The 71435-nt window shown below is 36.0% G+C and overlaps 7 protein-coding genes, 1 long non-coding RNA gene and 2 other non-coding genes across 10 annotated transcripts in view; 4 read left to right on the top strand and 6 right to left on the bottom strand.

The window, feature by feature from the left end:
* LOC133857236 (uncharacterized) overlaps window positions 1–2670 on the top strand; it is a 4248-nt gene extending 1578 nt beyond the window's left edge. Inside the window, exons 2-6 of the mRNA XM_062292420.1 lie at window positions 190–523; window positions 1528–1612; window positions 1800–1886; window positions 1983–2219; window positions 2346–2670. Of these exons, the coding sequence (XP_062148404.1) occupies window positions 190–523; window positions 1528–1612; window positions 1800–1886; window positions 1983–2219; window positions 2346–2422 (820 nt within the window). The 3' untranslated portion in view covers window positions 2423–2670. The remainder of the gene's footprint in view (window positions 1–189; window positions 524–1527; window positions 1613–1799; window positions 1887–1982; window positions 2220–2345) is intronic.
* A 3763-nt stretch (window positions 2671–6433) lies between these two features.
* On the bottom strand, window positions 6434–16157 carry LOC133857235 (cellulose synthase A catalytic subunit 6 [UDP-forming]). Its single transcript, XM_062292419.1, has 14 exons — window positions 15250–16157; window positions 14195–14390; window positions 13869–14104; window positions 13672–13774; window positions 13378–13567; window positions 12138–12404; window positions 11668–12013; window positions 11218–11355; window positions 10616–10741; window positions 10271–10483; window positions 9890–10163; window positions 9590–9786; window positions 9137–9487; window positions 6434–7418 (listed from the first exon to the last, which is right to left on the bottom strand). The coding sequence occupies exons 1-14, from the start codon at window positions 15328–15330 to the stop codon at window positions 6837–6839; spliced, it is 3300 nt and encodes a 1099-aa protein (XP_062148403.1). The 5' UTR covers window positions 15331–16157; the 3' UTR covers window positions 6434–6836.
* Window positions 16158–22205: 6048 nt separating this feature from the next.
* LOC133856502 (uncharacterized) lies at window positions 22206–23990 on the bottom strand. The gene is made up of 2 exons (XR_009898212.1): window positions 23747–23990; window positions 22206–22499 (listed from the first exon to the last, which is right to left on the bottom strand). It is a non-coding gene; the product is annotated as an uncharacterized LOC133856502 (long non-coding RNA).
* A 10410-nt stretch (window positions 23991–34400) lies between these two features.
* TRNAY-GUA (transfer RNA tyrosine (anticodon GUA)) lies at window positions 34401–34491 on the bottom strand. The gene is given in 2 exon segments: window positions 34401–34436; window positions 34455–34491. It is a non-coding gene; the product is annotated as a tRNA-Tyr (tRNA).
* Window positions 34492–34497: 6 nt separating this feature from the next.
* TRNAH-GUG (transfer RNA histidin (anticodon GUG)) lies at window positions 34498–34569 on the bottom strand. The gene has a single exon. It is a non-coding gene; the product is annotated as a tRNA-His (tRNA).
* A 1037-nt stretch (window positions 34570–35606) lies between these two features.
* On the bottom strand, window positions 35607–39021 carry LOC133857364 (uncharacterized). Its single transcript, XM_062292611.1, has 8 exons — window positions 38707–39021; window positions 38519–38621; window positions 38314–38421; window positions 38105–38214; window positions 37817–37924; window positions 37688–37733; window positions 37204–37335; window positions 35607–36088 (listed from the first exon to the last, which is right to left on the bottom strand). Exons 1-8 carry the CDS (start codon window positions 38913–38915, stop codon window positions 36005–36007), a joined length of 900 nt encoding a protein of 299 aa, XP_062148595.1. The 5' UTR covers window positions 38916–39021; the 3' UTR covers window positions 35607–36004.
* A 2425-nt stretch (window positions 39022–41446) lies between these two features.
* On the top strand, window positions 41447–41857 carry LOC133856755 (egg cell-secreted protein 1.3-like). The gene has a single exon (XM_062291803.1). The coding sequence runs from the start codon at window positions 41447–41449 to the stop codon at window positions 41855–41857; it is 411 nt and encodes a 136-aa protein (XP_062147787.1).
* A 3843-nt stretch (window positions 41858–45700) lies between these two features.
* On the top strand, window positions 45701–46039 carry LOC133856754 (egg cell-secreted protein 1.2-like). The gene has a single exon (XM_062291802.1). The coding sequence runs from the start codon at window positions 45701–45703 to the stop codon at window positions 46037–46039; it is 339 nt and encodes a 112-aa protein (XP_062147786.1).
* A 6074-nt stretch (window positions 46040–52113) lies between these two features.
* LOC133856753 (egg cell-secreted protein 1.4-like) lies at window positions 52114–52500 on the bottom strand. Its single transcript, XM_062291799.1, has one exon. The coding sequence runs from the start codon at window positions 52498–52500 to the stop codon at window positions 52114–52116; it is 387 nt and encodes a 128-aa protein (XP_062147783.1).
* A 17624-nt stretch (window positions 52501–70124) lies between these two features.
* On the top strand, window positions 70125–70523 carry LOC133856752 (uncharacterized). Its single transcript, XM_062291798.1, has one exon. It carries the CDS (start codon window positions 70125–70127, stop codon window positions 70521–70523), a length of 399 nt encoding a protein of 132 aa, XP_062147782.1.
* Window positions 70524–71435: the final 912 nt, after the last annotated feature.

The following is a 71435-nucleotide window of genomic DNA, read 5'->3' as shown; positions in this document are numbered from 1 at the left end:
ATTTACTAACATAGATGTGGAATTTAAACTTTCATGAATTCTATTTGACATCATTCTATTTATTGCTTTCATTTGAAACAAGCTACTTGGTTCTATTAGTGAATGTTTAGGACCACCTTAAAAAAGATGTCTTTTAGCTAAGATTTGAATGCATATTGATTTATAGTAGTTACACTCCTCTTATTTCAGGATACCAGTCGCTCATTGTGATGCTGGTGCATCATTGGATGAAGATTACATTTCCCGCATGGGAAGTGCAACTACAAATATCTTTCAGCGTGATTCTTTGAAATACATAACAAAAGAGTACAACATTGAGTTAAAGCCTTTATTCTCAGCTTTTGAATTGAGGGCGTTTGCTATGACTACCTTGAGATCATTTTTGATGTTCTATTTGCCTCTTTTGGAGCCTCATTCAAACATTGAAGAGGATGACGATGAGTTCCTTCAGGACAATCAAGAAGAGCGCCATGTAGATTTAGTTGTTCCTTTCAAAAAATCAGTGAAGCAAATCATCCGTGAGGTGAGTATTACAGATATTCCCCCACATCAATTTCATGAAGACTTATGGCTCAGATCTTCAGCATTCAAGGATTCTCATTTGTAATTTTCTCATGGGTGCTAAATTATAATGATTGAAAACAAAAAGGAAAAAAAGAAAAGAAAGAAGAAGAGCAGCTTGGCCAGTTATTTTAATCTTATCTTTGCAGAGATCTCTTGGTTTGGAATCTAACATTTGTTGACACAGTTGTGTTGCCTTCTCAAGGAGAAACTAATGCAAGGTTAATAATTCATCAAATCTCCTGTTTCTTCTCTGCCCACTCACCATGTCCTTAGATCCATCTCCTTTGGCACTGTTTCTCTCTTTACTTGCATTTGTTTGTCTGTGTTTCACATCTTGTCCTCGTGCTCTTTTATTTTAGACATAGCTGTGTGGATAATTGGTTTCAACTAGATAAAGTGAAGTCCATATGTTGATGCATTGTAATCCTTTGAAAAGCTACTCTTTTTGACTTTGTGCTCCTTCGTCTGAGTGACTCCATCACGTGAGGTGGGGATTTCTGTTAACCATAACAGGAATGGCTTAAACTTCATGAATGAATTTTGTGAATTTGTGCCCATTTCCAGTCTTATGTTTTCCCTTGTATCATTGACTATCAGTTTCCTCAGATTTGATTCAAGTCCAGTTTGGCTAGACTTGTATCTTTGCTTGATCTTTCTTTAACTTGGTTATGGGAAAGAATCAATCTCAATCTAACCATTCTTGATATTCGAAAGGTCACTGCTTTGCATTTTGTATGATAATTGGCTCCTGGCGCCTGACTACATTCTTGTCCCAAAATATTTGTTTCAATTATATCCAAAATTTCCATTTCTCAATCTTGCAACTCATTTTTTTTTTTTATGCTTCAAATCTTGGCATCTTTTTCTGTTGTTGTGCACTGCATGTTTCTAGAAAGCTAGGAAGCTCAGCTTGCATCCCTTGGAAACTAACTTAAATTAGTGATCTTCTGCATACCATTACAGACTACAGTTGTAACTACTAGACGAGTGCTGGAACGAATGGCTGTCCATTATGTTTCACAAAGGATGGCATGGAAACTTTTGAAAGGTACTTAAAAGTAAAAAATGTTTCAAATGTCTTTTTGTTGTAACTCATCAGATATAAAAGAAGAATCTGTGGACAGTTTACATGGAATAGAGTTATGGATGCAAGAGATATCTATTTTTGCATAAAAATCTAATCAGCTTCCAATTAGATCTTCTAAACAATTTATGCTTATGATCAATATGCACAGATGTTCCCAAATCTGCTGTGCGCAAGGCTGGAAGAGGGTTGCCTACATTGGTTTACTTCGTCAGCGTTAGCAAGACAACTTTCAGAGGTAAGTGAAGCCTTTTGAATTTGTTTTCTTCCCAATTATTGTAATTCAGTGCTTGAGCTTTAACTGCGTTGTGTTGTGGCTCATTTTGATATGCAGGACACTTTCTAGGGGTTGCAGCAACATGGCTTGTCCAAGTTGGCATCGAACTCTACAGATACTTTTCTTCTATGATTAAAGAAGAGCGTGATGATGTTGATAAAGCAGAAAGAGTTAAAATTCTCGGGAAAAAGGTCTCCTGTGCTACTTTGAGGTGTGGTGCATCACTAGTTTTTGCTTCCATTGGAGCAGGGCTTGGCGCCACCTTTTTTCGTCCTTCAGCCGGCCAGTGGATTGGTAAGTTCATCCCTTGAAAGCTTTTCTATGATTATGGTCAACAAACTGAATCTGTGTAGTTGGCATTGGATATGGTCTATTCTATGTATTCTATTTTCCACCATTCAGCTATGTTCTTTCTTGCAGGCTGTGCTGCTGGGGATTTGGCCGGGCCAATTATTGTATCAGTTTGCCTCGAGAAGGTTCTGCACGTAGACATTTAAGCACTGGGTTCAATTATCTGACATATTCTTTGCATCTGCTTAAATTTGATTAAAATGTTGAGGTATTTTATGACATATCTCTAAATAGTACTGCTTGTTGGGAATTACTTAAAGCAGGTGTTGAAGTAGAAGCCATTATGGCATTCATCAAAAAATTTCCTATGGAGGGCCTTTGTCACTCCCTTTAATTTGTGTGTTTTTAGAATAATACATATCTGCATTTGAGCTATGATTGTTTTACTTGAAAATGTCGCCTCTCTGTGTGGTTTGGATGATGCATGTACCTGTGTTTGGTGTTCAATTGAGGATTTGTGATTTTTTTTTTTTTTTTTTTTTTTTTTGTTGAGTTGTAAGATCTCACCAAATTGACCCATTTGAACCTTGTTTTGCTAAGGTTCATGAACTTGCAGTATTATTTGAAATGATTTGAAGGCATGGTCTGTTAAACTTGAATGATTTGTTTCGAAAAATTGGCTCTACCACTTAAAAGGATTAACAATAAAAAGAATAGATATTGCGAATGAAGCATTCCCTTAATTCTAAATGTAGGGTGTGTTTGGGATTACAATTTTGTAGACAAAAAGTTCGATTTTAAATCAAATCGCAAAAAATGAATCGGTTAGAAATTGTGTTTTTAAAAATTTGCGATTTGAAAGCGCTGAAGTCTGCCTTTTCAAATTTCAGGCAATGGGTATTTTTTAAAAAATTCAGAATTTTAAAGGTCAAACTCTTAATTGCATTTTTAAAATTTATTTTTTCAAATCTCACATTTTAGAACTGCTATTTTTAAATTGCACTTTTTTATCGCAAACCCAAATGGACCGTAGTTTATAATCTAAGGGAAGAAATATTTGGTTTACATATATAATTGGATTCAAGATTTTAGAAAGACATTAAAAATTCAGTATAAAAACAGAAATAATAAAAACATAAAAATGAAGAATTTAGGATTGAAAGTACAGTTAGATATGTTGGATTTTTCTTTTACTATGTTTCAATCTAGTAGCACAGTTATATTATATTAGTGTGATTTGAAAAGATATTATAAAAATTTCAGCTAATTCACACTATTAATTTAATAATTTAATATATTGATGTTGATAATTGGATTTTTAGTATAATTACATGACTTCACACATTAAACAAAGAATTAAAACATTACTTTGTATTTCAATAAACAAAACAATTATGGGGATCGAGAGGAGCTCAGAAAAAAATAAAAATAAAAATAAAAAATAGTGAGCGAGAAGAGGATTTAGAGTACCTTTGGTAATTTCGAAAGTCTCATTCCCCATAAAAGGTTAAACCCTAGTTCTCTCTAAACCAACCGCATCTTACCGCCATCAACTCACGCTCTACATATCATATTTATTTTAGTTGCATGATCAAACAAGTCTCATAAAGGTGAAGAAGAAAAAAAAAAAGGGCAAGAAGATTTAAGATAAATTCCAAAAGATAGCACAATTGATCGGAGATTACGATAATGTTTGGAACCTCTCCCCCGAACACTGTGTAACAGTGTTGCAGTTTCCAAGCTCTGAATAACAAGACCTAAAAAATGTAACATCTATTCTTTTTCTGGCCGCATTCTCACTGCTCCCCCTTTTTCCCCTATATTCCCATTGTAAGTAGGAAAGATCCACCTTCTCTTAGATTAAGTAGTTGTTAGCTTTCTAACCAACACTTAAGAACTTAGGCTTCATTCGGTTTACAGAATGAGTATTCCATTGTGAAACGGAATAGTTATTACTATGAATATAATATAGTAGAATGGAATGGTTGTTCCTAATATTTAATTTTGTAACAACTCATATACTTTAATTAGGGGGTGGCCACAACCACCCCAAGAGTGGTCTCCAAAGGGTGGCCGGCCACCCCCAAATGGCGCCAGGGGTGGTTGTACCACCCTGATGCCATTTGAGGACTGGTCGACTACCTATTGGGTCTATGTTTTGGAATAGTTATTCTCATTGGAATAATTAAAAAAATAAGAGTTGTTTTTTTTTTGAAAATCTCGTCTATTCCCATTAGAATAATTATTCTTCTCACGTTTGAGGGGAATAGGTATTCGTCTTCATAAAAGAATAATTATTCCAATGGGAATAACTATTCCAAAGCATAGACCCTTACCAAACATAAGAATGATTACTCCATAGAAATAGTCATTTTATTCCAGGTATTTATTCTGCGAACCAAACGAGGCCTTAGTTTATTTTCGTTCTTAAGCTTGTTTTAATATATATATATATATATATATATATATATTAAAAAAAAAAAAAAAAAAAAAAAAAAAAAAGTAACGTCTAATTATGGCTTGTGAAATGACTACCTTGCCCTCACCCTCTCACTGCCTCCCTCATGCAACACCTTGCTTTTCAAAGCCCATGCAAAAAACACCTGCACAGTTAGTGGCTGAAAGCAAAGGTGAAAAATCACATAGTTCTCGCCTAGAATCCTGTTGCAGCCATAACTAAGCTTTTTCCACCTTTGAGCCACTAACTGTGCAGGTGTTTTTTGCATGGGCTTTGAAAAGCAAGGTGTTGCATGAGGGAGGCAGTGAGAGGATGAGGGCAAGGCAGTTATTTCACAAGCCATAATTATGGCATTTGAGGCGTCTCAGCGATTTTTTGTTCGGACATCAAATTTTTTTGGGTCTTTATTCAGAGCTTGGGAACCACAATACTGTCACAGTACAGTGTTTCAAGGAGAAAATAAGCTGGACCAAGTTCTCCCAGCAAACAGGCACTATTGCAGAAGCAGTAACCCCTAGGCTAAACAAAACAATTAGGCAATACTAGCCAAAAGAAGAATAAAACACCATGAATAACTGCTTCAGAGCAGTAATCTCTAGATTAACAAACCAAGCTACTGCACTAAGTCATTACAACGAGAATCACTACAGTAAGTTCCATCGAAAGATTAAAGCAGCATGCTTCTCAGAATGCTTGATAGGAACCTTAGCAAGGAGCCTAGTCTTCACTTCCCATCTGATAAGCTTAAGAATTGCTCCCCCCCCCCCCCCCCCCCCCCCTGTTCTCGGGTTGTTGCCATGAAGTAAAGCATTTCTTTGCTTCCACAAATGGTAAATACAAGCCCCTAGACACAGTTTTTCAAGACTAGCCTTCAGCCCTTTTCCACACAATTTCAAAAGATTCCACTGCACAACATTTTCCCATACAACAGGCAGATTAAGAAGAGAACAATCAACCATCAGAGAAACCCAGATCCTTCAGCTGAAGCTACACTGAAAAAATAGATGATCTCGGCTTTCCTAACATCCCCGACAGAACAAGCAAACGATGTCTCCCTCATACCCCAGCTACACATACGAACTTTGGTGACTATAGCTTCCTTGAAAACTAGCCATAAGAAGAAAGAATGTCTAGGGATTGAGAGGGAGTTCCATACTAACTTCCACCAATCAATAGTCGGCTTCTTTCTTCTCAGATGGTCCCAAGTAGAAGCACAAGAATAGACACCATTGTTTGAACTCCAAACAGGTAAGTCAACATCCCTGAGCATAACTTCAGGCAGTCAACTTTGTATCTCTACACTAGAATCAGACCTAGCATAGGGCCAAAACCAACAGGAAAGGACACATTTGTTGGCTGACCTAACGCCAAGATAGCTGCCGATGAAGATGAATCATGACATGATTAGACCCTCTGATGCCATTATAATTGGTGCATCAAACAGGACTGTGTTATTTCAAGTTGTAGTTTTGTTAGCTTGGCATATTTTAGCAACAATTGTTTGGAAAGTAGAAAACTCTCTCTGCATGGCGGAAGCCCTCCTTTCTATCTAAAATTCCATTTTCTCGAGTGAATTACAGACGAAACATTCTTGATAGTTTTAGTTATATGATGACATTAGTTAGGATTCTCTAGAGTTTTCATGATATTTTATCTTGTCAAGTTCTGTAAAATTCAAAACATTGATGAATTTCGTTTTTCTAGTGGCATGAAGTATAAGCTTTATTATATACACATGAAATGAAATGAACGAAAGAAATTGAATAAAATCCAATATGCTTAGAACTCCCAATGCCATTGAGTGTAAAAGACAAGCAATACAGACAATTGAACTAATCTTGGACACCTATAAGACATCCCCCACTTGTGGGAATAAATTATAACTCAGTACTTTTTGTAATACAGGTACTGAAAATTTACCCAAAAACCCCACAGGAATGTAATAAAAGAATTGATTGCAACCCTATAAAAAACAAATAATAGTGTCAGCCCCAAGCCCTTCCCTATCTACATACCCCAAGACAATCTTTCTTCCAACAAATTCTTGCAATTGGATGAAATGATTCAATCCAAACAACTCAATCTCTCCTCTGCAACACCATAACTATCCCTGAAAATTGTAGTAACTGAGAAGCAACTAAAGCTTAATTTATTCATGTATCCTAGTCACAATTCAACCCACAAACTTCTAAAACAGGACCATCTCTTGACACAAATGGGTTGATTCTAACCCACATAAGAGTTAGGATTGAGGCCAGTAGAATAGACCACACCAAAATAATGGTTGGCATCCGATCTTGTTTCCCCAGTAATCCCTTGAGGAAGGGGTAGAGGTGCATGATGACCCAGAAGGCAAAAAATAGCCTACCAAAAAGCGGCCCCCATGAATCATACCCGTTATTGATGGCATCCGAGACACCAACCACCACCCCAACTATATTTATGATCAACAAAGTTGTGGGAGGGATCAACAATGATGTCCACTTGAAGATGTAAAGCTCTGAAAATTCTCCATCATCTGCACCTTTAGAGGTAACTGTGAAGTTTGTGCTGACGCCGCCCAACACCTTGAGTAGACCTTGGATGAGTGCAAAAAGATGTGAAGAAACGCCCCCAATTACCCAGAACTGCTCGTTTCTCCACCAGTCGTCTATCCCAACACCACCCCACTGCATCTCAAGGATACCAGTTGCAGCTATGGACATGAAAAGAGCCATGAATACTAGACTGGCATAATTGCTTATCTGTACACATTGAGTGAAGAACCCTGAGTTAGTAAAAAGATTAGAAGAAAAGTAGTAATTAAATCAGCAATGTCAAGGGATCAAAGTTTAATTAAAGTAAAAGCTTAAGGGCCTCGACTGACAGGACAAGAAAATCTACTCAGCCTTACTCAAACCACACAGAGTACACCTTCCGATCAATAAAATGTGAAACTACACGGAAATGAACTAAACCTAACAATCAAAACCATGCATCAAGCTCACAAGCAATTGTAATGACACTGATACAATGTACGACATTCAGTGATTCACATTCGTGCAAGCATGTAGATCTTCCAAGGCCAGTTGCATAATGTGCTTATGCCTGCTAGGAAAAGTTGATTATGATCTAAGCAGCCTAGGTTTTTAACACAAGTCAGTAGCAGGTACACATCAGTGTCCAAAAGGATTTTAGGATCAAACAATTTTGTACAGTTCATGCGTCATACTAAATTGAGAAAGAATTCTTAACACTAACACAGCATTAGATTAAGTATTAAAATTAGTCAGCTTCACCACTTGGCCCAAAAAATCACATAAGCCATATAATGGCAAGTACTAAACAAAAAATTCAAAGCATAAGTTTTTTTTTTTTTTTTTTTATAAATAATCGAGATATCATTGAAAGCGTTAGGTATCAGGTTTTTTTTTTTTATTACTATTTTTTAATAAATAATCGAGATATCATTGAAAGCGTTAGGCATCAAGTATACATAGAGTATGCATAGAGTATACATGAGAAAATACCTAAATAGTAAAAACTTTGCTAGAGTATACTCCGTAAGTTTCGACTGAACATTTTCCCTCAGAAAATGTTCTCAATGGAAAATATCTATAAAAATATTTTTTAAAAAAAAAAAAAAAAAAAAAAAAAAAGAGGATTGTTTTCTATTGTTTGGTTGAGACCTAAAAATGACTTTCCTGTGTTTGTTCGCAGTGAAGGTTTCTACGTAAAAGTGCACAAAGAGCCAATAACACCAAAGCCCACGAGCTGAGAATATAGCAGATCTGGAGCTAGAGACAATGGATAAAAACTCAGGGATGGTGGATTGGAGATTGAAAGCAGTGGCATGGTGCAGAAGATTGAGCAAAGGGAAGAGGTGGTGGTAGCAGTGTGGAGAAGAGGGGAAGGGGGGGAGAGAGGTAGTGGTGCTACTGGAAAGGAGTGGGAAGGGAAGGGACACAGTAAATGCTGGTGGCAATGTGGAGTGAGGACGAGAGGGAGGTGGTTATGGCAGCACAGAGGAGAGTGGAAGGGGAGAGGACGGTGGACCGGTGGTGGTGGTGGCAGTAAGGAGTAAGCAGGGCACGAGGGAAAGAGAAGTTGTGATGGCAGTGTAGAGCAGTGAGGGAGAGATCTGGGGGAGAACAGAGAAAAATATTAGATGAAGAGAGAATAGATGGCTGCAATTCCCAAAAAATGACTCACCCTTCGCCACTTTGGGTGCAATTTTCAGTTAGCCAACAAAATATTTTTTATTGACTAGTATTTTTCAGTAGCAAGGAACATTGGAAAAGACTATTTGGATTAAAAAAATAAAAATAAAAAAAGATGCCAAAACAAACGGAAACTTAATGCAGTCCAGATCTCAAACCCCGAATTCCTTAATTGCAAACTTTTCCAACATGTTGTCAACAGTTATGTAAAAAAATTGGGATGCAAAAAATAAAGTTAATAACATGATGTTGAGGGATGTTACCTCAGGAACAATGAATTGTCCAGTAAGAAGACAGATGGCTGGCAGAGTACAGTAAACAAGCAAGGGAATGGATGTCCAAGGATACACAACAGAGTTTATGTAGGAAAATCGTTCCAACCAGTTCAACCCACCACCATAGCCATACCAGATTGGACAATGCCTGCTCAAGAAAATTTCAACAGATCCAAGGGCCCACCGAAGAACCTGATGAAGACGATCCGAGAGGTTTATAGGAGCTGACCCCTTGAATGCTGGCCTCTTGGGTATGCAGTACACAGACCGCCAGCCATGGCAGTGCATCTTAAATCCAGTCAGGATATCCTCAGTTACAGAGCCATATATCCATCCAACCTGGTTTCAAGTTCAAATATTTAGAATGCAATATGGTGACATAGATAGAATCTGGAGAAGAAAAGTTCAGAAAAAGTTTTGGAATTCTTTGTTTTTGCTTACCTCCTTTCCCCATTCTGTTTTATCCTCATAACCGCAGCTGATGACCTGGACTGCTTCTTTCAAAAGTGATGCAGGACTGACATTCTGAGGAACGCCACCATTTTCCAGAAGCGCAGAGGATATAAACACTGGAGACTGCCCAAACTTCTTCTCCAATTTCATTTGCGGCATATTTAATGTTTTCTCAGCATTTGATTCTGCAATTGCAACAGTGTTTAGTCTTACTGTCCTGGGATTTATTTTGTTACATAGAAAATGTGGCACTCAAGATGGCAACTAACTCTGTTAATGAACCCTCACCATTTATTCCCTCTTCAATATTTTCAAGTGCATGTATCTGCTTTGATGCTTCCCTGTGCTTGGATTTCTTCTTTTTCTCCTTCTTTGTCTTTGCATTCTTGTTCTTTCTAGAGCCACAACATAGGCAGCACCATTTTGGCCAACAGTTGCAGGTTTTGCTAGGGGACTTCTTCTTGGCAGGTGCGTCATATCCATAAAGTGCTTGCCTTCTGAAAACGCATCCAGTTCCAACATATATGGGTCCTTGTAAACCATCTAAGGCTTTCATGTTGATCTGTTTTCAATTGGAAAATTAGGCATCACAATAATAAAAGTGCTACAAATATGTAACTACACAAATAGAAGATAGATATAATAAATGAACAAGAAAAATATACATACATCAAAGAATACAACATTCCGATTTGAGTATCTATCATGACGATCAATCCCATCAAATCTTTGAGGAAATTGCACATAGCAAACCTTCTTCCCTGATGTGGGGTCCATCATGAAACACATGGCTTCTCTAAGTGCCTTGCTATTGTTAATATAATGATCACAATCAACATTCAGCATATAAGGAGCATTTGAAATAACTGCCGAGACGCGCACCTTCAGAAATCATAATGAATGAACAAACATCAAAACCGTGGGCCAAGCATTTATTGATTAAAAAGAGCATGAAGGAAAAACCAGAAGAGTTATCTAGAGGCCTTCTCATAGAGATGAAGACTTCAGTCTTACCAGAGCATTCATGGCCCCAGCCTTCTTATGGTGTTCAAACCCTGGTCTCTTTTCGCGAGAAACATAAATCAGACGAGGTAACTTGTTTCCTTCAACATCACAAACATCACTATGGCCAAGGAAGACCTGTAAAAGCAAGATTTTGTTTTTAATTGGCATCTAAAAACATCAGAACACTGTATCACATCTAATCCCACCCCTTTGCCAAGGTAACTTGGGATTGCTCCCAACCTGTTATGGCATAAGGATGATCTAGGACGTAAAGGCATGAGGATTATGCACATACTTAGCACCAAATGGCATCTCAGACAAATTTGCCATTTGCTTATTCATTTCAAAGGGAATATATTATATACAAGTAGAAAAGATATGATATCACCATAAGAGGCAATTTGGAGACTTCAGTTAATATATCTCCTATAAACAGATGGGTAATCAAAGCATAATCATCCAACAAAATCCATGAAAAGAAAGCATATTGGAAGAGACATTTCTTCAAGGACCTATTCATTTTTCACATGGATACTTAACAATATCATAATATAAAATTAAAAAAATAAATAGATAATCCATCAATACTTGTAGAAGAAATACCACCTCACCTGAATCATGCCAGGATGGTCCCGTACATTGTTTCCAGGCCATGGAGTTCCATCCTGCATTGTCCAGCCATCCTCAGGAACCTTTTGTGCTGTGGCTACCAACGCATTTATTTTAACTTTAAATTCTTCATATTCTCTCTGTACCAATAAAAAAGAGAAATCAGAAAACATCATTAATGAGAGGTTCTTGTATATTAATTTTTTTAACCACCAATAAGCTTTAGATCAAATGGTACTTCCTCCCTTTGTAGCAAGGGGGAGGGTGAGGTTGTGGACCCAAATCCCACCGGGTGCTTGTGTAACTTACCAATAAATTTTTTAAAAAAAATAAAAAATAAAGACAAGCTATCAAAGATATAAGATATATATCTTAAGATGATTTGGTATTCTAGATACTATTGCAAAACCAAAAGTTTCTATATAAGAAACTGCGTTTGGAGAAGTCAATACCTTCATTGCACGCCTTTCTCTGACAAATGATGGATGAACTTTGTTCTTCAGATAGTCAATTTTCTGCGAAAAATACCATTCTGGGGCCCTTGGCTCAATATTAAATTTTTTACAGAACGGAACCCATTTCCTTGCAAATTCTGACGTCTCAGAAAGTGCTTCAAAAGTAAGCATGGCAGCACCATCATCCGAAACATAACAAGCAACCTTATCTACTGGATAATCAACCGCAAGGATGGAAAGAACAGTGTTGGCAGTAATTAAAGGAGGCTCTTTCGTAGGATCAACAGTACTCACGAAGACGTCCACACTGGCCAACTCAGATGGCTTCCCTTCTTTTTCATACCTGAGAGTGCATAAGAAGCAAACATTCAGCAACAAATTCAAAATCAAAAGTTGAAACCTTTAGACTGATGGCAATGAAGGAACATGAAGCAAGGCACTAGATAAAATATAATAGTCCCATTTACCTCAATGATAGCCTTTCAAGGTATGTTTCTCGTTCTATTGGGTACCATTTTGGGAACTGATCCAGAATCCATGATACAGCAAACCATATTTCGCATATAACTGATGTCAACCACAAGCCGTATGCATCAATAACTGGATGGAGAAGTCTATAATGGAAAAAGAGGCCAAGGATTACAAGGCGGAGTACTATAATCATTCTGTATGGATTTATCTTGCTTGAACTGATGGGTAACTTCCTCGAAAGTGGCTGCCTGCCTTCATCCATCCTGATAGATACATATATATACAAAGAAAGCTATAAATAGTCCAGAAGTAAATCAATAAATGAAGAAAGGCACAGCACAGAAGCTAGGGAAAAAAAGAGACTTATTTTCTACTTCAATTTCATACAATCATACTGTTGTATATTAACAATTTCAAGTTTGATGTGCCTGGACTGAGCACTACATATCAAATATAAAAGTTCATGTATATAGTACTAATTACAAAATACACAGAATAACACCCCAACACACCCCCATGGTCAAACATGGGAAAGAGGGAAGAGGGGGGCAGGGGGGGGGTGCGGGCTACATCATCCTATAATGGTCAATCGTGGGGTAAAAGGGGACTAAAAAGAAATGAGGGTCTTAGATGAAACCTATCTAATTGATCACAAATCACACAATTAGATAGGAATTTATAATAAATGTTATAGATCCAAGTCCCAATACCAACCTGAGGGCCAGTCCCAAAGCCATGGAATAAAGAGAACCAAAGCGTGAGGATCAGAAGCAAACAGCCCAGGTAGTCTACAAACACAATCCTGGGCATCTAGGTAAATATACCAGGGTTCAATGAGAAGAACTTTTGTAAGGACAATGTAATGCATGCACCTAGTCAACGGAAAACAACGGAAAACTTTTTGTACCTTCCCCTTTTCCATTATCTCTTTGGCAGGGAGCAGAGATATTCGAGAAGGTCTAGGCGCACCAAAACATTTTCAAAATAAGAATCTGCTGTAAATTTAGCAGAATGCATTCTGTGGACTCGAGAATTCTTGTAAAGGAAGTTCTAGCAAGACCTTTTCTGTCTTACCAAAGTAAAATGTGTATAGGTATTTCAGATAAGAGGATGCTTCTTTTTTTCACCTTGAGGAAAAATGCTCATAATTTAAAAGAACAATTTTGGTTCTTGGTGAAGGATAGAACCACCACAACACAAGGGGGAAAAACAGAGATAAGTCGAAGAGTCACTTACATGGGCAAATCAGGATCATCATCTAGCTCATTTCCACCAAAGTTTCCCCCATCACCATCTCCTTGGTGCTTTACCACCTGAAGTTTATCATTCTGCCTTTTCTTCCAGTCCTCCATTCGATCCTTCCAAGCCACACTCCCATACCCATATACTGCAATATCTTTCTTAGGAGCCATTGGTCTGGGTTGCACTATAACACAGACATTGAAAGTTCTAAACTCTGTCTAAGCAACAATTAATTCTAGACAGCAAGTGAACAAAAAATTTGCAACTACTTGAGGAAAAATGACTTACATGGTATAGATGGATCAGGAAAAGGCGCTGGGTGGATTCCATTTCCATGAGCCATAAATGGGGGTAAAATAAGAGCATGTCGATCAGAAGAAATCTCAGAATCCTAAAACAACAAAAAGCACCATTAGTAATAAGCACTGACACAAAGGCATGCGTACTAGAGAGAGTAATAAGATCAGAACTTCAAACTGATTTACCTCCTCGCCATAGGTCAATAGAGGAATCTCAGAACCAAGGGTAGAGTTCTCATGTGCTGAGAGCGCAGGGATTCCAGATGCATTAGAGTGGTAACCACGGCGAGGGTTAAGATGTGAAGAGAGCATTGCCTCTGCACCTTCTTGTGGGCCAAGACCATTAAGGTTTCCATAATCAAACTCATTGTCCAAATCATCAATGTCATCTTCTTCCTCGTCACCTTCAACCCTAGGACTACCTGCAGTTCACATCAATAGTCAGAGAATTTTGAAAAACTACATGTTCAATAGACAAGCAAATAAAAAAAAATGCAGCAAAAATCTCTCACCTTTGATGCGCTTATATCTGGTTTTACACTGAGGGCAAGCCTGATTGCCCTCTCTTCTCTCATATTCATAGCAAGGCCTGCACACAGGGAAAGCACATTCATTGCAGGCAACAAAGAGCTCTCCATCCACTGTAATCTCCACCTCATCCTCACAAATCTGACACATTTGTCCACTCAATTCTTTCACAGACTTAATCTGAAAAGACAAAGAAACCATAAATTAATGCCACGAGCATCTGTTTACAAGAGGTTACAACTTCAGCAAGATAAAGTAGATGATTAGTTATACTAAATAAGATTAGAAATTTCCCAAAAAGATTCAACATTAAACTAATAATACAACCTCCTTTCTAAATTTTCATAAGCTTATCGATATATGACAATCAGTATTACGACATATGCAGAATCCCCATGGTATATCCAGTTTTTTTTTCCTGAGCTCACGGCATTTCCAGACATTTCACAATCCATAGTACACAATTTTCTAATAGTTTCCACAAATTTCGGTACCTAGAAAACTTGATAGTTAGGGTCAAACAGTTCATCATAATGAGAATCCAAAGCTTGTTCCTAAATCCTACCAAATTCAAAGAATTCGATCAAAAGGAAGAAACCTTTAATTGCACAGCTTTATTCTAGCCCAGGTCCAGAAAAAGAACAAATTTAACAACAGAAAGCTGTTAAAACTTCAAATTAAGCACGCCCGTTTGGACACAAACTGTAAATCAACATCATAGCCCAAGAAAGTCCATCTAACTAAATATTCTCTTAGGAATTGAGTCACTATTAGGCAGAAACATACACTGAAATAAGTATAACTAACCCAAGTCAAATTGTGAGCAAGAAAACCAAAAGCCACAAAAGCAATCATCAACTTCCAAGCACATCACGCAAATCAGAAGCAAAGGCACCCAAATTGCATGAAAATACCATAGCAAGCCCCAATCTTTTTCACATTTCTAATAATCCCCACAATGAAAAATAACAAAATGTGCAAATGGGTACTCCCCAAATCAGAAAATGAATCAAAAAAAGGGGTATGCTTATGCTCTTACCCTTCCATTCTCATCTGCATTGATCAGAATGAACTCATTCCTATTGTGAGACCCAGCAATGAGCCGACCCCTCGTGTCCATCACACTCACCACAAAGCTCAGCAAATCTCAAACACTTGAAACCCACAAAGCCTACCTTATCGAATCGAAAATCCCAACTGGGAAACACGCCCCCCCTACTCACCCAAAAGATCCAACTTTGCCCTCCACACCACTCCGCTCGGCACCCTCACAAAGAAACCCAAACTCCGCATATAGAAAAAGCACCAAAGAGAGACACAGAGAGAGAAAAAAAGGAATTGAAAAGAATAAAGTATTTGATTTTGATTCCTCAGCAAGCCAAGTGTGCTCTGTAACCTGACTGGTATGAATCTTAAAACTCAATGAAAGTCCTTTGGAGAGAGAGAATAGTAGAATATGTGTGTGGAAATGTAGAAGCGTAAGACAGAAGGAGATGGGAGAGAGAGAGAGAGAGACACACACACACACACACACACACACGAAGACAGCAAGAGATCGAGAAAATGCAATGCAAAAGGGATAGAGAAAAGGATGGTGAGGTGGGCGGGGCCCAGCTTGCTGTGGTGGTGGCTCTGGGTTGTGCCCCACCGGAGGAGTTGGTAAAAAGAAAAAAAAAAAAAAAAATGTGGGCTTTTTTCTCCCGAGTGGGAACTGAAAGTATCCCTTCTGTGGATCTGTGGGTTAGGTTTTGTTTGGTTTTGTTTTGTTTTGTTGGTGATTCTTTTGGATTCGATGGTGTTTCTTGTAGTGACTCAGACCAGTCACCCTCTCTCTCTTTAACTCACGGTTTTGGTGTGTAAGCAAAAAGTGGGAGAGAGAGAGAGAGAGAGAGCTAGGAAGTAGGATCTGCTCACGCGGCGTAGATCATGTCTTTACTTCTTTTTCTGTCTACTCTCTCTCTCTCTCATCCCTTCGCTCACTGTTGTGTTGTTGAAAGCTGTACTTAACGCGTTTCCTTTTCTTCTCTGTTTGCCAGTTGCCTTTGCCCCTCTGTCTCTCTCTCTCTCTCTCTCTCTCTCTCTCTCTCTCTCTAATTTATGTTGACTATTGGAAGAGTTGACTACTATTTTTGTGTAATTTATGTTTTTGTTACACTCGACAGGTACATGGGTTATGTTCTTGATCCATCCTTTGGTTGTCATTTTCTTTGTTAAAAAAATAAATAAATTATAAAGTCATTATGCTGAGCTTATCCTCAATTTTTTAATTAATCACTCTCTCAATCTTTATTTATTTTTTCTACTAGCCTTTCCGCTATATTTTTCTCAATTTTTTAATAAGAAAAATCTTTTATTAAAAAAACAACGATAGAGTTGACCTTTTTTTTTTTTTTTTTTTTTTGTTAAATACGTTTTTAGTACCTGTATTTTGAAATTTTTTTTTTTTGTACTTAATTTCAATTTACATCGCAGATGGTAGTTGAATTTTGAGAAAAGACGGATTTGATACATCCGTCTATTTTTTCATCCAAAATTTAATAGATTGGCATATGTCATAATGTTTAAAAAACTTTAAAAATTAATAAAAAATTAAAAATAATAAAACTCATGAAAAAAAAAAGTATTAAAAACTTAAAAGAAAAATTGAGAAAAAAAAAAGAGGGGTGGCTCATGGGCTGGTCTGGGGGTGGCCGAATTACCCCCATGGCCCCAATATTTTTTTTTTTCTTTTTTTCTTTTTGGCCCTTGGAGGTGGCCGAATCACCATTGTAGCCCATGGGGTGGTTCGGCCATCCCTAAGAACCAAACACCCCCAATATTTTTTTTTCTATTTTTCTCTTTGGCCCATGGGGATGGGTCGGCCACCTCCAATTTTCTTTTTTTCTTTTTTTCTCTTTGGCCTTTGGGGGTGGTTCGGTGGAACCACCCCCAGGGACCACAGGGGTGGTTCAACCACCCTCAAACCGGCGGATGGGGGTCGTTGAGCTACCCCTCTTCTTCTTCTTTTTTTCAATTTTTTTTTTGTTTTAAGTTTTTAATACTTTTTTTTAAGTTTTATTAGTTTTAATTTTTATTAATTTTTAAAGTCTTTATTTTCTGTTTTTAAAAGTTTTTTAAACATTATGACACGTGTCAACCCTCAGGGGTTGACACGTGGTAGTCCGTTAAATTTTGGACAAAAAATAGACGGAAATACCAAGTTTGTCTTTTTCCAAAATCCAAGTATCATCTGTGATGCGAATTGAAGCTGAAATACCAAAATATAAAGTTTCCAAAACACAAGTATCAAAAACGTATTTAACCTCTTTTTTTTCTAGTTGAGTAAGGGAAAAGGTTACAAAGGAGGATTTTTCCCACTTCTGATTCTAAAGAAAAAAGAAGTCGATGATCCTATAAATGAAAAGGGGGGTAGGTTCCCCAATAATAAATCCAAACCAAACTAAAACAGTGCTGAAATAATTACAAAAAGTAGGAAATTGGTCAAACAAGTGGCTCAGTCCTCTCAAATGGCCGCACAAGGCGATTAAAAGAGTTAAAGGGGCACAGAGTAAAGCAAGCTTATTTGTACCCCCACTTGGAAACAACAACAACCACCCGAAGGTAACTAAAGCGGTAGAAACACTGAAATAGTCCAAATCTGAGACTGCATAAAAGAGAGGTACCAACACAAATCTATATACAAGAGTCTCCCCTAAAGGGAGTTTAAAACCCAAGCAACAAAATAAATAAATAAACAGCAAAAAAGGCCAAAAATCAGCAACTCCAATGACCGGCAAAGCGGAGGACAACAAGGCATTTGGCACTGGCACGTGAGATCCATGTGCCAACAGTGGAGAACCTCCATCCAACGCTTAAATGCCATGCGTAGGCGTGTGGAAGGTGAAATGAGGTGCAGCTAGTGGTGTCAAGAAGCTGGGACACTGGTGATGGCGGTGAAGTGGCGCATTGAAGCCATAGACCCTCGGAAGAACGTAGATCTATCTTTGAAAAAACTATATTTAAGAACTTGAAAAACTACCACCAACGCTGGGGAGAAGACAATGAATGTTGAGGAGAGAGCCACTAGCTCAATGAAGAAGCCAAGACACCAAGGGAGCAGATTCAAGTGGGATAAGTCGTATATGACGACGGATAAAACCTCGAGAAAGGTGACAAGGGCTAGAGAAACCTCTAACCAAATAGCAGCATAAGCAAAAATAAACATAAATGAAAGAGGAGTGGAGGATGGAAGAATTGAGATCATTCCCTCCTCCCTGAGCTGGCTGTAAAAATAGAGGAATAAATATATGGGCAGGAGAGAGAACAGAGAAAAAATATCTTACGGAAAGGCGTTAATTGATTGAGGGGTGTCTCGTCATGGTGAGTCTATACTCAATTTTTAAATCACTCTTTCGGTTCTGAATTTTTGTTTTGCAATCAGCTCTACAAAATTTTTTTTGTTATTTTTCAATTAGACTTTTCATTAATTTGTTGCTCGAATGTAGATAAAATATTAACTTATACCCATAAAACATGAATTACAAAAAAAAATAATAATAAAAAATCATGGAGTTGAAAGGGTAGTTAAAGCATGCACAATGGTTTGTCTAAATTTTTATCTAATATAGCTAATTAAAACCTACTTTTTCTACCTTCCCTAACCATTTTTCAAAACTTGCATCCAACTACTTCTCTAAATTTATTTATTTTATTAAACTAATCTTTTTTTAAAATCATTTTTGGTTAAATTAATATGTTTGAAAAAAAAAACTCGCATTCTCGTCAGCCAAACAAGGCCAACGTCAATAAGGTGGCGAGCAAGGCTTGGAACAATGGCAGTGGCTTCAGAGGGAGGGCCATGTTCGATGACGTGAACAGTGGACCACCGAAGTTTGGCGCCTCGACCAGACTCTCGCCACGCTCCGAGGACTACAATGAGATTTTCGAGATCTTCAACACGTGTCACATGGCTCCTCCATTTCGGTGTTGGATCTTTCAATGGTCGACGACTCCAAGGTCTTCTTCGACGTCCGGAGCTCCGGATTCGACTATGTTGAGGGCTTTGACGGCTTGGATAGTGCTCTGTTGTATGAGAACTTAATGTTTGACCAGACTAACAATGAGGATTACGATTCCTCTTAAGAAGAAGAAACTTGGTGCATTTGATCATGTTTCAAGTTCTCCACTTTTCATGCTCTCTCACTGTGCAATGGAAGGGCTTTTGAGCAAGCAAAGACAGAGAGAAATGAGAGAAATGAATAAAATGCATTCATAAACGCATTTTGTTTTGCATAATTGAATGGAGATTTTTTGAGTTTTTTCATTAGTTATTTTAGTTAAAAATGTAAAATAGCTAAGCCATTAAAAATGCTCTTAGAGCACCCACAAAAGCCACCTCTCACCTTGTTGGTGGAGAGGGTGGTAGCCATCTCCTCACTTGGCTTTCAAACATTAGTTAGACAAACCTCTCATATTAAAAGGAGAAGTTAAACCACTCCTTTCACATTCTTGTCCACATTCCATTTTTTTGTAGTTCTCTCCAGTCCATTGACATTCTTGAAAGCCTCCAAATGCTCCCCAAGCAAAATCCTTGGCATTCACTTTTCTTTGTTAAACTTAAGACAACACTCTCGAATTATCATTGTACCCATCAAACTTTTAGTATCAACCCAAGTTTTGAAAGGAAAATGATACAAATTCATCCCCTACCTATCTCATTTTCAAATTTATTATTGAATTTGTAGGACCAACATTGAGTCTAACATGTCCCATCTTGAAAACCATGTAATTTTATCTTCTTAAGTTTTCAAGCATCCAACTGCTAAATATGATAACGGTAGAGAGAAGTGTTTGTGTTTGCTCAAAAAATGACCGCTAAGTTGGAAATCAACGGGGTTATTTTATTACAAGAAGGGCTTTTAGGGGTGATCATCACTTAAAAAAAGAAGAAGATGATACCACAATTCGAGTTTCAAAATGTAATATATATATACACTAAAATTGTAGAACGAGTTCTAAAGTGCCTCTTATGTTTTTATAATTTAAAAATTTACATTGATTTGTATCTTAAAAGTTTTGTTTATGCGTGCCTAAAGGTTCCATTAAAATAGCCAAGGGATGTCTCTACGTACTATAAAACAGACATCATTTTTAAATTTCGACAAGATGTCCTCGGTTAATACAAAAGTGAAGTTATTTAATAAATTTAAACTTCAATAATATGTCATAAATTAATACATATTTGAAGTTATTTAATAAATATGAACATATGAAATTGAGAGTATCCATTGCATGACGAGTTTAAAGTTACTTAATGTACATGCATGATTTCATATTATTTAGATTGTTAAAAGGCGTAATAATATTGACTTTATATATTCCATTAAATATATCAATTCTAAATTTTGATCATGGAATGAATATTATCCATTTCAAATTTATAGATAGGTATGAAAAATATACTTAGCTATCATATTTAGTTTTCAATAAAATTATGGCCCTTATAAAATATTACGGGCAATGAAAATAAGAGATTATTATTGTTAGAGAAAATGTCAAAACCACATATTTGTTTCAAACCTCGCATTTCCTCTACCAAGTCAAGTATGTGTGTACATGTCGACGCGGATGCAGTTATTTATAATATTCATATCCACATCCGCAAAATACGGATACCACTTTTAGATATCCACATCTGTGCCATTTTTTTAACTATTCACTTCTGCGCAGTTATTGCAGTTATTATCCGTTTTTCACAAATAGGTAATGAGCCTATTTTAAACTCTTTTTAAAAATAACTTTCGACTGGTTTTTAGTCTTTTGGGCTTGTTTTGAAAATATAATGCAACACCGATATAACGACCCACCCCCAACGATGCAATATTGTTCGCTTTTGGCTCTTCCGAACCAGACTTCCCAAGAGGTCACTCACCCAGGTACTACTCTCGCAGAAACACGCTTAACTGCGGAGTTTTGATAGGTTCATGACCATCACGGCTTTAAAACGCGTTGTGTCAAGAAGGGTACGAATATACATATAAGTACATACCCATTCCCATACACAAGTGATGTGGGATGTTACAACCGAAAATATTTAGAACCAATAAGAAAATGGGATGGTAGATACGACCTCAAAATATTTATAGTAATCAATGCTCATACAAAACACCCTTATGTTTTTTTTATCCATAATTCAATGAACATAACAATCAAGCCACAAACATTAAAAACAAAAAAAAAAAAAAAAAAAAAAAAAAAAAAAAAAAAATACAAATCCAACATAAGAAAAAAATTATAATAATATTACAAATTCATAACATAAAAAAACACAAATTGTCTAAATATAACACATTCATAAGTGAATGTTAATAGGGTTGTGTTGTGTTGAATATATTAACTCATATATATATATATATATATATATAAAAGGTATTAACCACATTCGCATACCCCAAAAATCGATACATGCATCCGTACATACAGATAGTGGATTTTACCAAAACATCTGCATTTGTAGATAGTGGATAGCGGACAGGTGCGTATAGCGATTATAAGCAGTTAATATCCAGTTGCATGTACACCCTTAATGCCAATAGGCTTTTTTGTAAAACAGAAGAGACAAAAAATAAAAAAATAACAATCTTCACTGTTAATTAAAAACACAAATGTTCTCCAACTCTTTCATTAATTAAAAATAAATAAATTCGACCCATACGTGTGTTTTAGGTACGGTTAGTTACCCATTGAGAAGGAAAGTGTCACCTTAGCAAAAAAAAAAATTAATGATTTATTGAAGAGTAGCTCAGCCACTCTCATGAGTGGTCAACCATGTAACACCCCAGTTAAATTAACTAACTAGTAATTACTTTATGGTTCGCCACTCAGACTCATTCCACAAGAAATAGACCATAGAGATCTCATCATCTCTGAAGAGAGCCTACAGTGAAAGACTTTCACTTATAACATAAAGATAACAATTAAAATTTACAGTCACAATATAAACAACCAGGGCAAGGCTAAAGCATCATAACATAAATTATCACATTTATTTTCAAAAGTACGGTCAAAAGACCAGTCATCAAAGTACAATGCAACATTTCAGAACCAATCTAAGAGTTATAACATAACATAAATTTTAAAGCCTACACTTAAGAAAATAAAGTATAAAGATAATCTCGATCATGTCATGGCGGGTATCATTACCACCGCTCCACATCTCGGCCAATCACACTAGATCTAGCTCCTCAAGCACACTATTCAAAAGTATCAAACACCTCTTGGGAACCATCATCTGTATAACTATTTATAAAACTGTTTCACAGGTAGAAAATATACAAGTGTAAGTCCACAACTTAGCAAGTAATAATATACAAGGTGTGTAGGTTATTGTGTGGTGAACTTAGATGTTTAAGATATAAATCACATGCAACAATGCAAAGTTATAATTTATCATTTGACAGTGGCATCATGGATGCGGTATAAATATAATATATGAAGTAATAAGATAATCATTTCATAACTCAACTCCATATGGTTTACTCATGATATTAACTTCTTCCCAACAGGGTTGACACTGTCCGAAGGGATCTGTAATACAACACCAGTGCCTTGGATAGTGTATGCATACTGTCATATACTAGCAGTCCAACTGAGTCCGACCTCGAGTGGCCCATGCTACTAGCAAAGCGGTAACTGTGACCCCCATTCGTAAATGGTGCGCATGTCGTTCACAAAACAGCCATTAAATCGAAGGGCCATCATAACATAATAATAAATCTCTTTGACCATAAGGTTAACCTTTATGATAGTAAGCTAATGGCTATTATTCCGCATGTATTAGTGTACTATGTCATACGATGCAATTTAATATACATCGTCTTTTACAAGGATGCTTTTCTAAACTCTTCTTTCTTACCATCTTGTTATTCATCATTCATTTTCACAAAATAGAGTTCATAGTAATCAAAAGTATATTTCATGTGAGTTGTAACACATATATATTTGGTATACAAAATAATCATGCTATGTGAGAAAAATAATAACAAGTATTTATTTGAGTTTTACTCACTTATTTTGTAAGGCTCCTCCACAAAGTCTTCATGAGGCTCTACAACCTCAAAATCTGAGAAAAGACCTATCATTTGTCTTAATCTAGAGCTAAAATTAGTTCTAAGTTCTAATAGTCTCAAAACAGCTATTATGCCTAACTAACAAATATTCGGGACACGAGGATTAAACGTTCGGCCACCACTTCAATTGTTCGATCAAGGAGGGTCGAACATTCGATTCTGGGCAGAAACTTAATTTTAAACTAGAAACCCAACCAACCCTCTACAAAAAGGGTTTTAAGGTTTAGAACTGCTAACAAGGTTCTAAGCCATAAAAACACATCCATGCAAGAAAAAATACGTCAAATATCATCAAAATGCAAAACCAACGTTAAACTATTATTAAGACCAACAAAACTTTCTAGAGAATTAAGCCTACAAGGCATGCTATAAAAATACTATAACCAGAATGTGAGCAGCTAAAGAAACGAGTTAGGCTAGGAAGTTTACCTTATTATAAGCAAAATAGTCAATAACACACTTCCTCAAACAAAACACTCTCACACACTCATCATAGGATATTGTTGGTTGAAAGGGGTGGAAATGAATTAAAGAATGAAGGGGTGTAGTATTTATAGAGGACAAAAGCACTGAGGATAAGGATGATCTGATTTCTGTAGTACTACTACCTGTCAAACGTTCAAGCTAACTTCCTTATCACCTCAAACCTCATAATATATCAAGCCGACCCTAAGAAAAGCCCCACGGTGAGTTTTTTGAGTCCATCAAAAAGTATCCTCCCCTATATTTCAAAACTTCCTAATCACCCATTTATTATTAACACAAAGATATTTTTCCCATCATATATATATATATATATATATATATATATATAGTATCCATAAATTATATACGACAGTTAGCTAAAGTGACCCATGGAATTACATAAACCGAACACATGTCATCTAATGTTTAATGTGAGACGTGGTGTGCCCTCCTTGCCACGTGGGCATATATTGTCGGTGGATCAAATGATTGCTCAAAAATATAAAATATATTTTCCTTTTTTCTTTTGGGTGAATACCAAAAGGTGATTAAAAGTTGGCTCCTACCAAAATAATTTTGCTTTTTTTTTTTTTTTTTTTCTTAATATATATATTTTTTCATCTGGGGTTGATAACTTCCATGATTACACTCTGAATAATCATTGCCAAATCGGTTTTGTAAAACTAATTAAGCTTACTTTACACTTGGCAATCAGAGATTGATAGATATTACAAACTAATTCCTTTAAATGATTATCAAATTGCATACGTGTTAATATGTTATTGGATTTCCCATTTCTTTAATGAATCTTCACGTTACGCGTACTCTGCCTTCCCTCCGGTTCCCCACAACGTGAATTCTAAGGAAGGCGGCTACATTGCATGTGAAATGCATTCAATCACTTTTTTTTTTTTTTTTTTTTTTAGTTTCTAATTAATAAAAGTTTAATCGTCAATCTAATAAATTAAACCATGCTCACCGGTCAAAAATAGTCCTATTTAATAATAAAAAATAATTAAATTCTTCACATGCTCAAAAGATATATAACACTTTTAAAGATTGAATTATAAAAAATTATTCCTATTTAATTTTGGAAGAAATTTATATCCCAGCATGAATTCTCTTAGTATTTTTAATCTAAATACCAAATAGATTATTGCACCTATTATGTTACAATATTTCTTACAATAAGGTCATCAATGTCAGTAAAATAAAAATCGATATATGAGTTTAAATGCATTGATTTAAGGATGACAAATATTTTGATTTAATGCTCCATTTGTTTAGATGTAAATATTTTCGGTACTTTCTAACGTTTGGTGCAATCAAAAATAATAATCAAACTGGTTTGACAAAAAAAAAAAAAAACTTCTTTAGTTTCGGAAGATAGTTTCTATTTTTAAATTTGGTAAACTATTTTTCGAGTTTGAAGTTTTCTTTCTCAAGTAGCCGAAGGTTGCATGCCATTTTTTGTCATTGCTCATTTTTAGTATGACCAAACGCTGAAAAATAATTTAAATGAAATGATTATTTTTAAAAAATTAATTTATTTGAAAAATGTTTTTCAACAAAAAAATATTTTACGTTAAAATAATTGGAGGAGAACTCTACCAAAAGTGAGAATCAACGTAGATAAAAGCTTATGTGCCACATATTCTGTTGGAAAAATTATCATTCCAAAAGTCCAAGTGAGCCCATGATCGAGCTTTGGGCCAAGTCAATCCAACCAACCCGATCAAAGACCCATGAAGACCTGATCGGTCATCACAGTCTCAGATACTCTTCAGAGAATCTCAAGAATATCCTTCGGTTGCTAGGACCGAGGATTGATATAGTTGATACGTCTCGGAACAACATCATCCCGGGAACACGAGAAGAACACATACAGAATGTCCATATCCAATTGGTCTAGAAAACGTATTTCTCGGGACTACCATGAGGCGATATGGATGAAATATGCTGAAGTACTTATCCCGATATTGCAGTCGGAATTTATGAGATAAGATCTGATCTATAATCCTGAAAAAGGCTAAGAATGACTATCCCGGATATTCAGGATAACCTCGTATCTCATAAGGTATGAGATAAGTGCCCTATTGAAACACAGTTGAAAGACTAGTCTTACCCGAATTGGACTCTCCTAAAGATAAGTTTAATCCCACTCAATCTAGGGATTAGATTCTTAATTGAACTAGAACAAGAATACTTTAAATGTATCCGAATTATATGCATATAAATAGGCTAGTACCACTAGGTATCAAAACTCTATGATCTCTCTAATATTAACGTGCTCTTATATTCTCAAATATTTATCTATTAAATTTGACTTAGACATCAAAATGAGATTCTGTCCGCACACTGAAAACTATACCAACATATTCCAAACATGAAAAATCATGTCCGAGTCGTCTGACATATATATTGACAATAGAATCTTTAAATGGTTGAATATGTTAAAAAAAAAAAAAAAAAAAAAAAAGACTTGTGTTTTGGAAATTTACGTAGAAAAAATCAGGAAAGTTCATAAATCATATAATATGCTTAAATCATGATGATTATCACCAAACAAAGGACCAAAAAATTGCTGAGAAAGCCTCAGTATTGAAATAGGCCACGTGGTTGATCCTGTGATTGTGTGGTCCAGATACAATCCGTGTGGGTGGTGTGGGGACCTGCCCATTTACGTAACCATGCTTTCCTTCTTTCTCTTTCTCTTTCTCTTTTGGTGGGAGTCGTGGGACACCGGAGCAAACAAAGCTCATAACTCATGAGCGCTGACGAAGACTACTACAGCTGGCGCCAATCTGTTTGCTTCGCTGGAAAGTGAACTGGAAACCACAAAAAGATTCCGGCAAAAAAAAAATATCTAGCCATCAAATTCGGGCAGACAGTAGAGTTGCCCGAGAATCCCAGATGTTTTGTAGGTGGACAGACCATTTGTACGGTTCCAGCCTTGCGCCAGTTCACCCATCCTAAATTCGCTTTGTACGGACCTGAAAAAAAGTCTTTTCGGCCTATACTTTGATTATTATATATAACCTTTGCTAAATAAATCAGATTATTTATATTTAAAAGGATTATTATGCTTTGATGTGTGAGAATGTGAGATGAGATTTTTTTATGGAGATATATTATTTGTATATCAATGAGTGTACAGTATAACAGTACAAAAATGTACATCCAATACATTTGATAATATGGGATCAACATCATATACATGAAATTTCAGATATGATATATTTATAATTTTTTCTTTTATAATTCTTATTCAATCTCGATAAATTTTTTTTTATAAATAAAATAAAAATTAACTATTAAATATGTAAGAGCTACATGGAAGAAAACGGATGTAATGATTAATTTGAAAAAATGTTGTACAACAATTGTATAAACGTTATAAACGTATCATATCACCATAAGGGTCCGTTTGGGTTTGCGATTTCAAAAAGTGCGATTTAAAATCACGTTTTTAAAATGTGCGATTTGAAAAAAGTGATTTTTAAAAACGCAATTAAGCGTTTGTCAAAATCGCAGTTTAGCATTTAAAATCGCAAATTAGCCTTTAAAATTCTACGTTTTCAAAAAAGCACAATTTCACCTGCGATTTGAAAAAGCAGAAAAAACAATTTTTAAAAACGCAATTCCCAAACAATTTATGTTTAAAATCGCACTTATTGTCTACGAAATCGCAATTCTAAACGAACCCTAAGGCCTACATCACATGTGGATCCTATGCATCGGAGTGACGTGGGTACATACTGTCAAATGCATTGTGTACACCCAATTAACCATTAACCATTATTTCAAAATTATAGAAATCATAGATTGTATTGCCTTCTGTCTCCCTCTCTTTTTCTGATGTGTGGTTTTATATTTTTATCTGAATTCTTATTTGATCATAATATTTTGATAATAAAGCATTGAAAAAAGATGATGGGGGGTCTAATTTGCCACGGCTATTTACTTTAAGAGTTGGTCGTTACTTTTTGAACATCAAGGCCAAAACAAAAAAGAGTGCTACTTCCTAAAAAGGAGGAAAAGTGTATTCTTTTTCAAAAATTATTTAATTTCAAAAGAGTAGCATCCTCATATAGTCATATGATAATCGGGTATCATGAACTTGAAGCAACACACGTTTCAATTTAATGTTTTTTAGGAAAATTGTTATAAAAAAAGTTTAGCATTTTTCATGTTTTTAGAACAACAAAAGAGAGGGAGATTTTATCAAGACGAGGGGATCACATCACACACTAGTTTAGTCTGATTTTTACTTACCGAGACGTGAACTCATTGTTTTACCTACTGTTTTACATAAAGCAAGCACATTGATGTAGATGACGAGTAACTGGAGTAAAGGCGAGAGTTTTGAGAGTATTTCAATCATATAGTTTTGGTTTAACTATTGGTACATCCTGAAATGTGTTTAGTGTAGTTATTAGATGTAAATGAGGGTGATTACTAATACATTTGTATAACATATTATAGATAATGAATCAAATCAAATATTCAAATTTTTTTTTTATTTTTTTATTTTAAATTTTTCTTGTTTTTGTTCTTCCATGGGAGGGGGAGGAAGGCTGCCAAATAAAACAATTTTTAAAATAAAACAACACGAGTCTAGAACACCAAAACATACATGGCAGAAGTAGCCCCAAATAGAAGGAATGCCCTTAAATATTAAGTAGATTCAGCATTATCATCTCAAAACGTTATACTAAAAGTAGATTTTGTCCTAAACTCTGTGCTACCACAGTTATGCCTTCCCCTTCAATATCACCTAAACCATTCTCAAGTTCTATTGACAAACATGATTCAATCAGAGGTAAATAAATTGGGTTTGTAAAGCCCTTAGATTTAATTAATAGGAATAATTAACCTGGAGAATTAATTAACTTTTAATTAAATTGAAAAACTACCCTGAACACCTATCCGAGTGGATGAAGTAGCGGAATGCAAAAAGTAATGATCTGAGTTACAATTAATACTTTAAACACATCTCTTAAATAAATTATAATAAAAAATCCATAAAAAATAATAACAACTCACTATCACCAAATATATCTATGGAATTCATAAATTCTAAAATACAATAAAACTGCATACCGTTCTCGCTCAATATCTCAAATTTGAAGAAAGACTCTAAACTCTAATTCGATTTAGTACATGTTGAATTGTGAAATAAATAAATGTTTCACATGTGAAAAGGGTAGCAACTGCGTAAGTCCACGACTTAATAAGTAAACATCGCACAGAAGTAAACCATGAAATAAGTTATTTGTGGTAGACTCAAAATGACTTCTCATGATACCATGCCATTTTAGAAGGTTTTCACAAAATATTTTTATTTGATTGGAAATGCTAAGTGACCATTTTATAAAACATGGCATGATTCATTATAAATTCACCTTGAGGCATCAAAACAATTGAATTTAAAACATAACATTTTTATACATTTCATTTGCATTATAACAACATCCTTATCTCATGAGATCATATCCTCACCTTATCACATCATCAATTTATACTTGTATGTTACCCTTATATGGTGGAGGTTATCTAAGCTGACTGTGGTGTTACAGGATAGGCCAATTATGTCATTCACGAGATAATTGGGTCGGGACAACAACCTAATGTCAACGGTTGCGAGATAAGCCGATAGGGGTAACGACGGGATAAGATGGTCGCGGTTGACACAGGGTAAGCCCGTCGGGGTAACACAGGATAAGCCGGTTGTGATGTTGAAAGTTAAAAGAATGATAACGAAATAAAGGAAATATTATGAAATGTTGAGCTAAAACTGTAACAAGAGTTTAAGGATAAGTTAAGAAAAATAAAAGCATCATGAGAAATATGGGCATGTAGATACAATGAATCCATGAAGTATGTTTTGAATTTGAGTATTTTAATTATTAATAGTATCTTTATTTGCTAGTTTTCTACGATGATTATGTATGGTATCATGCCTTACACAAGGAAATGGTGAATGGAATTTGCACGGTTTTATGTTCAAACACAAGTCTCTCTCTAACTCTAAAGAAAAGTGAAAGGTTTGGGGTTTACCTCTTAAATGCGTTCCTCTTAACGTTTTGTATTTCGAAAAAATTTAAATAATTTTATCAAATAAAGACTCACGTCACACATTTAGTTGAATAATGATAATTGCTTCAGTAGTGGCGGACTCACAGTTCCACTTGGAAAATGTTTATTTTACGGTCATAGTTGAATAGGAGACAGGCGAGCTAGAGGAGTATATGCAATACAACCCGTAGGCAGGGATGGAACTAAGGGGGGGCCGGTAGGAGCCATGGCACTCCCTGACCACAATTCCAAAAAAGAAAAAAAAAAATTATAAGGTAAAAAAAAAAAAAAAATTAATAATTAGCCTACTGACTCCTACCAACAAATTTTTGTTGGCTCCTGACCCTTGCCCATAAGTGTTTTTAGCTTCGTCCCTGCCTATAGGAATGTAAGGTCAGACTTTTGGGAAGATCATTTTCGGACATGTGATTTTGAAGATTATGTTTTATGGGTCTGCGTGCCCTTTTGCTAATACGTAGTTGGTATCAGTGGCGGAACCAAGAAGTTGATTCAGAGGGTCAAGATTTTGTTTTATTTTATTTTGGACAAGGTTCTTTTTTGTAAATATGCTCTTTGGATGTAGTTTCTGTCATTAGGATGATAATCATAAATATTTTTCTTAAGCAAGAATCTACTGACAAATTTACTAAATCAATCTCAACACGAGCTCGCTTAGAATTGATTGGAGCTCAATAGAATCATTGTTGTTTTCAATAATCTAATTAGTTACAATTATATATTTCATAAAAAATAAAAATATGTAGAAAACCTATATATATTTCAAACCCATTATTACCGAAGAACCCTTTACCTTTTTTTTTTTTTTTTTTTTTAAACCTTTTAAAATTTTAAAATTTGAATGTAACTAAACCATCCCTTGAAAAGTGAATAGTTGCCTTGAAATGCCCATTGGTAGCAGTAGGTTGGTGCTACCTACTTTTCACGAGTATTACATTCAAAGCCTTGTAAACCTAATCCTAGGACTGGCAATTTTGACACGACCCGATAATCCGACACGAACACGATACGAAATTAGCAGGTTTGAGTCGTAAACAGGTCGACCCGTTTATGACCCGTTTAACTTAGTCTGGCGGGTTACTCACGGGAAACCCGCCAAACACGATTAACTCTTACTCTCTCTTTTTTTTTTTTTTTAATAAAAAAGTGGGGGAAATAGAAATTGGGAATTAACTCTGATTTTCTGTTTTAGCCGAAATTCGAAAACACACAATACACAAAAGTTCAAAAATCAAAACCCTAACTTTTTCCCAAAACTCCAAAAGTTCACTTTTTCCTTTAGCTGCCACCCGAGTCTGCCGCCCTTCTATTCTTCTTCCATTTTCTTCTTCTTCAGCTCCCCGCCGCGTTGCGCCGCCGCCGTCCCTTCTTCCTCCCGCAGTCCCGCTGGAGTCGGTTGGACGCTTGGACTAGGCTTGCTCGAGTTGATGCTCTCTCTCTCTCTCAGAGTCTCAGTCTCTCTGGTCTCTGCTCTCCGCTTAGTGCTCGCTGTCGACTGCCAACGCTCTCCCCGTCTCTTTGCCGCTCTCTCTCTGTCTCTTCCGCCGAATCGCCGATGTCGCATCCGGTACCGCCGGTATGTTAATAGTTGATTTTTTATTTTTAATTTTTTATAGCATTTTGACATGAAATGATTTGATTATTTGATTTTACAGTAATTTTCTTTTGTAATTAAGTGATCTCATTTTTTTTTATACATAGAAAAGAAAAAAGATCCACCATTCAGTTTAACGATCCAGCATTCAATTTTATGATTCACACTTCACCACTTCAGGTTCTTGAATCGTAGCTACCTTACATTCATTGGTTTTTACAGATAGTTCCTCAACTAGCCGGGGTAGGGGGGTTTGAAATAGGAAGTGGGTGTTATATAAATCCTGTATTTCTAGAGGATGCTGCTAAACAGGTCGTGGGTCGTGTCGACCCGATACAACCCATTATGTTAAACAGGTTTCACGGGTCGTGTCGGGTGACCCGTGAAATTATCGTGATCGTGTCGTGTTTAGAGCCCTGACCCGTAACATAAACAAGTCGTGTTTGAGTCTAGTTTAAACGGGTCATGTCGGATACCCGTTTTGCCAGCCCTACCTAATCCCCAAATCTTCCCACAATTCTTGCCCATTTACTTTGGCATTAGTTAAACGGTGTGTTTTTGGTAAACAAAGCTTTGCGTTTTGGGAAAAAATTACAAGACTTGAGTCATGAGTCATCTTCAACATTTGTAAACCTAATTACTACAACGCCTGATTCTTGAAACCTCGATAGAAAGAAAATTAGGATGGCATGAGTTGTGAATTCCAGTCCTTTTGAAAAATAGTTTCCCCTAATGAATGCTGAGGGTGGGCAACCAGGGCATTTGGTTGAATTCTACCAGGTATAATGGAAGTTTTTGGGAGGTGTTGGGGAGGGGGGGGGGGGGGGGGTCATTTGACCCCTCTCGACCCCCTTGCCTCCACCCCTGGTTGGTGTAAGATGTAAATATGAATAGTAAAATAGTATTAATGACGTTATGTTATTTCTTGTGCTCTGGTTACATTGAGAGGGGTGTATGGTTTCACAAAAAAATAAAAAGAAAAAAAGTAAAAAGAAAATTTGTATAACATTTTTGGTTGCCAGTTGCAGTTAAGAAAAATTGTATAACATATTCTTCTAATGGACACCTCTATGAGGCTGGGTGGGGGTGGAGCCACCCTAATGGCCATCACCTTGCTCTTTAAGGGTTGATCTTCATCATCATAGAGGTGTGCTGGGGGGCTGAGGCGCTTTATGGGGTGGAGCTCTCCTTCCCCATCACCCCTATGTGGGGGCGGAGCCACCCTTCACTGCTTCCCTTTGTGGAGGTGAAGGGTGGTGGTACGGTGGACCTCCACCTTTTTTCTTTTGACGTAATTACTAGCATGACATATTTGAATACACATGTCATGTTTTTCATTTATATGACACGGATAATATGATATGTGACAAGTTTTTCGTTAAATACTGGACGATAAATATGATAGAGGGACTTATTTATCAACTGGAGTAAAACTTGAAATTTTAATTGTTAAAATTAGAAACTCGAATCTTTCTCTCTGTATGAGGAAAAATTCAAAGACTTTTGAGACAATTTTCCTTTTTCTTTTTCTTTTCATTTTCTTTTTTAATAATAATTTTTTTTGCTTTCTTTCTTTTGCTAACTCATAAAAGGGAAAAGGTTTATTTGAAAAAACTTGTTCCTAAGAAAATGAGAAAAAAAAATAAATCCGACCACATTGTGATAAGATATCTCGTATTTGTTCTGCTCTTTGGTGCGCGTGAGGGCCACGCTTCGCCTTTTTCAGGCCGGGCACGGTGGCAACTGGTTATACTGCGTCGGATCTTCGTCTGGGTGGTACCGGTGACGGCCCGTGTCCTACACGCGCCGCCGTCCGGCATCTTGGCCTCATTTCTCTACTAACGGCAACTTGTTTTGGTGTTTTTTTGTTCTTCTCATGTTTCTCCGGTTACAGTCTGTTTGTGTTTGGTTCAAATTTTATGGAAATATCTGTTGGCTAATTGCTAGATCAGCCCTATTTCTTTAGAGAGTGTGCGTTATTATAAGAGATGCTCAAATGTCATTCTTATAAATTTGTATTTTTGCTTAGGCAGCCAGGGACGGAGCCAGAAGTTTTTATGGGCAGGGGCCAATGGCCGAATTTTTTTTTTTGTTAGGGGCCAAGTAAGCTAAATTTTTATTTTTACTTTATATTTTTTAATATTTTAGATTTTTTTTTCCCACCTTAAATTTTTTTTTTTTTTTTAATGAAATTTGGGGGGGCATGACCCTTGCCAGCCCCCCCTCCCTCCGTCCCTGTAGGCAGCTGTTTTACTAAACCAAATCCTTCTGATTTAGAGAATAGGGGATCTTGTCCCTTATTTTCAAATTGTAAGTCCTAGGGCTGTTTGCAATATTAATGATAGCACGTGCTATCTGTTCAAAAAAAAAAAAAAAAAAAAAAAATCTCGTATTTGTAGCAAATAATAAAAACCTATCTACCATCTATCAAATCTGAGCATTTCATTTTATTATACATTTATTATAATTCTGAAAAAGAAAACAAGATTCAACTTCTTATTAATTCTCTTGGCTTTTACCAAAAAAAAAAATCATGTGATTTTTACCATTGGATCAAACTAATAATGATTAATCTTAAATCTAATGGTTGATCTTAAAAAGTAATTTAATAATCCTAAAATTAAATTCTTTGTGAGTTCCAAACACAAATTTATTGACGGTTATCGCCATGCCATATGATATTATATTTGCTTGGAAGATCTCTTTGATGTCTATTCATATGTTTACAGTAATAGTTGGGTTGTAGGCCTGTTTGTTTTTCCATTTTATTTATGGGAAAGCAACTTGCACGTTGTTTTGGTTGATTGAGCGGCCCAAGACTAAAAAGACTGAAAGCTACGAGAAAGAGGGCTGCAGCTGTCAACATTGCGTTCGTTCATTATAATACGGTCCAAACAGAGCCTTGTTTCGAAAAAAAGCAACAAAAAGTCCGACCTGCCGGATTCGAACCAGCGACCTAAGGATGGCTAAGGGCGACACCCACTACAGTCCTCCGCTCTACCAACTGAGCTAAGGTCGGTTATATTGTGGCTGCTGGGATTCGAGCCCAGGTCTCCACGGCCACAACGTGGAATTCTTACCACTAAACTACAGCCACTTCTTGTGTTATTTGCTTGATTATATCTCCATTTAAAGAACAAGTTACAGCCCATAGGACCGAAAGTAAGAAGTTTCTAACCCATAGAACCGATAGTTTTTAACATTTATTTAATTATTTAATTATTTTATTTTACTAAATAGTAAATTTACATCGAAATGATGGGAATATACCACTTTTTGAAGTTTCAAAATTTAAATGAGACCTTTCATTCTTTAATCTAAAAACCAACCGTTGTTTCTTTTTGACCAAAACCCAGTGAGTGCCATCTTTCTTTTGGTCAATAACACATGCAAAATAAAGGGTTTGTTTGGTAAATTTTAACAAAGTTATTTTCGCTTCTTAAACGTTGAAAACTCTTCTAAAATGCCAATTAACCAAACGAATTTTCAGATGTGACCTCACCACTAACATACTTTTCAAAGCAAACTACAAAAACTCTTCTCAAAACTCAAAATATTTCTCGAAAAATAAAACACAAAATAAATGTAAAAACTTAAAAAAGGTGGGGTTGTTATTGCCAGGCGGCGAACACCTTTTGGCCACCATCGTGTGGTGGCCACTAGATGGATCTAGCAGCTTGGGCTGCCATATCACCACCACCATGGAGGCGGTGCCGCCACTGTAGTGGAATACATTTTTTTTTTTAATTTCTTTCACTTTATAAAAATATTTCTTAATTTCTAAAAAATACACTTCAAAACTTTACCAAATCAATTTTCAACTTTTACCCTTTTAAAATAACTTTTCAAAACTTCAAACCTAAAGCACTTTTTAAAACTTTACCAAACAAATCTTCTGGTGTCTGAATCTACCATGGAACTTATGGAAGCCATTTTTGAGAAACAATAGAGCCGAACTATGATGAAAACAAGTTTTTTGTTTTTGTTTTTTTTTCACACTCCTTATTTTCAAAGCTTTTCATCCCCGACCAACCTTCTACACTAACATCTACTTCCAACACCACAGAAAGACCTACTGCCGGTTATTGAACCAACAATCTCTTTTGTGGCTGAGCCTCCAGAGCAAACTCATACTGCGCAGACAAATATATTTATCCTTCATTTCTTTCATATGTGTATTTAAATTCTCTTTCTTTTGTCAAATGCCATATTTCTACTTACAAAATCCAAAAAGAAAATAAAACTAAAACTTGACAGAACTCATTTCTTGTCTCCAATGCCAGAAGCTTTTTTCCAAGCTAATGTTGCCTACATACAGAAATGCATGTACTTGAATTTAATACAGTCCATGACGTGAAGTGCACTAGCAGATTTGAACTCCCAAACAGTGTTCTTAACAATTAAGGCAGATGATTTCAGCATGTTGGGAGCTTGGAATGGAATTTCAACAGGTCTCTCTAATATGGCAAAAAGTTTCTGGAAAACTATCGCGGCAGGTGGAAGTTGTCAAGGAAGGTCCATTGCTTTTGTTCTCATGTCTTCCATAATCGAATGGTGCCATCGACAGAGGCGGTTACCATGCAGCTGTCCTTTGGGTGGTAACTCACACTTGTCACCTGCAAAATGAAACCCCTTAATCAATATATGATCCAGGAAAAAAGGATCTTCTTCAAGGAAAATGGTAGATATGAATAAAAATTCTTTATCAATCCACAATTCAACGTATCTACTATTGTCCTTCTGCAGAAGTAATAAAACATAGCTGCAATATGCAGCATTTTACCCAAGGAGGTTGACCAAGAACAAATCATAAACCACAATATATCCACTTTATAAGGTGTGGTCCAGCTAAAACCCAGTTTATCAACAGTAACAAAATTAAAATGAACAAATATAATGAATTCAAATTTAATTGCACACGAAAAAACAAGATGCAGCGTTGAGAAACTAAAAATTATGAGATACTCAAACAGATCCCCTTAAGTTCATGAGATATTTTCTAAAAAAGCGTCTACCTCAACAACATTAGTGAATTTTTAGTTCCAGTAAAAGGATGCACATAAGAAGGAAACCAGAGAAAATGTACCAAGACAAAGTGGTAGATAGAGTTAACACATAATCTGTGTTTGACGTACAACACTAATTTATACTGGTCCAGGAGTTAAAGGAAAAAAGAAAAGAAAACTCTATATGATTTCTCAATATCTAAACAAGAAAAAAACAATAGACGAACCACCCTAGGAGTTCAGTACACCTTTTGGGGGTGGCTTGGGGCTTAAGCTTATGAGTTTCATCCACTGATCTCTTAATTGCTTAGCAGATGAATAAAAGATATAGTTGATATTAATGAATTAGAGTTTCAATGAGAGTTAACTCAACTGCTAACATGACTAAAAGACGAGACAATAGCTATACCATACAAGATATCAATCTTTGAATATAAAAATTGGGTTATTAGACATCAATCTTTATTAACACATCTTAGATTGATGTCTTCTCTAGGATCTCCAAGGGATTAACAATCTACTCCAAAACTTTTTGGCTCTAGAACATTTCAAGAAGCTTATCAATAGACGAGTTGAGTATCAGAGGAAGCCGAAACCTTTTTAAAAATGTTAGCAGTATAAGTACAGGATGCATCATGACCATTCAGAAACAATGGCATTTCTTGGGAATATGGGGGGTTGGGGGGGGGGGGGGGAAGGGAGGGTGGGAGTAAAGAGGACTTTACCACTGAGGAATGAGCTCGGAAACTTGAAGCCACAGATGCGTCTACCAAATCCCAGAAGTAAATGAAGCCATCCTCAGATCCACCAGCTACATGGGCATCAGTGTTGGTAAGGCAGCAATCCAGTTTGTAAGACTGATCGGAGAGCACCCAGTAGGAATGACAAGAGCTCATCAGCGATGGAAAATCCAAACTTAGACATCTCATTACAGATTTAATTTAGGTAGCTCAAAATTTCATTAAAGATTTAACACAGGTTTAAAGCATAGGCAAGAGATGGTTTGACAACGAAAAAGTGTGGGAATAAATGGGCCATGGCTTATCCGCACACATAGAAAGCATAGCAATAAATATGTAGTTTTTGTACCCAATCATTTTTGGTAAATAACCATCATATTGAAAGAAGACTGCATTTCTTGATTACATATATTTTCCAAAGGCCTGTGATCAAGTGTAAGAAACAAGAACTAAGCATCTGCAGGCTAACCTTACTAGTATGACCTCTATATTCTTGCAATAGTTCACCAGAAGATCTGCCATAAAAAGAACCAGTAAAAGGGCAGGCAAAGCAGATAAGATACATATAAAAAATAACAATAAAAGTTGAAGAATTAACCTGTCCAGAAGACGTAAAGTAGAATCCAAGCAACTGGCTAATACACAGTTACCATCATTTGACAATGTGATACAGTTGACTGGTTGCCCCAAGTTATCGGATATTTCTCTACGTGATCAAGCAGAAAAAACATCATCATTGAAGAAATATAAAATCTAAAATAGACCCAGTTCGTAGTAGCACAAAAGAAAAAGAAAAAGAAAAGTGAAAAAATAACACATCTTGCTCACTAAAAAATAGCAAGAAATACAAATAATGTCTTGAACATCTGAAAACAATTCTACATACCTACCAATACGCATATCAAATGTCCGAACAGTTCCATCAACACTCCCACCAATAATTTCTGTTTTGGTTAAACAAACTGACATTACGCTGTCTGAAAATGTGTTAATGATCTGCAAACCCACCAGCGCTCTTGAAAGATAAGCCAGTTCAAACTAATAAAGGGCACCCATGAAGAAGTGCTTGACAGGAACAAAAGAAGAAAAAAAAACCTGAATTGGTTCAGTGCTGTGAGATCTGCAGTCCCAAGCACGCAATGATTGATCATAGCCTGCTGAGACTACGACAGATGAATACTCATTGAACTTTACAGCATTCACCTGCCCAAAAACCCAAAAAAAAAAAAATAAAAAAAATCAACAAATTGGGAGAGATAGAAGAAAAATTCAATTCAATTTATAAAGTATAAAAACAAACCTCGCTATCATGGCCGCGAAATTTTCGAATTACACGACCTGTTGATACATCCCAGTAAAAGACTTGTCGGTCACCACCACAAGAACATATCTTGGAGTTGTCCCTAAACACAATAACCCATTTTATTAGCCTTAAAACCTGAAATCATTTGAGTAGAGAGAGAGAGAGAGAAGAAGAAGAAGTGGTACGGGGTGACGTGGACGTCGCGGACTTCACGGCCATGGGATTTGTAGGTCTTGATGTGGATCCCACGGTGGGGGTTCCAGAGGCGGATGGTGCGGTCTTTGCCGCAGCTCAGGCAGTAGTTCCCGTCGCTGTTGAACCTCGCCGCTAAAACTGCGCCCTCGTGCCCCCTGAGCACGTTAGCCTCCTTCCGTGGCAGATCCGAGGCGCTCATCTTTTTCTTCTCGCTTCCTCTTCTGCTTTGCTGTCGTGCGCGGCGGTGGGAATCTTATGGCCTAAAAAACGACGCTGTCGTTTTTGTTTTCATCAAGCCCACAGATCCAACGGCTCTTTTAGGTTCTATACAAACGCTAACCTTGTTTTACTTTTACCCTCTTTCTCTTTCTCTCTCTCTCTCTCTTTCTTTCTTTTCTTTTCTTTTCTTTTCTTTTCTTTTTTTTCTTTTTTTTTTTTTTTTTTTTTTTTTTTTTTTTTAATTTATTTGTTTTCTTTTTGAAGGTTATGGTAATGTGATTGTTTTTTTTTTAAAAATTAAGGATTAAATACTTTTTTAGTATATGCAGTAAACAAACTTTACAGAAGGTCGTCTTGACTTCAAGAAGTATAGTACGTGATACCTGTTTTGAGCATAAATACTAAATGATATAAATTTTTTACAAATCGGTTTGTAAGAAATTTCTTCTAACCTATATATAAGAGTGACATGTGTCCCTTGATATATGAGAGACAAATGTTGTTTTAATAGCATGTGTTTCTTATATGTTTTTTTTAATAGCATTAATAAAAAACATGTGCTTCTCAGATGTTTAAAGGACATATGTCACTCTTATATGTGGATTGTAAGAAATTTCTTACAAACCGATTTGTAGCAAATTTTTGTCCAATACTAAAATGATAGTTCCGTCCATAAATTTAATGAAAAGATACTTAAATACCTTTAAGAACATGACACCGGTCCCATATGGCTTATTGGTATCATTTAACATTAAAAAAAATTAGAAAAACGAATTAAAAAAAAAAGGGTATAGGTGGCTCAAACCACCCTTGGGCCAAAATTTCTATTATTACGTAGAAATTCTTTGTACTCATCCAATTAAGTACAATTCAACTAAAGGTCTGGCCACAAAAGAATTTTTTAAAATTTTTAATGAGAAATATTATGGGTTACTTGACAGTTCTTAATTGATTTGACATGTATTACTGTATTACGTACCGTTAAATTTATGGACATAAAATGAATAGAAGTGCCATTTATGTAGGTATCACCTACAATATTTTTTGAAACTGAACGGCCTTTTAATATAAGGCCTTATCACATGGGGTCAAAAGCATTTAATCCTAAATTTAATTCTAACATGTTTCTATAATCTCCAAATTAGAGACATAAATTAAAGAGAGTTTAATGTAGAACGACATCAAATATATATGATCTATTTGATGAAATGTTTTTGTACACATTTTTATGGATAAAAATGTGATTTGAATCTTAAAACTAGTAATTGTCGACAATATTATGCATTCATCAAATTAAGTAGAATTTCTATTATTACCGTTGCAAGACTTGTTTTTGTTTTCGTTTTTAGTACAAATTTCTATGCAAATTTAGGATTAAGTTATGTGGAAAAACTCATACTTTTACCTTGTCTTTCACATAAAACTCAGACTTTGTAAGTGTTTATCTGTCTTTTTTTATTTTTTATAATTGGGAAATTTTGAGCTTTGTCCCGACTATATATTTGGGACACCGTGCAAAGCACTTCCTTGTACACGAATTAGGTAAAAATTCAGTTTTTGTCCGTGAATGTGACCCCAAAATTGAAGAAATAACTTCACAAAATGGCATCGAACTATCGACCGTTTTGATAAAAGGGTACTGAACTATATATCAAACGTCTTAAATTTAGGTATTGGTCAAAATTTAACGGAATTTGCAAAAATACTTATGCCTGAATCTTTGAAAATTTTTATAATTTTTTTTTTTTAAAAAAATATAAACATAAGGGTATTTTGAAAATTTTGGCAGGATTTAACAACAAATTCTAACGGAGTACTTTTAAGTGAGATGTTTAGAAACCTTTTACTCTAATTTAAGACGTTTGATAGTTCAATATCATTTTTTTAAAACGTCTGGTAGTTCGATACCCGACCCTTATAACTTTGGTCCTTACGTTTTTCATAAAATATTATTTCTACGTGGCTTCTCATCTTACTCTTTGGTGTTTTTGCATTGACCCTTCTGAATGGGTGTTTCAATCAAATAACCCTAGGACATTTGGATTCTACATGTCAGTTATTACACGTTACCTAATTATAGTGGATAGCTAACTATCATCATGATCAAACCAAAAATATGTGTTTTTTCTTCTTCTTCTTCTTCTTCTTACCAATGGCATTTTTGAATTTAAAACCCTTTTTCATACGTTCGTTAATTCCTTGATTGGTTTTCGTGGCAACGCTGCATATATGTGTTCCTCACCAGTAAAAATTGTTCTTTGCATGCCTGACAGCTATATGTATCTAAAACAAGAATTGCCATTGGCTTCTTTCATTTCTAACGTGTCATCAGACCCAAACTCCATGCATTTTTCAGCTTTTTTGCTTCCAAAATCCATGCATATTTCATAATTTATCACATCACAGGAAACCCTATAAAGGAATATCCCGACTCTCCAAATTTTCTTCATCCTCTCTCTTTCTCTCTCTCTCTCTCTCTCTCTCTCACAAGCACACAAACACACACAAACAATGGCGACAAAAAATGCGTTCATCTTGCTGGCGGTGATGGCATGCCTCTTGGCAAACGCAACTGCAACGAGGGAGCTCGCCGTCAAATCAGGATTCAACGTGCCGGCGAGGGCGGAACCTCGTGGAGGAGGTCTAATAAACTGCTTCCTTGCACTGATGGAGTTTCAGTTCTGCTCAGACGAGGTTTTTCTTATTCCACTCAGAGGCCACGCCAATCTCAGCCCCGTCTGCTGTCGTGCCATCACCACCATCGCAAATCGGTGCTGGCCTTCCGTGCTCGCTTCCCTTGGTTTCGCCAGGCAGGGCGACGTACAGCTGCATCGTATCTGTGGAGCAGCGACAAGCCATGTCAAGCCTTCGTCCGTCGTTGCCGATTCACTGCCAAAGCATCTACCGCCTCGGACTATTTAGATGATGATCGAAGTAGATAGAGCAGTTCAAATAAAGCACTTCGGTTGGGAAGCTTTTGGTCTTCTGTTTCATGTCCTGTCCTCCATGCATGCATGTTTCTAGTCCATTGGGAAATAAAAGATCCTTAATTGGAAATAAAGCATGTAATTTTGTGTAATAGAAAGTAGTTTTCTTTTTAATTTGTGCCGCACAATTAAGTAAGGGTACTAATGTTTTTTAGTAGACTGTTATGTGACTGATCGGCCGTCATCCAACTTGATCAGTGGCGGAGTACTTGATCAAGATTTTCGTTCAAGGGGTCATAATATAAAACTATATATTTTCACAAACAATTAACTTAATTGAACAGTCTAAATATAAAAGCTTAATCACTATTAAAGTTGGGTTACATTCCTAAAAAAATTTAAGGAAGGAAAGTTTTCAAAAAGTAATTTATCTAAATTGTTGAAGTCTTGAAGAAAAATAATTGACAGACTAAAAGAACAACTTCATATATAATTCAGTCTTCATAATTTCGCAGAAGTCTAAATCGGAACTTGCAATTTTGCTTTTCATTGCATGTGAATGCCCTTTGTTTATTGTTCGGCCTTTCCTTCTAGATTAAGACCTTATATATATATTTGCTTCTCTAATTTAGATCAATCACAAAGACGGATTTGACGTTTACCCTTTAAATAAAAGTTTAGAGACAATGACCCACATAGCAAAGAAAGGTCGATCATTTTTCTTTACCAAATTCCATAAGCTCTTCATTTGTTTTTAATTTTATTTTATTTTAAAATAATGCAATTATTGTTGTGCTGACCGATTATATATATATATATATATATATATATATATATATATATATATATATATATATATATATATATATATTGGATTAATTATAAGTGGATTTTGTTAGAGAAATCGATCTTGTAGATCGATCTATTTAGCCAGTTTAATTTAAGCAACCCCAATTAAGTTACTTGGGAATTAGGACTGTTAATGGTTTTGATTATTTGAAAGACATTCACATCAAAGTGTCTTCTAGACGTATTAGGATTCTCTCCGGTGCAATTGAACATGAGAGTATTCAGTTAATTGTAGTGTAAGGGTATTTTTGTTCAAAAAAATATAAAAAGATAAAAGTATCCCTATACATATAACTAACCGGATACTGAATTGGAGAGAATCCGTTTCCTTTTAGATACCTTGTTCTATTTAATTTTAATTTATTAGGCCCTTTTTAATTTTTTAATTTTTCTTCACCTTAATTTTTCCTTTCGAAATGTTTACCATACTGGAGCTAGGGCAGAATTAAGATGGACCTTTTGAGCCGACCATACCTTGAGAAGAAATAAACTAGTTCATGAAGACAAACTTGTATCTCTGAGTGATACAAAGAAAATAAGGAAGATAACATATACAACCAAATAAAGTAAAATTTCATCGTCTGATGTGGCCAAATTACAATGCATATAGTGTTAGATGTTGGTTTATTAGCTACATTCTAGTTGATAAAAACTCTTCCATAACAGGGACTTTCATTTCAGGGATACTGTAATTCAGAGTCTTCCAGAAAAATATTGCAGAATATTAGTTCCAAACATAGAGTGAACTGATCAAGATATGATATCTGCATAGAATATCTCTAAAAAGGCAATTTCCTGTTGAAAGAAATATTCTGGAGACTTTACAGCTTAGAAAGTTGATTTTTCCTACAGCTCGTCTAGACGCCCGGTTGCCAAAGTCTGGATGTGAGCCACCGAGAGTCAAAGTCCTATGAAGGCCCGGACGGCTCAGCAAGTCCGGAAGGAGTCCGGACGGCCTAGCAGATGCGAGCCATAGAGAACAAAAGTCTGCAAGAAGGCCCGGACCCAAATGCGTTGACCGTGAACGTTGAGAGCTTTTTATGCAACCGTTCGGACGCTAGGGTTGCATGTCAGGACGCACTTCAATGTTTACTCGAAGTTTTGGTTGCAGGTCCAGACGCCAGAGATCAGGTCCGAACCGCCGCCTATTCAAATCCGAGTTTGAATAGAATTAGGATTTCTGAAGCCTATTTAAAAAGGCTCGTAGGCTGCTTATTTGGAAGGAGAATCATATAAACTCCATTGCACTAGAGAGGGTGTTTAGGCAGAAATTGTTAAATTTGCTAGCTCTCTTAAAGTTTTTATGTTGTGTGATTTGATCAATTGAAGTCTAACTTAGGGAGGAACCCTAAGTTAAAGGAGTCCATTGAAGATCCCTTAAAAAATGAGGCCTGGTGAAATCGTTCATGTATAGGTGCGTGTCAGAGTTAGGAGTAATGCTACATATCACCATTGTGTCCACCTTTTGTCCCTCCATAATTGATGTGACTTTTAAAATTATCATTGAATATAATTTATGATAGACCGCTATTATAAATTCAATGGTGATTTTAAGAGTCACATCAATTTTGGGGGGACACAAGGATGATATGTAGCATTACTTCAGAGTTAGAGATACGATTACTACATCCGGTTACATGAGTAATACTGCCTTGTAACTAGCTTTGTCTTCTGAATAGTGGATTTCTTGAGTTTGACTGTTTCAGAGTGATTTTTCTCTTGATAAGAGTTTCCAATTCGTCAACAAAATATTTGTCTCTTTTAAATTCCACATTTAATATTTTGTTGCACAATTAATCACACACACGTTAATTAGGAGTTTTTATATTTTTCATTAGATATATGATAATATTAGTATAAGATACAACTCAATAAGCTAAGGATCTGTAAATTTCTTATCGAAAAGAGCCAAAGCATGAATGAGACATGGATTGAGATTGAAAATTAAGTGTCGACAAAATATAAATAAAATTAAATACACAAAATAATTATTTCTTAATATATTTCAATTTTCAACTCAATAACCTATTAAAATGGAATTGAACATTCTTTTAGATCCCGAAAATTCATTTACGATTGAATCTATACTAAATTTCACAACAATTTCTCTTTTGATCTTCAACATCAAAAAATTAGATAGAAATTTATCTTTAATTTTGTTGCGAGGCCTAATTTTTACAATATTCACGTGTGCCTTATAGGGTCAATTGGTCAAGTCTTTAGAATTCATGTAAATAGAGGTGGGAAAGCCAAGAGGTGTATGGGAATTGAAATTTGAATAGATTAGCGTTAAAGTAGATGAATATATATATATAGACACACACACACACACCAAAAAATGAAATTAATTTGGTAATTAATTATAATTAATGATGCAATATTCATACTTGTTATATATGGTCCATCGATCTTCGTGCATGTTTGCCATATTGAGATCGATGAAAGAGTAATCAAGTTTATTAACAATAATCATGATATTAAAAACTAGACTTGGGTTCATAGCTTTAACTTCATAAATTCCTTGAAATATTGTTTGATCAATAACATTCACAGAGACCCATCATCTGTCCTCAACTCTTTTTGGTTTTAACAGAATTAAAGACCACCTGCTCTCCTCTCCCCTGATCACCTGCTATATATTTGACTCCCAGCTCTCAACTTTGGATCAGGATCCCCTCAAATTCTTTGCCCGAATTTGATACAATTCGGGCAAGTTGTTGTGAGTAAGTATTTATGAGATTCACCTGACCGGATAAGCAGTTGGGCAGCCCAACTTTTATTTGGTCAGGTGGGTCTCATAAATGCTTACTCACAACTACCTGCCCGAATTCTATCAAATTCGGGCAAAGAATTTGAGGGGATCTTAATTCCTCAACTTTTCCATGCATATCCGGATATCCCTCTTCCTCTGTTTTACTGTAACCAGATTAGTAATTCCATGGCTTGCCCAAATGTGTTTTTGTTACTACCCCTTGCATGCCTATTGGCAATGACAGCCATAACTTCTTCAGCAAGGGATTTTCCCATTACCCCTGCTGCATATTACAAGCTTGCAGTGAGGCTTGAAGCCAGTGAAGGCCTTTTCCCTTGCTTCAACACGCTTATGGAGATCAAATCCTGCTCAACTGAGATTGTCAATTTCTTCCTCAAGGACCAGCAGACTTCTATTGGCAAAGACTGTTGCCGTGCAATTTATGTCATTACCCATAATTGCTGGCCTTCCATGCTCACTTCCATTGGTTTTATCGCTGGGGAACTCGATATTCTAGGAGGCTATTGTGATGCAGCATCTGTTCTTGCTGCTCCACCACCACCTCTTGAAGTATAAATGCATGTCTTGCTTTGTTTCAGTTTGTTTTTCGTTCGGAAAGACTTGGGTTAATTTGTCTGTCTAGAGTCGGTGAATGTGTGTCAGGGTTTTCTATGTAATAATGTTTTCAGTCATGTTGTCAATAAACAATTGAAGATATGTTTCACTTTGAATTAAACATAGTCGATTCCCCTTCTACTAAACAAATTCTTGTTCCACGAAGACTTTTCACTGTTAGAAATTCTCAAACAAAAATTCATATAAATTAATTCTTGAGAAATTAAAAAGGATATACTTGGGGGTAACAGTATTCAAGCTTATGTACTACTTAATACCATGAAGTTCAAGTTTGTACTAAATGTCTGCCCTCCATGTTTCGATTTGCTGAAGTAATTCTGTGATTTCAATCGTAAATTTATATTTTCTTTCCTTGTTCCGCTACGAAAAGATTTATTGCTGGACATCAAGTAGTTTCACTGCATAAAAATGACCTTATTTTGGTTTTGAGTTAGAACATATGTTAAGCACAACTCTTAACCTCTTAATTAAAGAGGGCACGTTAAAGTAGGTGCCTCCGAAAGATATTTAGAGTCTTTATATCCAAATCAATATCATCAATGCCATGTGTATTGAGATTTTATTCTTCATCCAAACCACATAAACCTTGTAAAAGAGCATTGTCATCTTCATCAAGCATTGCATCTACACCAATTGTGGGATCAATATCATTAAGAACCAACCCTACATATGGTGTCCAAGATCCCTTCCTAGTGGCAGTTATATCTCTAAACAATATTTCCAGCTTCATAGCGTGAGCCAAACCTGCGGTGCGAAGCTTAGATGCTTTTGGAATTTCTTGCATTTATAGGTATAGTAAATACCAATAATGAATATTTATAAACCATATAAACAAAAACATATAGGTAAAAACATAATACTTACAACTTGTTTGTGTAAAACTCTTGAACTAAAGATTCAAGCTAAAGGTGTGTTGTAACTGCACACAACATAACGAAAGTCTACTAGAGGAAATTGGTAAGGATTGTACTCTCAAAAGATCGGCCAACATGGTGACTTGTTGGAGGTTGTTGGTACAGTTTCCGGTATGGTGTGAATCTGCACGTTCTTCTGATGTTCTTCACGCTTTTTAATAATTCTGCAAAACAACAAAAACTAAGGGACCCCTCCGGGGGTCCTCTCCGATGCCTAAATTAGCTTCTGTAAGAAAATAATACTCTGTGCATAAAAACTGAGTCTTAGTTTATACTTGGGGTATGGGCCTATTTATAGGCAAGGAGGTGGAGTCAAAGCTGGATTAGAATTCCTGCTCCTTGTAGATTTAGAACTGCTGTCAGAGTTCTAATCGAGATCTAGAATTGATGTCAGAGTTCTAATTGGACTCTGATCTTTTATTAGACTTCTAATCTGATATCTTCTTAGACTTCTGATTTGATCATTATTCTTATTTGATTGGACCATAAGTCCTATCCCAATTCTACCAAAGATAGGTCTACTGATCAAACTATACTTGGGCTAATTAGAGTCTTATCCCAATTTACTGAGATAACTGATACCTGATTTCCCTGAAGTAGTTGCTAAATGTCTATCTCCTCCTTGGATCGGGTTGAGTGGAATTTATCCCCAACAGTTACCCCCAATTCCCTTATTCGAAGCTTGCTTGAATAATGGAAATTCCATGTCTAAGGAAACCCGAGCTTTGTCTCTTTCTGAAAACCTGCTAACCTGCAAAACTTGAGGATTAAATCTTACCCCCAATTACCTTCTTGTTTTTCCTTAAGGTTTTCTCCCTGTCTCTTGAAAAACCTGCAAAACCCTAGGGTTAAATCCGACCCCCCTGGCTCTCTTTATTTCTTTCTCTCGGCAATGATTGATCCGAGAATGCTTTCTTGTTGCTTGGACTGATCCGAGACTCTCGGCAAGGACTGATCCGAGACTCTCAGCTAGGACTGATCCGAGAGTTTTTCTTCTTGCTCTCGGCTAGGACTGATCCGAGAAGTTTTTTCTTGCTCTCGGCTAGGACTGATCCGAAAGGCTCCTTCTCGGCTAGGACTGATCCGAGAAGTTTCTTCTTGCTCTCGGCTAGGACTAATCCGAGAGGCTCCTTCTCGGCTAGGACTGATCCAATAAGTTTTTTCTTGCTCTCGGCTAGGATTGATCTGAGAGGCTCCTTCTTGGATTGGTCTGAGAAGTTTCTTCTTGCTCTCGGCTAGGACTGATCCGAGAGGCTCCTTCTCGGCTAGGACTGATCTGAGAAGTTTCTTCTTGCTCTCGGCTAGGACTGATCCAAGAGACTCCTTCTCAGCTAGGACTGATTCGAGAAGTTTTTTCTTGCTCTCGGCTAGGACTGATCCGAGAGGCTCTTTCTCGGCTAGGACTGGTCCGAGAAGTTTCTTCTTATACTCGGCTAGGACTGATCCGAGACTCTCGGCTAGGACTGATCCGAGAGATTTCTTCTTGCACTCGGCTAGGACTGATCCGAGACTCTCGACTAGGACTGATCCGAGAGTTTTCTTCTTGAAACTGATCCGAGACTCTCGGCTAGGACTGATCCGAGAGTTTCTTCTTGCACTCGGCTAGGACTGATCCGAGAGGCTTAGCTTCTTGCTCTCGGTTAGGACTGATCCGAGAGGCTTTACCTACAAAATAAGCGATATCAACGGGTTCCTGGTCCCTAGACCGGGAACACTCCGATGCTTAAGTCAGCTTTATTCATTTATTCTGAAAATACTTATTCCCAAAATCTGGGGAATTTTCTGTCTAGTCTGAATTAAAAATAAAAGTCTAGTTCTTTGCAAATATAAATGCTAAAAAATAAAAGCAAGCCTGAAATTCCCGAGAGTCCTTTTTATGGGATCATGGGCAGATACTGCTGTTGCCTCGGCTCTCTATGCCTAGGGCTTCTGCTTCCTCGGTTTTCTCTTCTTTCTATGTCATCTCGGGGATCATTCTTTTGATGCCTCTCTCCTAGTTGAGGACGGTCTCGGGGATAGTAATCCCATGGCTGCTGATCTCGGGGCTGATAATCCTGATGATTCTAAGGCTGTTATTTCCTTGCTGGTTCCGTTTTTCTCCCAAGAACCGAACCAGCTTGCCATTCTTTATGAATTATTCTATTAACAACCTTAGGGTTACGTATCCCTCGGTGTAATGACCTGCTTGTTTATGAAAATCACAATATTTGCCTGCATTCCTGTAAGGAGAATTACCTGGTATCTTTTGTGGTTCCCGGAACGCTGGATCTCTTTTTATCTCCATAAGGACTTCTGATATCTCGGCATTGAGAGGTGTAAAATTGTAATCTTTGAACTTCTTTACCTGCCTCTGCTTTTCCCCATCAGCTTTCCTGAATTCTTTCATTTTCTTTTTTGGGGCTGTCTCTCTGGGTGGCCTAGAACTGGCCATAGACTTCAGCGTTTCTTCTTGATTGATGAATTCTTCTATCTTATCCATGAGGCCCTGCAAGGTACTCGGTTGCTTCCGGACCAACTTCTTCATCAAAGGCTCCTCGAGTGAATTCCTTGATAAATGGCAGCAAAGACCATATCCTCGGTTGGATCTTCGACTGTTACCTTCTCTCGGTTAAACCGAGCCATGAACTCCTTAAGACTTTCGTTGCTTTGCTGGTGCAATGATAGCAAATATCCCGAAGGCTTCTTCCTTGTTCGGAAAGCTAGAAATTCGGTTAGGAATATTTTGGACAACTCCTTGAACTGATCAACGGAATTCGAGGGCAGCTTCCTGAACCAGTCTCGGGCATTCCCCGAAAGAGTAAGAGGGAAGGCCTGACATGCTACTTCATCGGGTGTCCCGTGAAGGTCTAGATGAGCTCGGAAATTGTCTAGGTGATCCAAGGGATCTCTGTCTCCTGCATAACTTAGAATTTGGGGTACCTTAAACTTAGCGGGAAGCCGATAGTCTGCCACCCGTCTGGTGAAGGGTGAGTCTGTACCCATTAGGAGCTTGTCCACCATTACGGATCTGCTTTTGTCCTTTCTTTCCATATCCATGTACGTGCACCTTCTCTCCAGCTCGGCAATAACTCTGCTCAGATCTCCTTGGCGATCATCCTCCCTCCGAGGATTAGTGTTGCTGTTGTGATCTTCTTCCTCACGCTCATCCCTGGTCCTCTCGGGATTGGGCTGTTCTGGCCTCCTGCGCAGCAACTCGGCATTCCGCTGTGTTAAGGATTCAATTTGGGCTTCCAGCGCTGCTATGCGATCTTGATCTCCACCCCCCGGGGGAGGGTTCGGTGGAGGCTGCAAATTATTTTGAATAACTGGCTCCATTCGGACTATGGGCTCTCGGTTGGTCTGGCTTCCGGAACGTGTGTTCATCACCATGCTGGATCTTCTTTTTCTTTTATGAGGAACGAATAATCGTTCCCACAGACGGCGCCAAAATGTTGGTACAGTTTCCGGTATAGTGTGAATCTGCACGTTTTTCTGATGTTCTTCACGCTTCTTAATAATTCTGCAAAACAACAAAAACTAAGGGACCCTTCCGGGGGTCTTCTCCGATGCCTAAATTAGCTTCTGTAAGAAAATAATACTCTGTGCATAAAAACTGAGTCTTAGTTTATACCTGGGGTATGGGCCTATTTATAGGCAAGGAGGTGGAGTCAAAGCTGGATTAGAATTCCTGCTCCTTGTCGATCTAGAACTGCTGTCAGAGTTCTAATCGAGATCTAGAATTGATGTCAGAGTTCTAATTGGACTCTGATATTTTATTAGACTTCTAATATGATATTTTCTTAGACTTCTGATCTGATCATTCTTCTTATCTGATTGGACCATAAGTCCTATCCCAATTCTACCAGAGATAGGACTACTGATCAAACTATACTTAGGCTAATTAGAGTCCTATCCCAATTTACTGAGATAACTGATACCTGATTTCCCTGAAGTAGTTGCTAAATGTCTATCTCCTCCTTGAATCGGGTTGAGTGGAATTTATCCCCAACAGAGGTGATCAAATACGTGAGGAGTGAGTCGTCCTGATAGTAGAATCATAAGCAATGTAAGTTTTACTACTCTCTATCTGTAGTCAGCTCTTCTATAATGGAGTTAATCTTGGGTTTGGCTGATCTGCAGAGGTTTTTTCTTGGTGCAAGATTTTCCTCTTCTTCAACAAAAATTTGTGTTATGGATGTTTATTTTTGCTGGCTTGATTATTTAGAATAGCAGTAGTTATATTTTGATATATTTTTAAAACTGTACGTTGTGTGTTGTTTTATTATTCTGCGTCATTTGGGTCATAACTGTGGGTTGTATAAAACCCCTTTCACACATCATCTTCTCTTAGTTCTTTTAGTATAGACTGGTGAAAATATATAATGATAACAATAATTACAATTTAACTACTGATTCTTAATTAGAAGTGTTCTCTCATCCTTAACTTTCTATATAAAACCCTTCAAAGCCAACCCTTTTCTTCTTCTATCTCCCTCCAACATAAATAAAAACACGCACAAGCACATAATTTTTTTTTCGTACATCGCTTGTTAAACTACTTAAAAAGCTCAAAGAGACGATTGGTAGTTTTGAAAGGCAAAAAATGATGATAGTGGCTACTATGAATGTGTCACACATTGTGATAAATATGAAAACTCTATGACTCCGGAGAAAGTTTTAAAATTAATGGTTTGTAATTACTTAACATTGAACATTTTTTGAACGTTTGGTTTGTTGAGATTTTTAAATTTCTGGTACAACAACGTACAATTATTTTTTTTGATTTGAACATGGTTTATCTTATGGGTGTGACCATTCTATAATATTCTACTAGTTATTATTATGAACAAAACATTTCTTTAACTAAGGGCAACATTCTTGAAACTTCATGACAATCATCATTCACTACGCAGAAAACCTGGGCTAATTATAACTGCCTTTATTTTTGTAGATAAATATTACACAATAAACTAGAAAACATCAAGATTGTGACACGCAAAAACGGATCACAATCTTCCGCATACAAATCACACCATTGCATACTAGCTTTATTTTGATGGAACAATATTGAAGGCACCCACTAGAAGCCTCTCAACTAAACCATTTCCAGTTCATCATCATCTAATTAGCAAGAGGAGGATATGAGCCAGCAAGAGGAGCCGTAGCAGGACTAGAAGCAGCGCCACAGTGTCCTTGCAGTATGTTGTGTACCTCAGTGGTGAAACCAAATGATTGGAGCGTGGTAGGTAAGCAATTATTGCTGAGTGTGGAAATGGCACTACAACAGTCAGGGTGAAGACTGTTCTGTGTTTTAAGGAGGAAACCAACAATGCCATTTGAACAAGGTCTCATATCAGAGAGTAACTTTAAGCAATTGGCTTGATCTCCACTTACTTGGAATGTTGATACAACTTTATATCCAGGCTTGATGGGGAGGTCCATTGTTGCAGTTGCATTTGCCAAAAGGCAAGCAAGGAGGAATAAGATAAAAACATTTTTTACAGCCATGGTGTTTGTGATTGCTCGTTTAATTTGTGTGTGTTTTTGCTGTGTCAATGAAGAATGAAAGATAGACTCTTTATATAGGTATATATGGGGTTGGGAAAAGATACAATTTTCAATTAAGAAATATTTTAATTAATTATTAAGAAAAGATAAGTAACAAGATTTAAAGTTTTCACACTATTGCAATATTGACTAATTCAAGAATGACCATTTGTGAGCGTAAAAAGAATTTCTAGCATGAGGACTATTTTATTGTTTCCGTTTATCTAGATAGAAAAGAGTTTAGAAATGATATCATTGGGCTAAACTATGTCAGCTTATGGTTAAATGACTCTTGGGTATGACTAAAATTATAGGACGCAAGTTTTCTATCGATGATTAACAGGAATGTGCTTCCTCAAATTAAAAAAAAAAAAAAAAAAAAAACAGGAATGTGCAATCGTATAATACCAATGGATATGATCAAAGCATCGATTCATATAATTGGCTTTTGAGAAGGACAAGTTGATAAGTGAAATGAGATGGTACATTGATATTTGTGAAACACAATCCATGATTCCAGTCACTGGTTAAGGACACGCAAATTTGACTAATAAATCATAATGATGTGGCTTAATTTAATTGATAGGTTTTTTTTATTTTTTTTATTTTTTCTATTCAAATATGGGAAAAAGGGGGAAAGGGGAAATATTTAATTGATAGGTTGTGTGTAAAGCATCATGCATGCACCAACTACAATACTGAATTTTTCTATTCTATTCTATTTTTATTTTTATTTTTCACAAACCAATTATAATTGACTGCACCTGCATATCAAACATCATAACATCGTTTAGCATATATATATATATATATATATATATATATATATATATATATATATATATATATATATATATATATATATGTGGCCTGCGTATATTTTTCACATGATTGGCATGGACGATGGATATGCCATCTCATTTGACTCTAGCTAAACCAATATCTTTGATGATTACTTACATAATAATAATAATATATCTTTTGAGGTCATATGCCCTTTCAAATATAACGACTGGAGGCTAACATAGCAGCTCATAAGTCAATAAAAAACGTATTTTTGTTTATGAAAAGAGTGGTCTAATTAAATTGTTCCAATTAGTGTGAATATGTTCTACCATAGGAGTAGGCGAATGCATGTGAGCTTTGCGAAGAGTTACTTACTAATTAAACAATATTATTATAAAAACTGATGGCTTTAGCCCAGAGAAATAAGCCAACATGTTTGCTAGAAAATTGCTTGCACCTAGCTCGTAAAGTCAAAATATCCTTTAATTTGATGCTTTAATTTCTATGGCAATACTGTACTCTCATCTGTATATAGGCATTAAAAAAGAAAAATAATATTTTGTGCTTTAGACCTCCAATATATCTTCATACCTTTGAAAAGTTTTAATTTTTTAATTTTTTATATTGTGTCACAACTTAACTCAAATTGCAAGCAAATTTCATTAGCCTTTGCCTTCCCCGGCAAAAGGCTTTTTTTCATTTTTTAATTGCTTCTTGAATAATATATATATATATATTCTTGATTGAAAGCTCTCTCGATCCAATCCCTCCCGTCCTCTATAAAAGCCTCCTCTTCACCCTTAGCTGAAATAAACAGAACCACAATCAAACACTGAAACACACATGCAGGCACCAACACCATGACTACGAAAACTGCGTTTATCATTTTGGCCCTCATATTTATTTTTATATTATTTTTTATGAATGTTTTGGTCCTCATATTCGTATTGCAAAATGAAGTTGTAACAAGTGATTTCCCAATCGATCGCAGATATAAACTTGATGAAAGTAGTACTGGAGACCAATTTGAATTTTGCTTTTCTGCAAGCATGAAGATGAAGGAATGCTCCAAAACGACTGCTCTTTATTCCTTGCTTGGGAGGCACAGCTATGAAATTAGCCATGTCTGTTGTTATGCAATTTCCACCATTGCACAGAAGTGTTGGCCTACCACGCTTACTTCCTTTCCGTATACGTTTGAAGAAATCAAGATATTGCGAGGCTACTGTGACACATTACTCTCTCCTCCTCCTCCTCCTGCTTCACCCGCCGGCGGACATCACCTCCGATTTGATGACCTGTCACCTGACACAGCCTCAACGCCTGAACTCACTCAAGGAGATTGAATCCTGCCCGAGTAACAACATTGTTACTTTCTTTATCAGAAACCAGGCCAATCTTGGCCTCGAATGTTGTCCTGCGATTTTCTATGTTTGTAGTTTTTTGTTTTTATTTGCTTTCTTTTTTATTTTTCGTTTATCACTGATTCTAAGAAGTATCATTTATTTCCTGACAGCACTCTAATAGTTCCATAAGTAGTATGACTGAACACTTAAATTTTTTATTTTTTTTGCTTCAAAATTATATCAATCCTTTCTAACCTTATCCCACAACCATGATGAGTTGAACACTAGATCTCCAGACGGGAAATTCTTATAATGGTCGTTCCTAAAGGAGATCGATCAATGCTTTAAGTCAGAGCTAAGAAAGAGATTGGTGAAGCGTTTGAGCTACATCTTGTATTGAAGTATATTATAAACTGTATTACAATTGTCCGTATATTTTTTAAAAATATCCTTTAGTCTAATACCAATACGCCAGAGCTCGAGATAACCATATATACAATACAAATAAATAAATAAAAAAATCATTCCAGGCATAAAATAAACGCAGCTTGTAACTATTAAATGCCAGGAAATACGATATTGGCGTTTAATTCCTGGTAGTTACCAATTACCACAACGTGAGTGTCTAGAAAGATATTATCCTGGCACATAATTTATAGGGCGTGTGTGACATGGTAAGAAAGAATTGCATATAGAATGCAGGAGTTCCTACGAAATTAATAGATGTTACAACCAAATAACGTAAAGATATATCCTCCCATGTAACCTTTTTTTTTTTTTTTTTTTTAAAAAAACATAAAGATATATGATATTATAAAATATTCTTACACCTTTAAGCGGAGAGGGTTCTTAATTAGGACATCTGCTATGATTAATCAGATCCCATTCTACATAATGGTCCAGATCTCGGATTACTTCGGGATCAGATAGCCATAAATAATGATGAAGATTGCCAAGGAAGTTTAATTTAACTTAATTAAAGAAGTTTCCAGGTGGAAGGGATCGATATTAATGTCCAATAAAGGGCTTTGTAGATGCTGATTTCAATTAATATAAGTAATTTTGGTGGTATATATAAACCTTTTGAAGAACTCTTTAAAAGTAAAAACACACGTACTCTGAGGCAACATAACTCAGGAAATCAATCAACTATAGAATAATGATAAATTATAAGAAGTTCACATCTACAAAACCTTTGAAGTTAATACTCTCTTGTAACTAGACAAGTGATGACTTGCTTGCCTGACGCCGGACAGAATAGCGATTATTCTGTAGGCTAATCAACAGGCAATTTGCAAGGAAGAAAACAAGAAAATTACCCCAAAACAGAGACAAACTCTGAATTCGATAAAATTATCAATAATCAACAATTCATCTTTTTGTTCCATTACAAACGTTTCCTATTTATAATAAAGCCCTAATGGCTACTAAAGGAAATAAAATCTCCTAAGACTTGCAATAAATACAAATAAGCATATTATGGAAATACTTGGCCAAATTAATGGGAAATACTTGGTGCCAAAGAATTACCAATTTAGGGAAAAAATAATAACTATAATATTACTTGACGACAACGTAAATATAAATATGGGAATTCTTTAAAAGATGAATCAAGAGATTTGTCGATAGTCTCTTCTTTCCTTCTTGGTCTTTCTCTTGATGGATGGTGACAACTCGGTAGAGAATATCTTCTAAATCACAATTGCCAAAGGTCTCTTCTTTCCTTCTTGAGTAGTTGACCCTTTCCTTTCTTGCCTAAGCTAAATGAATCTCATCGCCACATCATAGACCAATTAATTCTATAGTTGTATCTGATTTCCTCCTACATCATTGCCCACTACTGCATTAGTTCTTCCAGAACTTCTGAATAATTCTTCTACTTGATCTCCTTTACCGAAAATCTGATAGGCTGAAGGTTTTTATGTATGAAAAGGAGTGTGGTATTTTCAGCAAAACTCTAAGAGAAGGAAATACATGAATACTCTAGGGTAAGTCATGAATGAATTCTCTCTTCGCACATGGCTTTGGGGCTTAAGTTCCTTGTCAAAACCCTGTATAAAGAGCCTTTTTATAAACTTGGAAAACTTGGTCTTCAAGTAACCAATCAGATCCTTATTTTTCAGAAGAAAATAAGGCATAGTTCAAATTGGTTATTTTTCAGTTCGAATTGTACTAGGTTTACACGCAAAAACAAGGATTCCTCTAGCGGCGCGTTCGAACTAACTTGGAACGAACTATTTTGCCATAATTGAAATTTCTCTAAATTGGTTACGGTTCAAACTTGGCTTAGAATAAAACTTGGAACGGAGGTCTAAGTGGTTCTTGAAAAACTCTAGAACAGGTTTTGTTTGAACTTGGCTTAGAGCAAAACTTGGAACATATGGCTTTTCAGTTTGAACTAGAATTGGAATGACACTTAGGACATATGCATATGTGGTTCTTGAAAGTGCCCCTTATACTGTCTAGTTCAAATTGGAAAATGTTTAGTTTGAACTACAATTGGAACGACACTTAGGACAGATGCATGTGGTTCTTGAAAGTGCCCGTTATACTGTCTAGTTCGAACTTTAAAATGTTTAGTTTGAACTGAGACCTAAAAAATGAACTTTTACAAAAAACTCCAAGAACACTTTGTCTAATTTAATTCAAATTACATCCAAGTGTTTTTGGCACTGAATTAGCGAACCTAAAAACTAACAAGCATAATGCAATATTTCATTCAAAAAATATATTTTTCGTCTTGTGCGAAAATTAGGAGGCCATATCTCCCTCGACTAGGCAAGAAAAATATGCCCTAAATCATTTAGTACCATCAAGTTCATACTAGAAACACCCCACATGTATCAAATAGAAGTCCCCAAAAAGTTGATTTGGTTGGCATCACGTTTTTATATATTAATTTTGATAATTTTGGAGAAGAGGATGTTCGTTTATTGACTGGTATGCCATTATGTGATGTGTTTCATCAATGATATAATTGAAAAAAAATAATAATTTATGATCAGATTTGACAAGAATTGCAAGAAAACTAAGCATTTCGACAAAATTGTTAGATTGCAACTAATAGGTTGGTAAAATATGCCACTATCCCACTTCCAAGACATTGTTTTTAATTAGTTGTAAATGGTGATGCCAATGGATGAATTACCACTACACTTTTTTTTTTTTGATAAAAATTACCTCTGCACCTTATGTTCATCTAGCTTTATCTTAATCGTTGATCGATCTATGACCAATACTACACAATTTTCTGCAATATCAAATATCAATTTGACAATCATGCATGACAATAGTAGGCTATAATGCTCTAGAGGTCCTCAATCCCATTCTAATCAAAGCAAAAAAAAAAGGGGCAATTACACTTTACACAAAGTGATTTAGATTGAGTTTAATTTATTAATTTGTGGTTCAAAAAATTTTACTTCATCCACCTAAGCTTTTTTTTTTTTTTTTTTTTGGTTATAAATTGTTATAATTCACATATTTAAATCACATGTCTAGACGTTCAATTAGAATTTTTTAAACAGTGGATTGATAAATCAACATAAGTTTAAATATCATATAGGTAAAATATAATTTAAAAAATAAAAAAAATTTATAACCCAACCTCTTGCTAAGGGCTTTAGACACGATCTTCGTAAATTGGAACATCTTGGCATGAATTGTATGTGTTTCACTAATAGCCATCGCATTTCACTTCTTTAGGGTCAATTTGTCCTTCTCATAAGCCAATATGAATGAATGCTTTGATCATATCCATTGGTGCTATTAGATTGCACATTCCTGTTAATTATGGATAGAAAATTTTACATCCTTCAGTTTTTAGTCTTACCTAAGATTCATTTAACCATAAGATGACATATTTTAGTCCAATAATACTATTCTTAAAAAGTTTTAGGCCAATAATACTAGATAAATGGAAACTATAAAATAATACTCAAGCTAAAAAGTCTTTTTTATGTTCACAAATGGTCATTCTTGAACGAGTCATTGCAATAGTTGGAAAACTTCAAATCTTGTTATTGCTCTTTTCTTAATGATTAATTAAAGTATTTCTTATTTGAAAATTGTCTCATTTCCTAATCCCACACTTCTATAAAGAGACTCCCATCCCTTACCTTTTCTTCATCTTTCTTTCTTCTTTCACATAGCAGAAACACACAAACGAACAAACACAAAGACCATGTCTGTAAAAAATATTTTTATTTTACTGCTCCTTGCTTGCCTTTTGGCAAATGCAACTACAACAACAGACCTCTTCGGCCATCAACCCAGGATATAAAGTGGTATCAACGTTCCAAGTAAGTGGAGATCAAGCCAATTGCTTAAAGTTACTCTCTGATACGAGACCTTGTTCAAATGGTATTGTTGGTTTCCTCCTTAAAACATAAAATAATCTTCACCCTGACTGTTGTCGTGCCATTTCCACACTCAACAATTAATTGCTTACCGACCATGCTCAAATCATTTGGTTTCACCACTGTGGTACATAACACATTGCAAGGACACTGTGTTGCAGTTTCTAGTCCTGCTGCAGCTCCTCTTCCTGGCTCATATCCTCCTCTTGCTAATTAGATGATGATGAACTGGAAATGGTTTAGTTGAGAGGCTTCTAGTTGGTGCCTTCAATATTGTTCCATCAAAATAAAGTATGCAATTGTGTGTTTTGTATGTGGAAGATTGTGATCCGTTTTTATGTATCACAATCTTGATGTTTTCTAGTTTACTGGGTAATATTTATCTACAAAAATAAAGGCAGCTATAATTGGTCCAGGTTTTCTGTGTGATTGAATGATGATTGCCATGAAGTTTCAAGAATGTTGCCCTTAGTTAAAGAATGTTTTTTTTTTTTTTTTTTTTTTTTTTTTTTTTTTTTTTTTTTTTTGTAAATTATAGCCAGTAGAATATTATAGAATGGTCGCGCCTGTAAGATAAACCATGTTTAAATCCAAGAAATAATTATTCATTGTTGTTCAAGAAATTTAAAAATCTTGACTAACCAAATTATCAAAATGTTCAGAGTTGAGTAATTACGACCCATTATTTTCAAAACTTTCTTCGGATTCAAATAGTTTCAATATTTATCACAATGTGTGACAGATTCATAGTAAGCCACTATCATCATTTTGTACCTTTTAGCATTACCAATTGTTTCTTTAACCTTTGTAAGTAGTATAACAAGCCTATACTAAAAAGGAATTTAGTGCTTGTTTGTGCTTTTAGGTATGTTTGAGGGAGATAGAAGAAGGAAAGATTTGGGTTTGAAGGGTTTTATATAGAAGGTAAAGGGTGCGAGGAAAATTCTAATTTAGCATAAGTTGTTAAATGTAATTATTATTATCATTATATATTTTTCACTCGTTTGAACAAAAAGAACAAAGAGAAGATGTTATGTTTCTCGAATGCTATTCATCGAGAACAATCATATGGGAAGTTATAACAATCCTTTTTACTCAACTTGCTACAAAAAGTAATGAGGTTTTGTTCATTGGTGAGCTAAACACAAATGGGCATAGTACAAACTGATTCAAGGAACCCCAATAGGCGATGAAGAATTAGAAATGGTATTGGTTTGGAAGCAAGATATTATTTCTTCAAATAAAGTATGTCCTCATTCAAATGCTCTTCAAATAAAACTCTCTAGATGGTCTCCATTTAAGACCTCATTTGGATGTCGCTTTAAATGCACATCAGTTACAATTGATTTTTGGGAATCATGCACATATAGACTAAGCACAACGGAAATTGATCACAAGAAATTTTTTTGCTTCAAGAAAAACAAGGCTAGATAAAATAAATACACAAGTTTTGGGTACTTGCAATTGAATTCGGCCTCTCCTAGGCATGTAGGGTTATTTAACTCTAGCTGAGATTCTCCTTATATGTTGAATGATCAAGAACACGCTCTTGACGTTCTTGGTGTTCTTGATTAAATATTCAGATATTTTCTTTGATGATTGATTATGGCTGTGAGTTTAGACTCACAAACTATTCTCAAATCAATGGAACAGGTAGAAGCATAAGCTTGAGAAAACCAAAAACCAAATATTCTCACTTGAATATTTCTCACGATCCTCTTTGCACGTTCTTGTGCCTTTCACAAAAATATTTGTGAAACTTGAGTCTCGCAATTTTCCAACTTATGAATCAATGAATTCTATCAATTAGTGAATTGGTGAATTGTGTTTCACTATGGTCTTCTATTTATAGACTTGAATTTACAATCATGATTGGCTTAGGAGATAAACTAGAGTTGTAGTAGAACTAGGATTGGAGTCATGGATGAACCAAGACTAGATCCATAGTAGAACTAGGACTAGAGTCATAGAAGAATTAAGAATACTAATCCTATCCTATATGGAGCATGGCTAATGGGAGAAAATTACTCTCCTTACCCCTGCATTACCATATGGAGAAAAAACTTCTCATGCACCTAGGGATTGGGTTATAATTCTAACCCACTACTACACACTCTTAAGCATGGGCTAGGGTTTGATCTCTTAGGCCCAATGCTCTTTTAATTCTACTTAAGCTTTTTGGAATAAATTCCAAGAGCCCAAAGCTATTTAATTGCTTAAGGCCTTAGGAAATAAATTCTTAAGCCCTTTCATCTATAAGTAGTAAGCCATATAAGAATCATATTCATTTGGCCCATGTTTTATCAAATAAAACAATCTAAATAAATTAATGCATAACCGAGACCAAAATCAAATAGTCAATTTACATCAGCTCAAAGAGGGACATAAAGAGAAAAATACAATTAGCTTCAATTGGTTTGTGACAATATCACACGATACTTTTAATCACAATTGATTCCAATAAACAAATGTGCACTCTAATATGTATTTTCAAATTAATTTAATAATCCATGTGATGTACTTATTTATTACATATTATCCATCCATGGAATCATTTTGTAGTTGAAGTAAAGTCAATACGCTGTAACTTTCTTCACTACCTATTTTTCTTCATAACACGATTTAATTACATGATATATCATTTTTGTACCTTGTGAGATTTCATCTCACCTTGCATAAAACAAAATTTCAGTAAATACCAATGAAACAATTAAGCCCGAGCTTTAGGATAATCATTCCCATTAAATCTATATCAAGAAGAATATTTCCTATCACTTTGTTACATAACAAAGGATTTAGATTCCTTCTTAAGGAATGTGTTCCCACAATGCTATATGCGATCACCCAATGCAAAGATATGTTGACCATTGATTGATATCACTCCCATAAATCAAAGTGACTTGCATTTTACATCTGAGTTTACAATTTTCTTAAGATTTAGAGTAACTGTTATAAGTCGCCGTACACATATATCATTCTTTATTACAATGTTGAAATTATGATGACTCATGTAACCCGTTCGGTGAATGGCACTACCTTGCTCTTACACCAACATATAAACCTGAAGCCTTACCTGCTTCTACTAATCAAGATAGATCATTGAGGTTGACATGTTATAGTTTAGATAGATTTCCCAGTTCCATTTACAACTATGAATAATCATTTATAAGTTACAATGACTAATGGCTATGATCTTTTGTATGATAATCTCATTACTGATATCATAGTCAAATACAATGTGACTTACGGACCTTACATGTATATAATTTGAAAATATTCAAACATAGATGTGCATGTAAAACTTTAATGCATATGTCTGTAATTATAAGTATAACCACCAAGTAAGATAAGATTTTGGTATTGTTGCTAGAAACATTGATCGTTTAACTTATAAATAAGAAAATTTTCTTTGTTGGATTTCCATATGGTGTTGAGTTTATTTATCTTGTTGTGTATCTCTAGTGGATTTCTATAGAGTTATGAGCCTCTTATTCTATAGTGTTTGCTTGTGTTGCCTTCTCAATCATTTTAAACATAGAAGGTTCTTATTTACATCATATTTGGTATCAAAGCTAAATTCATTTTTGTATTAGATTTGGTATATGAGTTTAGGCTGTGTCAGTAGATCGCTACAAGCCTTTGAAGAGTGAGCATCCCCATCATGACTTAGAAGATAATATAACATGTAACTTAGAAGCGACAGAGAATGAATAGTTGAAAGAAATTATGCAAATTGATTATGATATTTACTCCAATGATGATGATCGCAAGTTGTTGGCCATGTTATCTCATGACATGACCAAGAACTTGCCCATAGTTTTTTTTTTTTTTTTTTTTGGTGTCAGTCATGTTATCTCATGTTTTCAATAAACAATTGAAGATATTTTTTACTTTTAATTAAACATAGTCTATTCCCTTGCTACTAAACAAATTCTTGTTCCACAAAGACTTTTCACTCTTAAAAATTCTCAAACAAAAACTTATATAAATTCTTGAGATTTGGTGAAGTAAATCTGTGATTTCAATAATAGATTTATATTTTCTTTCCTTGTTCTTGTACAAAAAGAATTGCCTGACATCATAGTTAGGGCCGGCTCGATAAATTTTGAGGCCTAAGACGACAAGTTTAAGTGATGTCATTTTCTTATCTTTAAATATTAATTAAATTAAATTTATTTTAATATTTATATTATATATTTTTTTATTTAATATGTCAATTAGAGCACTTTATTCTATTTATAAAATGTATTTTAAAACTTTTTTTTTAATAATTTATTAGATATAGAATGACTTATCACTTGATTCAAAGACATGTAATAATAAGATTTAAAGAAAAATAAAGAGAAAAACGAAAATAATTTATATAAAGATTGATGTGTAATAAAACACAATGCAGGAAAAATTGTTGGATATTGAAGACTCACCGTGAGTGTAATTCTATCTATCATGCACAATGCAAACAATGAGAATTTATGCAACTTGAGGAATTTTTATATTTTTCTAAACATTCAATTCAAAAAAACGTTAGAGAAAAAATTATGCACGTTGGACTAATTTCATGAATATAAAAATGAGCATTTTAAAAATAATAAATAAGTGAAACTTTTCAAGAATTTTTGAATGTTTTTTCTGAATGTGAATAATGAGACTTTCAATATGTAATTACTTTTACCATGATTGAGGGCCTTAGTTAGAAACTATTTATTACATTTTTACCATATTAAATTCTTAAAATATGTTTTGGAAATTACGTTTATTGTACAATTATTAAGTGTGGTATTTAATTAAAGAGTATTTTAGTAATTTTTTCCATATTACCCAAACTTATTGTGAAAATTAATGTTTGGTATATCATTATTCTAAACTAATAACCATACATTAATTACATCTTTGCACTATTCACACTCGCTTCATTTTAGGCTCCCTATATATCAATCTAACGGGAATTAGCATGAACAACAAAAGTTGTTGAAAGATAAAAATACGTACGACACCGATTTTGAATAAAAACCACTGAAAAATTGAGTCAAATAACAATATATAGCTATATATTTCGAATCAAACATCATAAACATATAGTCACTTCATCATTTAAAACTAATATTTATTTGTTACCATAATTGGCAATGGTTTTGCATTTACATACAAATCAAACTGAGAGCTAGCACTACAATAAGTAACATCAACATTAGCATCCAAAATAAGAACTAAGCCTACTTATTTACTCTTTTTAAAAGCTTCATTTTTATATTCCGCATAACATTAGCAATCAAACTATAATTTCGCATAGTTTCCATGATAAAAAGCACTATGTTGAGATGATCGAGCAACTGGGTTGTTGAATTGGAATAGCGTGGGAAAAAGAGATTTGGACTGCTATTGGTGCGTGACTGCCAGAGATCTTGTCGGACCTTGGCAAAATCATCTTTTCAGGTTCCATTTCTTAAATTTGATCTAGTTCCTATTTTTTTGATTCAGATGATTTAGTTTTGAGAGGTTTGGATTGGACGGGTGGCGTGGGTATGGCGAGAAAACCTAACCATGGGAGAGGTCGGGGGACAAGTTAGGGGAGAGGTAGAGTGAAGGTAACAATTGGGAAGGAGTCTTCGGATGTGAGTTCAGTAATTGATAAAGTTCTGGACCATGGAATCTTTGATGATGATAATCCTGTTATTGTGAGCAAACATGTTGGGGAAATTGTGGATTGTGAATGTCCTGGTGAAACTGATTCTTTGATTGAGAATGTAGATATTACAGAGAATTTGGGTATCTCGAATGATGATACGGGTGATCCCTGAATTGGATTCATGATATTATAGTTAGGCTTGGCAATTCAGGTCGGCGGGTTGGGTTCGTGTCGACCTGGCTGACCCGATTACACAATCGGGTCAGACACGAACCAGACCCGATTATTAATCGGGTTGAAATTCTGAACCCAAACATGACTCGCCTGCAAGCCGTGTTACCCGAACACGACCCGGGTAACACATTTACTTTCAACCAAACCCTGAAATCTGAATCCCTGATTGATCAGAGAAGCAGAGAACTGAGAACCCAATGTTTATCAAAACAAAATCAATACAAGCGATAACAAATCTAATGGAAAATTCACCTAAATTGGCACGGGACCGAACTACTGAAGGGTGAAACTGAAACACTGAAGTGAAAATTTGGAAGAGATTCAAGAGAAGATGAGAACTCGAGAACGACGAGAGGTGCGGCCGTGTGAGAGTGCGAACTGCGGACTGCGGGCGGGTACTTCATTGTTGACTCAACTGAGAAAGTAAAACAGACTGGTTGGTCCAGTTGTGGCGTTGTTCGGGGGGCGGAGCCACGGAGGTGACCAAACCGCTTGAGGCTCAGCGAGATCGGCCGGATGGTGGGCGGCGACACTAACGGTGGTGGCCGGTGGGTAAGAGAGGGGGGAGGGAAAAGTTTGGCGCAGAAAGAGGGGGAAAAGGCCGGAATCGCCGGATGGTTGGCGGTCGGGCGAGCGGAGTGCCGGCGGGTGGCGTCTGGGCGGACGGCGTGCGGGCGAGCGGACAGCGGGCTTCTGGGCAGTGGGCTAGGGTTCACATTCACAGATTCAGTGATTTGGGCATTTCAAAATTCGTATTTTTCCGGTTAGAACTTAGACGAATAGACGGGTTAGTTCTCTTTTTCTTTTTCTTTTTTTCAATACGGCCGGGTCAGAATCGTGTCTGGCAGGTCAACCCCGCCAAACACGATTGTAATCGAGTCAAAATCGGGTTGACCGGATTTCGACCCGAACCCGATTATATTAAACCCAAACCCTATTTTCCCATGTCGTGTTCGTGTTGGGTTCGTGGATCGTGTCAAAAATTGCCAACCCTAATTATAGTGAGGGTTCAGAGGTAGATTTTTCTTATTGTGAGGATGATAAGGCTGAACTGGTGGTTAAAACGGGTTATTCAAATATGATCATTCTTTGGGAAACTCCAATATTTCGCTCCTACAAAATCTGGAGGTCAGGTTATTGTTTCACCTCCAAAGGAATATGTGGAAGAGGGAATAGCCAAATGGAGTTCTAGCCTTGTTGGCCAATTTCTTGACAAGGCTCTTCCTTTTTTCCTAGTTAAGAAATTGGTATAGGCTATGTTGAAACAATTAGGGGATGTGGAGGTTTTCTCTGTTGAAAATGAAATGTTTATTTTCCGATTTTTTGATGAGAATATTTGTGATGAAGTGCTGGAAGCAAAGCTATGGTATGTGGCTAATAAACCATTGATCCTTCGCAAGTGCATTCCAGGAATGCAGGTGCTAAAGCTTACTTTGTCCACTATTCCCATTTTGGTGAAGCTACTCCATCTTCCTATGGAGTTTTGGTCCTCTATGTGTCTTAGTCATGTGGCTAGTGGGGAAACCCCTTTATGCGGATAAGATAACAGAGGAACAAAAAAGTCTTGGTTTTGGTTGGGTGCTGGTAGAGATTGACAATGATTCTAAGTGCCTGAAAGAGGTCATTATATGCAGGGCAAACGGAAGCAAGACCAGCATTGGGGTGGAATATCCTTGGCTTCCTCAGAAGTGCTCTAGTGATGGGTTTGGTCATGCTGCCTATGCTTGTGCTAAAAAAGAGAAGAAAATTTGGGTTTCCAAGAAATAAGCTCAAGTTAAGACTCCTAAACCTACTCCGGTTTGTAGAGCTCTTAGGGGTTTGATAAAGCTATTAGAAGACCTCCGGGTCCTTCTAATACTCAAGGTGCTTTGAAAGCTGTCAAAAACCGGGGAGGTGTTCGGCTATCAAACTCTTTTAGTAGGCTTGGTGTGATGGAAAATGAAAAGGATAAGGCTGTTATTAGAACTCCCACAACTTTCCTTGATATATTTGAGAAGGCTTTGAGTTCTAGAGATAAGGGAAATGGGAAAATGGAAGCACCAAGGGAGTTCTTTGAGAGAGGCTTCTCTCCCACTCATTAGGGATGAAGTTCCTTATATGGAACATAACGGGCTTAAATAAGCCCTTTAAGCAGAAGGAGATTGTGAAAATGATAAGGAGATTGAAGTTGTCTATTGTTTGTCTAGTTGAAACTCGTGTTAAGCTGGAGAATTCTTTGAGAATCAAATAATCCATGGTGCCTAGATGGGATTGGGTTCATAACTACAGCTCACATTGGTTAGGCAGGATCTGGATTTGTTGAGACTTGGGTGTTTTTTCTCTTCATGTTTTATCGACTCATGAACAAGTTATTACTTGTAAAATTGATGATCTTAATGGTAAGAGTCCTTGGGTTCTTTATTTTTTTTTTTTTATTTTTTTTTTCTATAGTTTATGGTGCTAATGCAAGGGTGGAGAGAAGGAAAATGATGTAGGAACTCCTTTCTACTAAAAGTTTGGTGGGGAATGTTCCTTGGCTTATTGTAGGGGACTTCAATGTGATCAGGTCCCAACAAGAAAAATGGGGTATTTCCTCTTTTACTTGTTATGAACAGGAGTTTGTGGAGTGTCTTAGCCATTTGGAAGTGGAAGATCTTGCGTTCATTGGGGCATTCCATACATGGTCTAACAAGCAAGTTGGGGAAGATTTTGTTTCTAAAAAATTGGATAGAGTGCTATCTAATTTTGAGTGGCTGAATTTGTTTAGGAATACTGCAGTTACTTTTCTTGAGGGAGGTATTTCAGATCACTCTCCAGCCTTGGTCACAGTAGAAGATTTTCATAGTTTTGGTCCCAAGCCTTTCAAGTTCTTTAATTTTTGGACCGAGCATCGAAATTCTTGGAGTGCATTAGGAATGGCTAGTGCATTGAGGTGGTAGGCTATCCTATGTATCAACTTTACGCAAAGCTAAAGGTCACTAAGTCGATTTTGAAAGCCAAAAACCTTGAAGTGTTTGGTGGTTTAAATCAGAAGGTTCAGCTTGCTAGACAAACTCTTGCTCGAGCTCAAGTCTCTTTTTTGGCTTCTCATGGAAATGTGGATTGCCACAAGAAGGAGAGGGAGTGTATGCATGAGTATGTCTCTATTTCTAATGCCGAGGAGAACTTTCTTAAGCAGAAATCTAGAAATCAATCGCTGAATCTTGGAGATGGGAACAATGGCTTCTCCTAACCTGATCAAGAATTTTAAGGATGCTAAGGGGAATCTTGTTGAGGGTATACAACATATTAAGGAGTTGGCTACTGCTTTCTACTAGAAGTTGCTTGGTGATTCAACTCAGGATTTCTCTCAATCCAAAGCTGACCGAGTTTCCTGCCTTATTCAGAAAACCTTTTCTCCTTCTAGTTCGGCTGGTATGGTGGCAGAAGTGAATAAAGAAGAGATTAAACACACTATCTTCTCTATGAATAAGAACTAGGCTCCAAGGCCAGATGGTTTTTCAGCTGGCTTCTACCATAGAGCTTGGCCCATTGTTGGAGATCTGGTTGTGGAGGCGGTTTTGGATTTTATTTTTTATTTTTAAAACTGGGAGGCTGCTTAAAGAAGAAAATGCTACAATTATCTCTTTAGAATCTAAGATAAAAAAAAACCCCTTCTACTATGGGAAGTTATAGGCTTATTTCTTGTTGTAATGTGATCTATAAATGCATTTCCAAGATCCTTGCTAATAGACTTCTTCCAGGACATAATGAAATCATTAGCCTCAATCATGGTGCTTTTATTCCTAATAGAAGCATAGTTGAAAACATTCTTTTTGCCTAAGAGTTGGTTAGTGATTATCATAAAAGTCAAGGAAAACCTAGGTGTACCCTCAAGGTTGAACTAATGAAAGCCTATGACTCGATTGATTGGAAGTTTGTGCTGCATGGTTTGGTTTGTTTTGGAGCTCCTTTGAAGTTTATTGGATGGATTCAAGAGTGCATTACTAGCCCTCGGTTCTCTATATCTCTTAATGGCTCTTTAGTGGGTTATTTTCAAGGGAGAAAGAGCTTAAGACAAGAGGATCCTATCTCCCCTTATCTGTTTGTTGTTGCAATGGAAATCCTTTTCCTCTTATTGGCTGAGGCAGCTACTTCTAACCCAAGATTTGGCTTTCATCTGAAATGCCATTCTTTGAAGCTTACTCATCTTTGTTTTGTGAATGACTTGCTTATATTTTCTACTGCAAACTTGCATTCTATTACTTCCATTAAAGACACTCTTGTTGAATTTGAGGGGCTCTCGGGTTTGAAATCTAATCCAACAAAGAGTTCTTTCTTTTGCTCTGGGGTTAGGTCAGTTGATAAAGAAGGGATATTGAGTGTTTTGCAAATGAAAGAAGGCCTATTTCCTGTTCGGTATTTGGGGGTGCCTCTTATTACAAAGAGGCTTTCAGTTGCGGATTGTGAAGGTTTGCTTGCTAAATTCACTGCCAGAATTGATTCCTGGTGTGTCAAGCATTTATCATTTGCAGGTAGATTGCAATTGATCTCTTATGTTCTGTTTAGCTTGCAAGTCTTCTGGTCTAGAGGTTTTATCTTGCCAATGAAAGTAATTCGAATGTTGGAGTAGAAACTAAATAGGTTCCTTTGGAATGGAAATGACTCTCATGCTAAAGCTAAGGTGGCATGGGAAAATGTGTGTTTTTCTAAGAAAGAAGGGGAACTGGGTATCAAAAGAATGGCTATTTGGAATCAGGTAGCTATGTTGAAACATATTTGGAGTCTCTTTGCTCAGGCTGGTTCAATTTGGGTTGCTTGGGTGGGAGAGAATTGGTTAAATGATAGAAGTTTTTGGCAGATTTCTATCCCTAAGTCCTATTCTTGGAGCTAGAAACAACTTCTAAAGCTAAGAGAAGTGGCTAAGGAGTTTTTGAGCTTCAAGGTAGGTGATGGTACCCGGATATTCCTGTGGCAAGATTGTTGGCATCCGGATGGATACTTGCTTGATAGGTATGGCTATAGACCTGTTTATGATGCAAGTAGTTGTGTTGATGCCAAGCTTTCTTCCATCATCCGAGATGGGGAGTGGTACTGGCCATATGCTTGTTCGGATCTTCTAGTTTACATCCAAAGTCAGCTTCCGTTAGTGAATATTGGGGTGGAGAATCTAGCTATCTGGAATCCAAGAAATGAGTATATAATTGTGCAGAAACTTGGGCTGCTCTGAGGGAGAAGGAAAATGTTGTGCATTGGTGAAAGATTGTGTGGTTTTCTATGGCAATACCTCGGCACTCTTTCTTGCTTTGGCTGGTGTTTAAGGATGCTTTGGTTACTAAGGAGAAAATGTGCAAATGGGGCTATGAGGGTGATTGTTTATGCCCCTTCTGCTGTGGAAGAATTGAGAATTGGGAGCACCTGTTTTTCAGATTTAGCTTCAGTAGCCAGGTGTGGAGGAATGTAATGAATGATTGCTTGTTGTCTCATCTGGTTGAGGGTTGGGAAGAAGTTGCTCAGTGGAGTGTAAATCGGTTGAGTCTTGGAGCTGTTGTTTATCGTCTCTGGCTTCATCGGAATAATTTGATCCATGGTAACATGTTGTGTTCGGGGGAGTCCCTCATTGCAAAGATTAAATGGGATATCAGGTTGAGGCTTATGGGAAAAGGGGAAGTATAAGAGGATTGCTGCTAATACTCGACTTATGCAGATTTAGAATCTGCAAAATTTATCTTGAAGTTGCTAGTGATTGTTGTTTTCTTTTGTTGCATATTGTGTTATGTTATAGAGGTCTTATGTGTTAGGGCTTTAGCTTCTTGCATTCTTATTTGTTGTTGGAAGCCCTTTGGGTGGATGGTTCCAAATTTCCTGGAGTGTTGTTGTTGTGTTTGCTATATAACGATCTTATTCATACAAATAAAAAAAAAGAAAGAAAAGAGAACTAAGCCTACTGATCAACATCGATCTTATCGTGAAATAATTTGAATATAAGCTTGAACTTCAATATGTAAATTAATGAAGATGCACTACAAAAAAATTGCTAGTTGGCATTGTTTTTAAAACAACATAAAAAAAAAAAAAAAAAATGGTGTTGCTTCGTTTTGTCCAGGATACATGGGGTTGAGAAGGTAGCTAGGTACGCGTCATTTTAGGTCCAAACGATGCCACATGGCGTCGTTTAAAAGTGAAAAGTGGTGAACAAATTGACGTCGTTTTGTAAACGTTGTACTTTTTATGACATTTCATTAACGATGTAAATTACCGTCGTTTTAACAGTAATCCCGACAAATGTGTTTAGTGTTGTTTATTGTATAAACGACTCGATTGTTTTATTTTTTATTTTTAAAACAAAATTTTATTGTATATAATTCCGAATTTATATTTGTTTTTTTTTTTTTTTTATCCATCTGATATGAATGGGGTTAAATAGGTGTATGCTAATATAATTCCGAATTTAAAAATTAGCAACCATACATTCACTAATTATAATTAAAACTGTAAATCAATTAACACAAGTAATTTGATGATAAAATGGAAACCTTTTAAAGAACTCTTCAAAAATAAAAACACTCTAGGGCAACTTAACCCAAG

The sequence above is a fragment of the Alnus glutinosa genome, chromosome 14, assembly GCF_958979055.1.
Source record: "Alnus glutinosa chromosome 14, dhAlnGlut1.1, whole genome shotgun sequence".
Lineage (NCBI taxonomy): Eukaryota > Viridiplantae > Streptophyta > Magnoliopsida > Fagales > Betulaceae > Alnus > Alnus glutinosa.
Note: the sequence above shows the minus strand (reverse complement) of the source record. Positions and strands in the feature narration are given on the sequence as shown.

Coding starts and splice junctions, on each gene's coding strand:
- LOC133857235 (XM_062292419.1), bottom strand. CDS start 15,330: ATGGACACGAGGGGTCGGCTCATTGCTGGGTCTCACAATAGGAATGAG. Junction 14,391..15,249: donor ATGCAGATGAGAATGGAAGG/GTAAGAGCATAA, acceptor TTGTCTTTTCAG/ATTAAGTCTGTGAAAGAATT. Junction 10,742..11,217: donor ACCATCCTGGCATGATTCAG/GTGAGGTGGTAT, acceptor TTGCTTTTACAG/GTCTTCCTTGGCCATAGTGA.
- LOC133857364 (XM_062292611.1), bottom strand. CDS start 38,915: ATGAGCGCCTCGGATCTGCCACGGAAGGAGGCTAACGTGCTCAGGGGG. Junction 37,734..37,816: donor ACTTTACGTCTTCTGGACAG/GTTAATTCTTCA, acceptor TTTTTATGGCAG/ATCTTCTGGTGAACTATTGC. Junction 36,089..37,203: donor TCCGAGCTCATTCCTCAGTG/GTAAAGTCCTCT, acceptor TTCATTTTGCAG/GTGACAAGTGTGAGTTACCA.
- LOC133856755 (XM_062291803.1), top strand. CDS start 41,447: ATGGCGACAAAAAATGCGTTCATCTTGCTGGCGGTGATGGCATGCCTC.
- LOC133856754 (XM_062291802.1), top strand. CDS start 45,701: ATGACAGCCATAACTTCTTCAGCAAGGGATTTTCCCATTACCCCTGCT.
- LOC133856753 (XM_062291799.1), bottom strand. CDS start 52,500: ATGGCTGTAAAAAATGTTTTTATCTTATTCCTCCTTGCTTGCCTTTTG.
- LOC133856752 (XM_062291798.1), top strand. CDS start 70,125: ATGGCAATACCTCGGCACTCTTTCTTGCTTTGGCTGGTGTTTAAGGAT.